General features: G+C 45.9%; 1 protein-coding gene across 1 annotated transcript; it reads right to left on the bottom strand.

Annotated features, from left to right (window-relative positions):
- Positions 1–15075: 15075 nt before the first annotated feature.
- Positions 15076–71177, bottom strand: IL13RA1 (interleukin 13 receptor subunit alpha 1). Its single transcript, XM_080795247.1, has 11 exons — positions 71011–71177; positions 64780–64919; positions 57289–57427; positions 54991–55111; positions 44777–44964; positions 43061–43212; positions 36261–36308; positions 35844–35976; positions 32784–32880; positions 30939–31023; positions 15076–17510 (listed from the first exon to the last, which is right to left on the bottom strand). The coding sequence occupies exons 1-11, from the start codon at positions 71090–71092 to the stop codon at positions 17418–17420; spliced, it is 1278 nt and encodes a 425-aa protein (XP_080651373.1). The 5' UTR covers positions 71093–71177; the 3' UTR covers positions 15076–17417.
- Between the last annotated feature and the right edge of the window lie 912 nt (positions 71178–72089).

The following is a 72089-nucleotide window of genomic DNA, read 5'->3' as shown; positions in this document are numbered from 1 at the left end:
TCCAATCTATCCCCATGTGTAATGACTGTTTCTCTTGGGGAAAAAAATACATGTTAATGGCTCTAAAGCTTGAGTTTTCTCATCGAAACTGGAAGGCAAATCCTACTACGGAAACTGGCTTGGTTCCGGTCAGAATCTCTGTTCTCAGGACTCTTCTAGGCACAACACTACCCCAAGCTCCATCGTGTGTGGCAAGGGGCCCAGCTGCCGTAGCTGTGCCATCAGGCCTGGCTGTGATCGATGGGGGCAAGAACAGGGGCAGGGGGCAAGCTGCTTGGGCTCTGCTACCTGAGGTGGTCCCTAGTGTCATGACAAGCCAGCGAAAGACCCCTCCCGTTGATGGGTTCCAACCCACACCAAGGTGCCGAAGCTATTCAATTCCTTTCATAGCTACATTGCTGGGATACAGCAGCTGTCATTCAAATCCAGGTAATCTCTTTTCAACACTCTGTGACATTTAAGAGAGCAGATAGAACAACTTGTCAAATGCTTGTCCGAAGCTGCTCACCTGGGCCCACAAATCCTTCCCCTGCACCAACAGATTTTTCATTAAGGAGCACTAATCTCTCTGGCTTAGTGCCCTTTGCATCCCTACAACCTTAGATGCTGGGGCCATTGGCTAGGTTCAGAATCTTCTGGTAGGCTCTCCCATTCTACCACCTCCATTCCTCCTTCATAATTCTATCACAGGTAGAAAAAATAGAACTAGTGTTGATTACCTTGGGTCTTCACCTAAGTGTCCCCAAGTTCCATCACAATAGATGGAATTGATTACCTTCTCTGCTGGACCCACAGTGCCCAGCCTCGGGCCCAGTCCAAATCAGATGCTTAATCCATATTTGTCAATGAATGAATGAATGAATAATTGAATGAACAAGTGAATGAGAGAGAAAAGCAGAATCAAGTAAATGTGGTAATTGTTCTTAAACCTTTGGCTCAGCTCCCGATGTCACGGTCATGGGATTAAGCCCCACATGGGGCTCTGTGCTCGGCACGGAGTCTGCTGGAGATTCTCTATCTCTCCCTCTGTCCCTCCCTCTGTTGACGCTCTAAATCAATCAATCAATCAATCAATCAATCCTTAAAAACGAGAGAATACTACAAAGAGTCCTCCTGGACTACCTATCCAGACTCCATCAACCGTGAATATTTTGGGACTCTCTCCCTACGTATGTATTAAGGTTCTTTTTCTGAACCATTTGCAGAACTATTGTATATGTCATTCCACTTTTCTTCATATTTCAGCGGGCAATTTCCAGGGACAAGGACATGCTCAGAGATAACCACAGCACAGTTATCAAATTCAGGATCTAGAATCTACAGTCCTTGCTCCAAGTTTGCCAGTTATAAGGGGAAACTCTTTTGTTCTCTTTGGTTCCCCAGAGCAGAAGGACTCACAGGTAGATGGATATATGAGGGAGATGATTTTTGACCATAGAATATGAAGACCGATCTAAAAAATATTAGAATGGACTATCAGAGAATGAAACAGCCTCTCTCCAATAACAGAACTCCCTGTCGCTGGATGTATTTAGGTGGGGACCAGATTACCTGTCAGGAACGAGGGAAGGGGAGATCCCTAATGCACCTGAGCTACAGAATAAGCTTGTCTCTGTGTGCAGCTCTGCAAAGGAGCTGACTTCCATGCAACAATCTTGGTTTCTTTTTTTTCTCCACTTAGCATTTCTAGTGTCAGTGTTGGCCCTTTGTGTGTGTCCTGGAGTAGCTAGTCTTTTCCATGGCACAATGTCAAAGTAACCTTGTTCCATCAGCCCTGACATGTTCTATGAACAGGTCAGCACCGAGATAATACTACTGACATGATTATACACTTATGACAGGCCAGGCACTGCTGGAAAATGCTTCACAAATGTTAACTCATTATGTCTCCAAAAAGCCCCAGGATGTAGGAACTATTATCATCCCTATTTTACTGATGAGTAATCTGAAGTTCAAGCCGATGTTTGATATCTTGCATTGGTTCACATCCAACGTGTTAGACTACTTAAGACATTATGTTCCAGTTTAAATGAGCGTATGTGGAGATTTTAAAAATTGGCTCAATTCTCAGAAAGAGAGAAAAAAAAGTGAAAGAAACGGAAACATGGCATTTCAAGACTTCAAGAATATTAGTATTTCTTTATCTTCTTATGTGTATTCTTTTCCAAAAAGGGCAGGCTCATTCAGAGTTTGGGGGCTTATTTTTGTTGTTGTTGTTGTTGTTCTATATTTCTTTTTTTTTTTAAAGATTTTATTTATTTATTTGAGAGAGAGAGAGTGTGTGCCCAGAGAGGAGGAGCAAATGGCAAGGGAGAAAAAGTCTTCAGCAGATCCTGCCCTGAGCACGGTGCCTGATGAGGGGCTGGATCACATGACTCTGCAATTACCACCTGAGCCAAAATTAAGGGTCGGACACTTAACCTACTGTGCCACCCAGGAGCCCCTGGTTCTACATTTCTAACCTTCTTGATTTTCTCATTGTTGTTGTTGTAATTACTATTTTTTTTCTGAATGCCTACTTTTCACTTTAATTGATGTGCCAATTTCAGACTCAAAACTCACTGATGAATCTCCCTATTGCACTATCACCCCCGAGGACAGAGGAACCAGGATAAAAGCTCCTTATTTCCCAAGCCTTGGGGATTGCATATTTTTCAGAGTAATTATCTCCTGTCCAATTCCTACTAATCATTCAAATTTCAGCTTAAATGTCCCATCCTCAGAAGAGTTTTTGCTGCCCTTCGAGATGTGGTCAGATTCCCCTGTTTCCTGCTCCCACTGTGTCATCCATCTTTCCCTCAGAGCCACGATCACATGTCATATGATTGTCTTCTGTCTTCACGGTGAGACTGTCATACAACTTCTTGAGGGGCCGCAGCCGCTTTTCTCCCCAGCATAGCTTCAGAGCTTAGCATGCTGTAGCCACTCAATAAACGTCTGTTGAATGAATGAATGAAAAGATAAAGACCCAGTTCCACTCCAGAAAAGGAGGATGGTAAGGGAAAACCTCGGGGAGGAAGGGGTGCCCCTGGAGGCAAAATAGAGAATGTTTGAGTATTAAAAGTCAAAGCCCACCAGTGACTCGCTCAAAACGAGGGATTTGGTGGGTCAAGCAGAGAGCTGTGGTGGTCCCAGCCAGAACTTTGGTCAGTAGCTACGCGACAGCAGGGGCGGCAGGAGAGATCTCAATTCGGCGCTAGCATACCATAGCTGGCCAGAAGTAGTCTGCTGTCAAGGGTTTAACCCTTCTGGAAAGAAAGGCTACTACAGAACACGTGCCCCCATAGTTTTCTTTGTTGGGGAAGGTGGAATTGAGCTAGCCTAAAAAGACGTCAAGGAAGAACTATAAAGGGCTTTTGAGAGGAGGGGTCTTGGTGGCCCCCAAATCATGGCCCCTCTCACTAAGTGGCAATCACAGAGCTGCCCTTACCAATTCTCCACGCAGCCCCCAGATGGCAGCAGTGTGTTACTCTTTAGCTGCGAGTTGCTGGTAAGGGCTCTGCCTTCCGTCTCGCTGGCCATCACACGACTGCCTTGTAGCAAACTCAGAACTCTACTTCCCCCGGGGTCAAAAGACTTGCGATGTGTCTTCTGGGAGTGAGCCCACTGGTCTTTCCCTGGGGGCTGGCTCCCGCCGCCCTGACTCCTGAAGTTGCTTTCCTCTCATTGCCACCCAAGTGCCCTCCAACCCTGTTGGAAATTATACCCAACGGTTCCCGCCAACAATCCGCAGTCCACATGTCCAAAACAGACTTGGTATTCCTCATCCACCTCACTCCCACTCCAGCCATCACTTCTCTATAGCGTCTTGAACATGTCCCATCTGTGTGTCAAGTCCTGGTGAGTCCACCTCTAAAATATTTCAGATCTGGGCTCTGTTCTCTAATTTTCCTGGCACAGGAGAGCCTCACCACCTCTCAACTAAGCTCCTATAGGCTTATCTCCATCTTCTTCCTCCCACAGCCTACCCTGCCACCACCATCTGGGACTTTGCCCAAACTCCTCCCAGGACAACAATGCCCCCTTTTGTCAATCTCTTCAGATTCTACTCACACTTCAAGGTTCAGATCAGTCTTTCCACTGCCTGTCTACAGAGCTTCCTTTGGACCTCCTTTTCTACTCTAATTTTTCACACTCCGCCTTGAAGATTATTCATTATTTATATATATGGATATCTCCCTCCATCCCTTAGCCCAGGATGGCAACTACATGGCCCAAATTCTTCTAGTCATCCTCCCACCGGTACCCAATGAGGCACCACTAATGGATCTTAGCTGTGTTTCTACTGAACCCACACTCAAACTCAAAATCCTTCTCAAAACATATCTCCAGGCAGAACAGGTTCACCGGATGGAACAGACGTCCCATCCCTACCTTGGACTCTGAGAAACAATGACACAGATAGCAAGTCCTGTTCTCCTCTGAGCCCACCACAGTATCTTGTACAGGATCTACACTCATGTAAAGGCTTCTGAGTGAAGGAATAAGGCAGTGGGCTAGAGCAGACTAGGCAGCAGGAATGGCACTCCCAGACTCCACAGTTCAATTCAGTCAGCTTTTTTTTCACTCCAGTGGATCTACCCCATTCTGCTGGTAGTAGTCACAGGGTGTATATAAATATTTCCCAATGCTGCCCAAGCCAGCGACTTACCAAAAGCTGCATGACTAAGTGTTCACTCAGCAGGGGGAAAGAGCACGTACTTAACCACATGCAATTTTCCTCAACCTACCATGCAGACTCCTAAGCCTGTTTTTCCAGCCTGCTTTCCAGTCTGCAGTACATTTAAACATATCCTCAAGGGGTGGCGCCATTTTGGTCCTAATGAATCCACGCTCAAATGTTCTCTCAATATCACATTCTCAGCGTGCTTGGATCGGTCCTTATTCCCACCGGGGGAAAATGATACAACACAGATATGCTTTGGATTGCCACGTGCACAAACATTCCCTACACGTATTAAAATTTGGCATTGGTTGTGTGGGGGGTGGGGTAGGGTGTGTGTGTGTGTGTGTGTGTGTGTGTGTGTGTGGTTGTTTTTTTTTTTTTTTCCCAAGGAAAACTGGGTGTTGGTTGTGTAAGAACTTCTGAATTTCAAGGCCAGTCTTGGGTTTTCATTTCTTTCATGTGTGGCTTACTGTCCTTATCAAGAATTTCCAGAGCCCAGTGGAATACAGAGTGACACAGATGTGCAGTCACAGCAATCTGGAAGGTGGCGGGCGTGGGGGAGCTACTTTGTGGTGAGGGGGTCATATTCATTACTAGATGCCAATGCAGTAAGGTTTTGAGGGTCAAACGATTGTTTCTAAATCCTTGCCCCTATATATAACAAGGCACTGGTATTCAAAAATCCACCATGAGCCTTGCTGGATCCTGATCAAAGCAAACTCTAAGAAAAAAAAAAGTGAGACAGTTGGGAAAGTGTAAACAGTGATTGGATACTTGATAATATTAAGCAATTTTTGTTAAAATTTTTTAAGTATGATAATGGTATTCCAGTTAATTTCTTGATTGAGTTTCCATACTTCCTGTTTTCTTATCTTACCTTTTTGGAAGTGATCTAGATAACCCATGGTGGTCACTTTACTCATCACTTAACTTAGCAAAACTTTTGTGACTGGTTACATTTCAGAAGCTATTTAAAAGTTTGCCTATAAACCTTGTAATCTTATTTACATCTATTTGATTTACTCGTTCTTAACAATCATGTTTGGACTACCCCCAGCACTTTGGGAGACACTGGACAAAGTCAATCATTATTTTTTTTGAAGATTTTATTTATTTATTTGACAGAGATCACAAGTAGGCAGAGAGGCAGGCAGAGAGAGAGGAGGAAGCGGGCTCCCCGTGGAGCAGAGATCCGGATTCGAGGCTCGATCCCAGGACCCCGGGATCATGACCTGAGCCGAAGGCAGAGGCTTTAACCCACTGAGCCACCCAGGCGCCCCAGTCAATCATTATTTTAATTTTTTTTTCTGACAAATTTGCAACAGAGATAGCATGAACTTACGTGATTTTCAGTAAACACAGGAAGAATAGAAGTTGTATATTTAATCCTGATAACTCTAAAGACATGTCTATTTTCATTAAATCCATAATCTTAAATTAGCTTTAATAATGAATATTTTCCTTATTGTAGTTGTTTTTTCATCAATTAATTTTTAAAAAATATTTTATTTATTTATAGCTGAAGGCAGAGGCTTAACTGAGCCACCCAGGCATCCCTGAAGTTTGTTTGTTTGTTTGTTTGTTTTCATAAATAAAAAGGGTCTTGGGGCACCTGGGTGGCTTAGTGGGTTAAGCCTCTGCCTTTGGCTTGGGTCCTGGGATCGAGCCCCGCATCGGGCTCTCTGCTCGGCGGGGAGCCTGCTTCCCCCCACCCCCTCTCTCTGCCTCTCTGTCTACTTGTGATCTCTGTCTGTCAAATAAATAAATAAAATCTTTTTTTTTAAAAGGGTCTTTAGTTTTTAGAGATGTGTACTGAAATATTTACAGATGAAATGATACGATGTCTGGGATTCACTCCAAAATAACTGGTTGCGTGCCGGGCGGAGAACGGGTGGAGGTATAGACGAAGCGAGAACCACCGTGTTGATCACTGTTGAAGCTGGAACACAGTCATTCAGTGTTAACAGTCTCTCTGCTTTTGTTTATGTTTGAACTTTTCCATAATAACAGATATTTTTTAAATCCACAAAAGTGGTAGCACGATTTGGGGGAGGCTTCTCGACGATGAGTCTCACCCAGGAGGAGGAGCCCACAAACACGCTGTCCTTCCTTGACCACGTTAGAAAGGATGAGCAGCAGGTCAAACATCTGTAGCAGGGGGCAGAGGCCCAAAGGGAGGAGAAATGAGGTGGGGTGAGTCTGAAAAGGGAGGAAGGTAGGAAAGGCCTAGAACACGGCCCCGTGCCAGACTGGACAAGCCACTGCCAGCCACCAAAAGACAGCACGGGGGCTGGCAACAACTGGAGAGAGAAAGCTGAAAGGAGCGGGACTTGGAAGGGGGAAGGTATCTTGTCTACACGTGTTGGCGGGGGCTTGGGGGGACGCAGCTTGAACGTCCGAGCTATAAAGCAGGCTCACGTCTTGGGGAGAGCTGCCCTTGTCTCCACTCCAGCGCTTCTGGGGACAGCATGGAGATGAGACATGTGGAATTTACTCTTAGTCCAACTCTCAAGTCAAACCATAAGTCATCGAATCATCTTCTGGTTTTGTCTGCACTTTCCAATCTACAAGTCTTAGGTCAGCTGCTCTTTTTCTCTGTCTGCTCCCGTTACTTTTTGGAAGACGACCCCCAACTGCCATTTTCTTAACTGCGAATATTAGACCTGGAAGGCCCCCTGCAGATCGCTTACTGCTTTTTTCCCCAGTGAGAAAACACAAACTAAGAAAGGAAGTGACTCGAGCAGCAGGCACGTGATAGGTGCTCAACACGTTATCGGTGGAGTCCGGGAGGGATGCATACTAACCCAACTACCAAGAAATTACAGCTGGCATCAGAGCTGAAGGGTGGGTGCCCACGCCATATAGTTTTCACATCACTCCTGGTCGAAAGGAAATGATCGCGTCGCTACAGAAGGCAAGCTTAGGCTCTTCCTGGCTTAGGTGCCTTCTTCCTCGGCGATTCTAGTTCTAGTCTCCGTGGGGCCCCTATCTGCAGGCAAGGCAGCTCCTGGGTGTGAGGCTCGCAGCTAACCCATGCCTCCTCTTCGGGCTGAGGCTTGTCCACTGCCTCATGGCCTCCTCAGTGGCCCCAGGGACTGGCCAGCCCTATTCTGGGCTGCATGGCAGGGCGTGCATTAATCCTCGCACAGCAGATGTCTACATGGCACTCCCATCCTGAGAAAATGGTTAGCTTGGGTTCCAAACAGCCTATTGTACTGCTAAGGAGCAGCTGTCTAACATTATTTCTCTAGCTTTTTTTTTTTTTAAGATTTCTTATTTTAATTTATTTATTTGACAGACAGAGATCACAAGTAGGCAGAGAGGCAGGCAGAGAGAGAGAGAGGGAGAAGCAGGTTTCCCGCTGAGCAGAGAGCCTGTTGTGGGGCTCGATCCCAGGACCCTGGGATCATGACCTGAGCCGAAGGCAGAGGCTTTAACCTACTGAGCCACCGAGGTGCCCCTATTTCTCTAGTTTTCATCGACCCAGGGGAAGGAAGGAAAGGGAGGGAGGGCAGGAGGGATACAGAGAGAGAGAAAGAAAGAATGGAAGAGAGAAAGAAAAACTACTTTTGATTTGGGGCACCTGGGTGGCTCAGTCAGTGAACCGGCCAACTCTTGATTTTGGCTCAGGTCATGATCTCAGGGTTGTGAGATCGAGCCCCACAAGGGGCTCAGTGCTCAGCAGGGAGTCTCCTTGAGGCTCCTCTCCCTCTGCTTCTCTCCCCTCCTTCTTTCTGTCTGTCTCAAATAAATAAATCTTCAAAAAACTTTTGATTATAAGTGTTTTTAGAAGCATAAGAAGAGTTAAGATCCTAACTTCCTAAAATTTGAATATAGAAGTCTTTTTCTCAAAACAGTGTAATTGGAAAATGTCATGCCACTACCAGTTCAATAAAATGAAGGTAAATAGTGTAACATGATATCGTGAAAGCAAAGTACATTGCTGCCGCCACCATTTTCATTTTCACAGAACGGAAAAGGAGGGGCGCCTGGCTGGCTCAGTTGGTGGAGTACATGACTCTTGATCCCAAGGTTGTAAGTTTGAGCCCCACACTGGGTACAGAGATTACTTACAATCTTTTTTAAAAAATGCTATGCACAAGAAGACATCTCATTGTGAAATTTTAAAAGAAAACGTTGAAGCTTGCAGAGAGAGAAGAGTTACACCCAGAAAATTGGAAATCAATAAAGGAATCAGACTTTTCAAAAGCAACACTAGAAGCAATAACATAGTGGAGTATAGTTTTCAAAATTCTGAAGGGAAATTGTTTCGAACTGGGAATTCTTCACCTAGGGTTAATTTTAATCATATGTGAAGATATATTCAGATACAGAAGGGTTTTGTTAAAAAATTACCTCCTTCACGGGCACCTGGGCGATCCAATCAGTTAAGCATCTGCCTTCTGCTCATGTCATGATCCCATGTCCCACATCAGGCTCCCTGCTCTGCATGGAGTCTGCTTCTCTGCCCCTCCCCTAGCTTGTGTGCATTCTCTCTCTCTCAAATAAATAAATAAAATCTTTTAAAAAAAATTAACCTCCCTCGCAATCTTTCTAAGGAAGTTAGCACAGGATGTAGTCCGGCAAAACCAGGGCATAACACAAGAAAGAGGACCACCTGAAATGTGGAAAGCAGAGTTGAACCAAGAAGAGGAGCAAAGGGCGCTCCCCAGATGACAGTTGGGTGGCAGGCCCAGAGGGCAAACATTCCAGAATGGATCAGGAAGCCAGCCAAGTCCACAAGGGTTGTCTCCAAGAAAAAGAAATGGAACTCATTGATTACACATGATGGGTGACCATGCCAAATGGAGTTTTGTGGTTCTGTCAGCAAGTTTGGGGCTGAACTCATGACAGGTACATAGGAAGAACAAATCAAACCAGAAAAAAGAGACAATTTGGGGAAGATAAGATAAAGGAAATACAATTTAATGGTACCACACATGGATCAACTGAGCACAATGATTATACAAATATTACAAATATTGAATATTTTACCCCAAGTTTTTTGTATTTGTAGAAGTGTGAGTGGAAGTGTGTGTGTGTGTGTGTGTGTGTGTGTGTGTGTTGGGACATATAAGGAAGCTAGTTCCTCATCTTCCATTATAGAAATTCAGAAATAGGTCATTTCTTAACCTAAATAAAAATAAGAAACATTGGGTGTTAGAAGAGCTATATACAAAAAGAACTAGCTAAAAACGTTAAAAGCAGTTTGAAACAACACAAATTATTATCTCACACTTCTGTAAGTCAGAAGTCCAACAGAGTATGTTTACATTTCTGCTTGGGGTCTCTTATTAAAGCTGAAATCATGTAGGCGGGCCAGCCCGAGCTCCTATGTGGAGATGCTAGGGGGGGATCCAGCTGCCAGGCTCATTCACTATGTTGGCAGGATCCAGTTCCTTCCAGCACTTTCTAATGGCCTCTTCCACTCTCAAGCCTGCAATGACACTTTGAGGCCTTTCTGTGCTTTGACTCTGTCCTTCTCTTCCACTTCCAGCTAGAGAAATTTCTCTGCTTTTAAGGGCTCAAGTGATGAGATTAAGCCTACCCTGATAATTCAGGATAATTTCCCCATTTTAAGATCTATAATCTTGATCACATCTGCAAAGTCTCTTTTGCCATGTAACAACGTTTCATAAGGTTCCAGGCATAGCGTGAGGGCATCTTTTCTGGGAGCTGGAATCAGGGGGTCAGGAGTGGTGGGGCAGGGGACCACGGTTTTTTGTTTTTGTTTTTTTTTAAGATTTTATTTATTTGACAGAGAGATGGCAAGAGCAGGAACACAAGCAAGGGGAGCGGAAGAGCAGGATTTCCCTGAGCAGGGAGCCCGATGTGGGGCTCTACTCTAACCCAGGACCCTGGGATCATGATCTGAGCTGAAAGCAGATACTTAACGACTGAGCCAGCCAGGTGCTCGTTGTTTACTGAATTCAGAGGGACTCTATTTTAGGTAAGATATCAAATGTCATGATATATATTCAAAAATCCATTTTTGTGTTTCTAGGCAAAATGGCCTATGATCTGCAGAGCATGGTAAGAAATAGTTGTTAGGGGGGCGCCTGGGTGGCTCAGTGGTTTGGGGCCTCTGCCTTCAGCTCGGGTCATGATTCCAGGGTCGTGGGATCGAGCCCCGCGTCGGGCTCTCTGCTCGGTGAGGAGCATGCTTCCTCCTCTCTCTCTCTCTGCCTGCCTCTCTGCCTACTCGTGATCTCTGTCAAATAAATAGAATCTTAAAAAAAAAAAAAAAAGAATTGCTATGAATCCTGGTTAATTTGGGAAAAAAAAAAAAAAAAAGAAATAGTTGTTAGGCACAATCATGGCTGGGCCCTGGTGAAAATTCTGATTTGGATGGACCACAGGGCTCATCCAACGTATCAATTACTCTGTTCTTACTGTTGTATTAAAGGACCCACTCTGGTTATTTTTGGCAGTTACTGCTCATAGCTAGCTACTTCCTGTAGCAACAATAGGTGACTATAAATGCATTTTCTTTTTTTTTTTTTAAGATTTTATTTATTTGGGGCGCCTGGGTGGCTCAGTGGGTTAAGCCTCTGCCTTCCGCTCAGGTCATGGTCCCGGGGTCCTGGGATCGAGTCCCGCATGGGGCTCTCTGCTCAGCAGGGAGCCTGCTTCCCTCTCTCTCTCTGCCTGCCTCTCTGCCTACTTGTGATCTCTCTGTCAAATAAATAAAATAAAATCTTTTAAAAAAGGAATGATGTAAACTGTAAGTTTTTAAAAACATATTCTTTATCAAGAATATTTCTTGATATGCAAAACAAGTCATTATCTCAGTTTTTGTTGGATGACAGAATAGAGCTAATCTGGTCCAATCTCCTCATTTTGCAGATGAGAACACTAATGCTCAGAGAGAGGAAGGGATCTGCCCATGGCATTGCTCGTGTTTGAAGCAAGGATCCCCACTTCTGAATGAGTTCCACAACTTATGGCCACTGTTGTAAACTTTGGACGGGATGAAAAAATAGCGAAGTCTAACATCTTCATCTCACAGGTAGGGAAGCAGATGTAAACAGGAAGAAATCCGTGCTACAGGTCATCTGGAACTCCTACTCTAACTGAGGTCACTTTGCCCTGTGCAAAGCACATATATAATAGAATGCACAAATGAATCTGAAGATGCTGTAACAAGCTTACTTAAATGGCTTAAGTTCTCAAATAGCTTCCATTTAGTAAGCAATTTAGCAACAATTTGAAAGAAAATATTTCTTCTTTAGGCAGCTTTCTTCTTAGGACAAGTAAATATATTACTGACCTTCTAATAAAGGCTCTCATGTCAGGTTGACTTGGTTTCCAATTCTGTCTCAGTCATTTACTAGCTGGGTGCTCTTGCACACACAACTCAATCATTTTGTTTTTTTATAAAAAAGATTTTATTTGTTTGAGAGGGAGGGACAGTGCACAAGCAGGGGGAAGGGCAGAGGGAGAAGCAGACTCCCCGCTGAGTGCAGAGCCCTACGCAGGGCTCGTTCCCAGAACTCCGAGACCATGGCCCGAGTGGAAGTCAGACACTTAACTGACTCAGCCACCTGGGTGCCCCTAACTCAATCATTTCATGTCCGTTTCTTCATCTATAAAATGAAGGTAACAATGCCACCTAGCTCATGGGAGTCACGTGGGAATTTAGTGAAATGATACATTTAATTTGGCACCTGGTAGCCACTCAATAGCCCTTTCTCTTTTTATATAATGTTTATATCTAATAAATGTTGAGAACTAGCAGTGAAATATTTTCCTGTTGCTAATAGTAAACTAATAGTGTGACGATTAGGAAAGATGGTTAAAGGCCAAAGAACCTTCAGGAAGAAATCATCTTGTGAATCGATGAGAAAAATATCTAGCACATCTCAATGCCAATAAAACTCCTCCCTCACTTAAAGTAAAAGTGTGCCAAGATTCAGCTACAGTATTTACAAGAAAGTTATTGCTTGATCTAATCATCTGAGTTTAAAAGAAGAATCTCTGAAATAAATTTTCTTATTTCCTTGCTTTCTTCTGAAACTACTAATACTGTGAAGGCATAATATGTTTCTCATATGAGCTTGTAAATGAGCAGGACTTCATGGAAATGACAAAATGGTAAATTACTCTAGAAATCAAATGTACTTCAATCATTCCGGCTCCTCTCCCCCAGACAAGGTGAACATGTTTATGATTACAAAAATGTGTTTTCCACAGATCTCATATAGATATGCAACCTCAAGTGTCTGTCCTCAAATGTCTTCTGTCATAATACTCAGTATATTGATGTATTGAGCAGCAAAGCTTTCTTATTAAAAACACAACTATACTTACCTGGAGACAGAGTTCCAGAATCTTCTTGGATCATTCTAGATAGTTACAGAAATAAGCTTACCGAGATCAGAAGCCCCTACCCACCACCCTGTAGGGTTGGGATTAGGGTAATTAATAAATGTGGTCTGGTTAAAGACCCACTCCTAGAGCTTAACACTGTTAAATAACAAAAACTCAATCAAGTACATTTGAAAGATCTAATTGGCTTTATTATTTGACTCATGAATCCAGCAGCATCCCTATCTAGTAAGCAGAGAGGAGTTCAAAAGAAACACAGAAAAGAAAAGGCCTTTAAAGGTGAAGAGTGAGGGGCACCTGGGTGGCTCAGTTAAGTGTCTGACTCCTGATTTCTGCTCAGGTCATGATCTCAGGGTCCTGAGATCGAGCCCCGCATTGGGGTCCATGCTGGGTGTGGTGCCTGCTTAAGATTCTCTCTCTCTCCTTCCACCCCTCCCCCACCTTTCCTCTCAAAAAAAATTAGTAACAAAGATAGAGAGGGAATGGAAAAAAGGAAATTATTAGCAAGGAACCCATTGTTTTAAGCAAGGTCACCCTCCTAAGGGGAACGGAAAGGGTCTATCAGTAAAATTCCTGGTGCTGAGCAGGAAATTCCACATTGACTGATTAGAGGTTAAAGGCTGAAACTGCAGTTAAGTATTAAGTCTTGCCTTACTGACTCTGGTAAGTGACACCATGCTGGGCCCATGTTTTCTTTTTAACACGAATGATTAAAAAAAAAAACCCTCCATGACATTGAAACCATTTTGCTATAGTTGCAGAAAATAAGAGACCACATTACCATCCCTTAAGAGGACAGCTACTGAAAACTGATTATTAGGCTTAAACTAATTCTTTTTTTTTTTTAAGATTTTATTTATTTATTTGTCAGAGAGAGAGAGAGCGAGCGAGCACAGGCAGAGGAAGAAGCAGGCTCCCTACCGAGCAAGGAGCCTGATGTGGGACTCGATCCCAGGATGCTGGGATGATGACCTGAGCCGAAGGCAGCGGCTTAACCAACTGAGCCACCCAGGCGTCCCTAGGCTTAAACTAATTCTAACTGTTGGGGGTGGGTCCCCCATCATGTATACCAGGATGCTCTCCTTAAGAATGTCCCTGTGGGGGGGCACCTGGGTGGCTCAATTGGTTGGGCGTCTGCCTTCGGCTTGGGTCATGATTCTGGGGTCCTGGGATCGAGCCCTGCATTGGGCTCCCAGCTCAGCGGGGAGCCTGCTTCTCCCTCTCCTTCTGCCCCTCCCCCCCACTCATGTTCCCTCTTACTCGCTCTGCTCTCAATCTCAAATAAATAAATAAATAATCTTTTTTAAAAAAGGAATGTGCCTGTGTGTGTGTGTGTGTGTGTGTGCGCACACGTGTATATACTTGTATTTCTTTTTCCTTTCCCATAGGTTTCCTGCCACTGGTTGGGTGGGGGTGGAGGGTCACAATCACGTTGGTGACGACAGACATTCTCTCCCTGGGGTGGGAAGACATCATGGACAACAGACCAGCGCCGCTCTCTGAGCTCTAAGGTGGTGCTGATGAAGGTTACACCCGTGACTCTGGTGACACGCTGCTCTGCTGCTCTGCCGGGAGAGGGATGCTGGCTGGATAACCCTTCTTCACCAGGAACAGCCAAACCACCAGGTATGTCAGGATGGAGACCCGCAGCAGCTGGCCGAGCTGGCCCTCCACTTCTCCTCTTTGGCAATGACACACTTTGCCGTCCCGCAGGCGAACGCCGCCGGCTGGAGCCCCTCGAACCCACCTGCCCTGCGGAGTCGGCTCTCCCTCCCGGGCCCCTCAGCCCCGCCCCGCAGCAGCCCCACCGTGTATTGTCCTGAATGATCAGAAAGACAATTTATCAAGTACTTCGGGTATGGCCGGCACAGGCTGTGCTGATATTAAGCTTGGCGCATGTTCTTATCAAAAAACACTGGTGCACCGAGCACAGCAGAGGAGCTTATGAGAAACGACTAGAAGATAAAACAGCTGTCTTGGATTTTTTTTCCCACAACATTTATTCTTTTAACTCCAATTCTGCTGCCACCCACTCCTCACAACGCTTTGCCCTAAAATAAGACCAAAGGAAGACATGCGGGTAACATACAAAAAGACAGTATTTATTTCACTCAAGCTTTCATATAAGAAGTTAAACAAAACGATCCCTAGTTGAAGGCATTACCAAAAATATTCTTAACATTGTTTCATGTGTCCCTTCAGTGCCCAGAGAGAGGAAAAACTTATCTGAATGAAAGAGTAAGAATGACCATCCTTATGGTGGGTTTTCTTAGGAAGGCCGAGGGAAACACAATCCATATAGTTTAGGCGTAACATAGCAAAGGAACCTCCAAGTTTCCTACAGGTGATGGAAATCCCACTGACGTATTCAAGTTCCCTCTTCGGTGACTATTGAAGAGCTACAGGTATCCCCGTAATTCACCGCCTGCTTTTCCCTCGACTATCTGACAGCTCAAAGCAGGGAATGGAAACCACATGCAATGTCCCTGCTCTGGGGCTGTGATGGTCACCGTCCGCCGTCCCTTGGGGAATCATGATACCAAAGCACCCTCTCCCTCACTGCCATCTAAATAGGATACCAGGAAAAATGGCCCTGGGTGAGGCGTGTAGGTGTTTTGCTTTCCAGAATTATAAAAGACTTGACTGGGAGAGCATCTCAGACACAGGAAAACCCAATGTTCTTTCTAGAGAATCTTGTAACACGGTGGGACACCCAACTCCGCCTGTCTCCCACCTCAATCTGACCTAAAAAAAAAAAAAAAAGGCACAGGGAGGCAACACCCTGACGTCTACCTGTGCCACGAAATTTCCTCTGACAAGCCAGGGCAAGCTGGTGGCCACCTTGGCCCAAACCCACGGCGAGCAGGCACCTCTGACCTCCTCCCGCCATCCCCTAAGAGCAGGAGGGGCAAGCCGCCACATCGGAGCGCTGCCTGTGCGTGAGTGTCTGGAAACTTGTAGGTGTCAAGTTGTCAAGTTCCTACCAAGAATCGGGAGTCTGTGTGCATGAGAAGAGAGACTCTGGCGGGGGGGGGGGGGAGGGCGCGGAGGTGAGGAGGGCCTCTCACTTCCATGCTTTAAATCTGGAGGAAGGAGGAGCAGAGGGAACATCTCAGTGGGTCCAATGGAGGGCTGGGTGAGGAGGGAACCCTAACTCAGTATGCAAAAAAAAAATGAATATAAATGTGGGAGCCTCAGATGCTATCCATATACGAAGCAAAACCTACTCATAACCAGTTGGGGCCGGAAGGGAAAAGGGGAAGACCTGACTATTCTTTTCTGAAGCCAAGAGCGAAGTGCGGAGTGAAGACTGTACCTCCTTTCTGTTCAGAAAATGCAGAGAGAAAACAGTAATCCTTGAAAACCTTCCAAGAAATGCAGACTCACGCAGAAGTTACAAAACATGCAAGAATCAGTCACTGTTTCTTAGTCTCCTCACACTTTACCTGAGATGCAAATTACTCCCTGCCCCTCTAGGTGTTCTGTGCAGCTTTACATCCTGCTTTCTCATTTCTGACGGGACAGACGCACTGCCGGGAATGCGGGTGAACTCAGCAGGGGAGACTGGGCATGGGAACTGGGGAGCCGAAAGGTCTGGCAACTGACCAGTGGAGATAGAGCAGTAAAGAATAGGAGAGTCTCGGCTAGACTGTCACCCGCCTGAGCGGTGCCTCCGGGCTGGGGGCCGAGCGCAGGGACACGGGGTGAACATCTGATCCGGGCGGTGGAGGTGAAGAAGGCTCAGGCCGCACACAGCACACCGCACCCCCAGCAAGCCCCCCTCCCTCCGCCGGGTGGGGAGGGCCGGGGGAGGAGGGGGGAGCCTGCCACGGTGGCTTTGAAAGGTGTGGGGAAAGGAGCCGCCCCTGCCCCATGCCTGGGCCTCTCAAAGCAGGAGTACTGCTGCTCAGGGGGCTGATGATTCCAGACTGCTAAGAGATTTAAGAGCCACACACATTCCTCCATGAGATCCCAAACAGATAAGAGATTTTATCAATTTCGGCTGCAAGATGTTCTCCGTGACTCAGGGTTGGCATTAGCAACTGCACCCAAAATGCGTTTCATACAACAAATCAAATGTAGTTGGAACTGCTGGACACAGAGAATACAAAGCAGGCACAGATCCCTCAGAAATTGTCGCAACCCTCGGTAAGATGAACTCTACCGCTGCCATCATGGCCGTTGGCTTTGTCCCTGACTTTGAAGCCTTCTCAAGGGCTGTCTGCTTTTATAATTCAACAACAGGGAGCCCCTCAGGTTTTGTTTCTCAGTGCACGACTCAACAGAAAGGCAGGGGCTCTTCGGGAGCTGCCTGTTTGCAAATGGCCCAGTGGTTTCAGTTGCACGAGTTCCCAGATAACAAAATGCAGAACGGGATGAATCTTCACAAGGTCACGTTGAGGGTTAAAATAAATTATCCCCATCACTGAGAGGCTCTCTTCAGGTTTTCTATCAGCACCACAGAGTCGGTCTCTTCTTTGGTTTGCTTCTCGTAGATGTCGTACTTCTTCCAGTGCTGGAAGGAAGGAAAAAAACACACACACACAGGATGACTCTTGTAAACAATGTTCTCTCCCTGAGGACCCACAGCCAGGGATTATTCTTAGGTTTGCGTGCATGGAACCATGAGTGTTTGTTTTCCTGTCACGGTTTTGGTTTGGGGGGTTTTGTTTTGTGTTGTTTTGTTTTTGACTAAGAATCTTCATCTATTTGAACAATTCATGAAACGAAACAATCGGGAATTAACATTCAAAGAAGGGAGAGCAGGGGCTTGTTACATGATGCCTGATAGCTATCTCAAGAGAGGAATGCGGACATCTCCGAAACTGGAAACGAAGTCTTTTGAGGAGAATAAAAGGGCAGCGTGCTTTTCTTACATAACTGTTTCTACCTCTATTTTCTTGCCACTCCAATTTGCCCATCGCTCCAGAGAGATTAACAGGCTCAAAAAGTCAACCAGCATCGAGGTCAATGGCAATATATAAAATGTCCCGAAAAGTCTTAGTGCAATTAAAACTTTTGAAAGACCCTATACGGACAGTTTCATATGACATCATTTGCAAGAAGTGGGAATCATGCATTTAAAGGCAAGCTCATCCTGAACTCAACGTCTCTTAACGGTGAAAGCCAATATCCTGGCCTTTGCCTTCTTTCCATAGAAATCAAGGCAAAGGGCGGAAACTGAGCTCAGTCCCCTCATCTGTAAAACAGAGTTGCGGGACTAAACCAGAGGTCAGCAAACTGCGGTGGAAGGGCTGGACCCGGCAGGCCGCCTGTTTTTGTAAATAAAGTTTTCTTGGCACGCCTCTTTGTTTCTGTGTGGTCTGCGGCCGCGTTCGCGCTACAACGGCAGAGGTGAGTTGCCCTAAGAGCAAAGGGCTGGGTAAGTCAAGAATATTTACTCTCTGGTTCTTTCCAGGGAAAGTGTGCCACCCCTGCACTAGATTTTTCCCAAGCTCCTTCTCTGCTCGGATGTTTTCTGGTTCGAGAAGCCTAGGAAAGGAAAGGCAAAGCAGAAAAACAGAAACAAGAGCAACAGTGATTAGTCTGCTGCCTTGGGCTGTACAGTTAGAGATGGACTGAGCAGGTCAGGAGCATCCCAGTCTTGGAGAGCACAGGCAGGGATGGGCTGAGAAACACTGCTTCAAATATCCAAATTATTCTAAATAAATGAGTTAACCCTCATACTCCTAGCAGAATGGCTAAAATAAAAAAAAAAAATACTGACAATCCCAAGTGTCAACACAGCTGCAGAGTAACCGGAGCTCTCCTGCAGTGCTGGTGGAAATGCAAACTAGCATAGCCACCACGGGTCCTTACAAAATGAAGCGGACACCGACCCAGCAGGCCCACCCCCAAGTATCCACCCAAGAGAAATGGAAACCTATGTCTACACAAAGACCCCCACATGAAGGTTTATAAAAGCCCCAAACTGGAAACAAGCCCACTGTCCTTGAACAAGCAAATGGTTAAATAAACTGCGGCGCAGCCGTATCACAGCATGTTGCTTGGCAACGAAAAGGAATGAACCATGGATCACACATCAACACGGACGGCTCTTAAATGCACCGTTCTGGGTGAAATAAGCCAGACTCCAAAATCTATGTGTTTGGTGATTCCATTCATAAGACATTCTGGAAAAGGCAAAACTAGGGATAGGAACAGATGAGTGGTGGCAAGGGTATGGTGACGATGAAAATGTTCTCGATCGTGACTGGCGTGAGTAGCAGCGACAAAACTGCACACATGTGCTACAAGTGCAGCCGCACAGAATAACTGTGCACTTAAAAAAGAAGAAACTGTATTTTACATAAATCAAATCAACAAACCTGCCTTTTGAAAATGTGAAATGCACAGGATCTAATAAAAAGCAGTCTGAAAAAATTACATAACCTTGAAATAATGGCTTATTCAATAAATGGCACTAAGACAACTGGCTAAGCATTTGAAAAATAAAGTTAAATCCTACTTGATGGCCCACATGGATCAATTCCCTATGGATGAAAGACCTAAATGTAAAAAACAAAATCAAGTAAGGTCTAGAAAAATATACTGGGCAACAAGTACATCAATCTGAGACAGGAAAAGGCTTCCTACACACAAAAAATACAGAAGATCTGAATGCATAAAAAAGAAAAACAACATTAATCACCCTAAATACTACACAGAGGCAAACAGACAACAAGCCGAAGGATTAATAGCTGATAGATAAAAAGAGCTTGATGGGGGCATCTGGGTGGCTCAGTGGGTTAAGTGTCTGCCTTCGGCTCAGGTCATGATCCCGGGGTCCTGGGATTGAGAGCAGTGTCCTAACCCTAACCCTAAACCTAACCCTCCTCCCTCTGCCGCTCAGCACTCCCCGTGCATGGGCTCTTTCTCTCTCTCTGCTCTCTCTCTCCCAAATAAATAAATAAACAAATTTTTAAAAGAGCTTTAGGGGTGCCTGAGTGGCTCAGTCATTAAGCATCTGCCTTCAGCTCAGGTCATGATCCCAAGACCCTGGGATTAAGCCCTGCATCAGGCTCCCTGCTTGGCGGGAAGCCTGCGTCTCCCTCTCCCACTCCCCCTGCTTGTGTTCTCTCTCTCTCTCTCTCTCTCTCTCTCAATCTGTGTCAAATAAATAAATAAATAAAAATCTAAAAAAAAAAAGAGCTTTACAAACTACCAAATTTCCAAAACATGAATATGGCAGGGAAAAAGAAATGGACAATGAACAAGAACTTCACAAAAGAATTCAAGCCCATGAACATATAAACAATACAAAAGTTGATCCATAAAATGAAAACAAGATGCCCTTTTTTCGTCTGTGAATTGGAAAGAATTAAAAAAAAAAAGATACACTCAGGCTGGCAAAAGCATGACAGAAGCACCGTTCAGACATACAACCTACTTATAATCTATGCTTCTTGTGAAAAATTTAAAAGTATATATTTTAATGCCCCCCTTTCCTTAATATGAAGGAATCATACTCTGTCTGTAACCAGGGTGTTTAACAGCATGTATTATAGATTCTTACATACCAGTTAAATTGAGCTATCTCATTTTCTTTACCCTCTGCATAATACGTCATTGCATGAATGCACCATAATTTATTGAACCGGTATCCTTAATAGATATTTAGCCTCTATATCCTTTCTGGATAACAATTTGTCACTATTAACCAAAGAATTTAAAAAGTATTAATATCTTCTGACACAGCAATCTTACCTTGTAACAATATATCCCCCCAAAGAACAGAAAAAAAAATATATATATATATCTATGATATATATATAGATATATCTATATATATATATATCTACGACATAATGTCTATAATGATGACATTTAGAACTCATCTAAATGCCCCAACAATAGGGTCTTGGTTACGTATGTTATGATATAGTCACACAATGGCAAATACTATATAGCCACTAAAAAGCATATTATAGGACCAGGGCTGACAAACTTTTTCTGTCACCGGCCAGATAATATTTTCAGCTTTGAGTCTCTGTTCCAAAAACTCACTCTGCTGTCACAGCATGGAAAGAGCCACAGGTAACATGTACATGAACAGGTGTGGCTGTCTGCCAACAAAACTTTTACGGATGCTGACATTTGAATTTCAAATAATTTTCATGTGCTAAAACAAAATATTCTTCTTTAGATCTTTTCAACAATTTAAACATATAAAAACCATTCTTAGCTTGTAGGCTGTAGACAAGCAAGCAGGAGACAAGATCTGGCCCATGGTCTGCAGTTTACAGAGAAATGCTAGGGGCAAGGTAGTGGTTGGCAGCATAGTTTTGTTTTTGTTTTTAAAGATTTTATTTATTTGTTTGACAGAGTTAAAGAGAGAGAGCAAGCACAAGCAGGGCGAGCAGAAGGCAGAGGGAGAAGGAGAAGCAGACTCCTCGCTGAGCAGAGAGCCGGATGCAGGCCTCGATCCCAAGGCCCAGGGATCATGACCTGAGCCCAACACTTAACCAACTGAGCCACCCAGGCACCCCAGCAGCACAGTTTTTAAACGTCCCCAAATGCTACCATAGAAAACACAAATAGGAAAGGAAACCAGGGTAAGCAGGAAAGCAACTGCCCAATCCACAGACACAATCTATGACAGAACCAGATCAAAATGATTCCCCCGTGAGCCCTGAAATACGAATGGGTGGCCAAAGTAGAGACAGCCACAAGAGCACAATGGAATCAGTTATGGAGGAGGTACGGAGAAGGAACCGGCAGGACATCTGATAGATCTGAGAACTCTAAAATAACTCAAACCCCAGCAAGCTAACTTATGTACAACAACTAAGACCGGCAGGGGTTTGCCCTTTCAAACAGCGACAGTGCAAGGAGTCCGTGCTGGAGCCTGGGAGCGGCCTGGGCCCCATGAACTCGCAAAGCCATCCAAAGCTCTCTTCTAGGGCCAAGTTCCACTCTGAGGAGCAACTGACACACAATGACACCACGCTGACCCAGAGACCGGGTGGCTCAGTAGGTTAACTGCCCGACTCTTGACTTCGGCTCAGGTCACGATCTCAAGGTCCTGGGATCCAGCCCCGAGTTGGGCTCCGTGCTCAAAGCGGAACCTGCTTGAGATTCTCTCGCTCTCTCTCTCTCTGCCCTTCCCTCTGCTCACGTGCACACACATGTGCACACACACATTCTCTAAAATAAATATTTTAAAAATCTTAAAAAAATGAAGGTGGATAAAAATTATTCAAGAGAATGTGACAAATACAGAAGACAGGCAAAGAAAACAAGGGAACGGAATAACTGAAGTCCAGATATTTTTACTGAAATTAAAAAAAAAAATCTAAGACTACATACTGAAAGGGTACACCACCTACCTCAGAAATCAAGCCTAGAAGACCAACAACATCAAGACATATTCTGGTAAAATTATTGGACTTGAAAGAAAAAAAAGCTTTTGACAATCAGACAGAAAAGACCAAGTGTTTGTCTTTAAAGTATGCTCTATGCTCAACGTGGGCCCAAACTCTAGACCCTGAGATCAGGAGTCGCACATTCCACTGACCGAGCCAGCCAGGTGACCCAAGACCAAGTGTTTTAACACAGAAAATTATAGTCAGCAGACTTTGACAACATTTTATGCCAGAAGAAAATGGATGCCACATTTAAGATGCCCAAGGCAAGAACATGTGAGCCATGGATTTTATATCTAGCTAAAATGACTTTCAATTATTAATGCAGCAGACTCCATCAACGTGTAAATAATTCAGGAAATGTTGGTCCCATGAAGCCTCCCTGAGAAAACGTTTAGAGCTTCAAACAACCAAAGTGACTGGAGAGACATGAACATGAAGACAGGCAGTAAGCGTCAAATACATACACCCACCCAGAATTACGACCCCAGGAGGGCTCTGAGAGAGACACTATGGTACGCAATAGTTACCTGCACTGACGGTGCAGACACTGGACAGCTTCAAAAATGGAGAGGGAACAGGGAGAACATACGGGAAAATGGCCTTTTCCAATAATCATCAAAACTAATTTTATAATTTGTCAGAAGTTCAGAAATTCCTTCAGTTCCTCCTGTTTCTTTCTCATCCGTCACATTCAAATAAAATTAAATGTGAGCATTTTATTAAAACATATCCTATGACTGGCTCAGAGTCCAGACAGGAGGATCAGGACGCCTGGGTTCAGGTGCCACGTCTGACTCTCGCCCGGTCAGTGTGGATCCTAGGTCTGGTGTCGTGAGCACGCTACACCTACTCCCTCGTGGGACCTCGCCTTCTTCATCTGTGTGCTGGAGGTAAGACCGACTGCGAGGTGGGGACAAATTAAGGAAGGAAGTGCTTAGAAGACTGTCTGATATACAGCAAAAATCCCCTAAGTACAAACTATGATTACTGTTGTCATTGTAACTCCATTTGTCATTAAAAGTCCCATTTCTCTATGCTGCTCACATAACCTTAGAGATGGTTATGTCCGGGTGACAGGACGAAGAGCGGCTTTATTTTTCTCTTTTGGTGATCTGTATTTCTCATTTCTCTATAATAAATCCACGTTGCTTTAAAAGAAAAAGATTAAAAAAAAAGATTTTAATTTTTAAAAAAGCATGCGGAACATTACACCTTCATTGGTTTCTAGTCGTTAGACCCAATGATTAGCTGGGTTGGACAGGAAAAAAAAATCCATTTTAATGAGGTGAGCCCTGCAGCAGAAATGGCTTCCAAGAGATATTAATTTTTTTCAATTGTCTTTTTTCATTTCTAAAACTTGGATTACTCTCATTTTCACTCATCATCAGCATTGTGGCCTTTTCCTGAGGACTGCCTCTATGAATATGTCTGTGTAAGAAAAGGGAACAAATGCTCTGACCTATTATTCAATTTCGTGAATTCTATGCCAGTATATTTTTCAAATTACTTGCAGAAAGAAAAATAAATCCACAAAATTCCGCAGGTTCAGACATTTGGTGTATGTGCTTGGCTGAGGAGCCAATGGGGTGAAGCTACCATCTGTGGGATTATGACTGAACGCCTCTAAGTCAGAATCCCGCCCAGGCGGAACGATACGGCAGCGCCGCGGCGCCTCGGTTGGCCTCGGATAGCCGGTCCCCCGCCGTCCCCGCCGGCGGGCCGCTGCGCGCGCCCCGCGTAGCGTGGCGTGCCCCGCCGCGCGTCGGGACCGGGGTCCGGTGCGGAGAGCCCCTCGTCCCGGGAAACGGGGCGCGGCCGGAAAGGGGGCCGCCCCCTCGCCCGTCACGCAACGCACGTTCGTGGGGAACCTGGTGCTAAACCATTCGTAGACGACCTGCTTCTGGGTCGGGGTTTCGTACGTAGCAGAGCAGCTCCCTCGCTGCGATCTATTGAAAGTCAGCCCTCGACACAAGGGTTTGTGAAAAACAAAATGAAGAAAAAAAAAATAAAAAAAAATAAAATAAATCCACAAAATTACCCATCTGTAATTCAATTCTCACACTGCCAATTTTTAAAAACAAGGTACTCAACAACAAAATAATGGCCAAAGATGAAAAACATCATAGGTAGAAAAGAAGAAAAAAACAGCATTTGGGAGGCTAACATGACTGGCTTTTAGTTGTTGGTCACCTAATCCTAGAAGAGCAGCAGGCAATACAGGTTCTTCTAATTTAAAGAAATAAACAAATTTCGTGGTGTCACGGAACACTAAATGTTCATTTAAGAATACTTTCAAGGTCTGGTTAGTTCCCATGGTGAATTTTCCATAGAAGTGAAGTGGGTTTCGTGCCCCAAACACTGGGTGAAACAGCGGCCTTGTAGGAATATAAATCAACAGATTACGTGCCCCGGTTTTCTTCAGATCAATATCCCCAATAGAAAGATGAATGACATGAATTGGAGATCGTCATGCCTTAAATATCATTGCAGCTAGGGCGCTTGGGTGGCTCAGTGGGTTAAGCTTCTGCCTTTGGCTCAGGTCATGATCTCAGGGTCCTGGGATCGAGCCCTGCATGAGGCTTTCTGCTCAGCAGGGAGCCTGCTTCCCCTCTTTCTCTGCCTGCCTCTCTGCGTACTTGTGATCTCTCTCTCTCTCTCTGTCAAATAAATAAATAAAATCGTTAAAAAAAAAAAATCAATCCAGGGTGCCTGGGTGGCTCAGCGGGTTAAAGCCTCTGCCTTCAGCTTAGGTCATGATCTCAGGGTCCTGGGATCGAGTTCCGCATCAGGCTCTCTGCTCAGCAGGGAGCCTGCTTCCTCCTCTCTCTCTCTGCCTGCCTCTCTGCCTACTTGTGATCTCTCTCTGTCAAATAAATAAATAAATAAATCTTTAAAAAAAATCAATGCAGCAAAAAAAAGAACCATTTGAGGGGCACCTGACTGGCTCAGTCGGTAGCACGTGTGACTCTTGGGGGTCGTGAGTTCGAGCCCCACGTTGGGGGTAGAGTTTACTCAATTAAAAAAAAAAAGAACCAGCTGAATGTGGTATGAAGGGGACGAAGGTGGTACCATTTAACGTGGCTATGGCTCCAACCCGTCCCTTTAAAAATTGAGAAGTAAAGGCAAAGAACTAAACAGGTTACCTGCTTTCCTAGCAGAGAGAGAATTTCAGAATAACCGAAGAGCCAAGTTACTGACTCAAAGCCCTGCTTTGGAGAAAAGGGGCAGCTTACAAATGTAGATTAGGTGACAGAGGAGAAAAATCATCACTTCAGAAAGCCTGCTGAAACTACTGATTCACTCCAGGAGACCAACAGGCACAGAGAGCATGAGCTACAGAGCTGAGTTAAGGTGCCGACAGGGCGCTAACCCAGCGCCGTGCGGACTGTCTTTAGGTGGTGAGGGGGGACTAAAGTGTCAAGGGGCAGGAGGGGACACCCTGTTACCACCCTACACTCAGCGCTCCATCTTCGCGTCACTAATGGTGCCACGACTGGATCCGACCCATCTCCCCGCAGTTGGGGGACGGCTGGAAAAATTGCAATAGGGGTGAGTGTTAGACGATATTAAGGGATATGAATCACTTTTAAAAGGAAGGCCACACTATTTTCCTCATGCAGGAAAGCGGTCCTCATTTTTCTTTTCTTTTTCTCACGTTCCTAGTTTTTTAAGATACGTAGTGAAGTGAGGGGAAAAAAAAAAAGAAGAAACAATTCAGCAGTATCTAGAAGCTGACTCCCAGCTAACAAGCTGCTTCCCAATCAGGAATGCGAAACTGGCACAGTGCGGAAAACAGAACTCGTTTCCAAGAAGCGGGGGAAGAACAGATAATGTTTTATGGATGAAACAGAAATGCAGATGTGGAGAAGCAAACGCCCCCCCCCACAGCCCCCTGCCCCCCAGAGGTGGCCCACAGCCCAATTAGTCACGAAGGGAAGGCAAGCAGCAAAGCCACAGGAAGAAATGCTGTTGGCCATGGGGTTACTATAGCGATGAGCAAAACACTGTCAAAACACTAGGAACCTTAAGGAAAACTATACAGAGGATTTCATTTCTTCGTGGCCACACCTAAATGAGGTTTTTGGGGTTTTTTGTTTTGTTTTGTTTTGGTTTTTTTTATTCCCGAAGAACCACTATGGATGGTGTAGTGGGAAGGAGTATTAGGAAAGGGCAGGGATTATTCCTCGGGATTAGGAGCCGGTAACTCTGGGCTACTATGGCCTCTGGTTCAGGTTCTGCCATGACCTCTCTCGGTGACAGTCCCTGAGAAATGTCTCTAGGGCCCCCACCGTCCCCATCTCTAGAAATGAGGGGTTAGGACTAGCATCTTAGCGTCTTAACAGTTCACGGTTAAAGATAGATAACTCAGTGCATGAAACGTCCACCTCACTGGAGGACCCCCAGGGCCATGTTCATTCTATAATTCGATAATTCTAGAAGTAAAAGGCTCGTCTTTCTGCCGCATATGCAGCTCCACTGGGGAGGATTGCTGTCGTGTAGAGAAAAGAAGATTACTCATTTGCTTAAAGAGAAAACATGAAAATTTGTTCTATTACCCTCCCCCCTGTCTGGCATTTTCATTATACTTTTGGTTTTAAAGCCTGATTTTATTTAATGGTCTGCAACCACCACAAACAAAAACATCTTATGCTTTTAGCAGTCCATCTTGTCAGCGTATCTGCCTCGCTAAATTATAGAATTCTCTGACTCATCGGGACAACATATTATCCCCTAGACAGCAAATTGAAAAAAAGCAATTTTCCCATCTCTGAGAAAGATAATTGATCTGATTTTGCTGTCAATGTTACCATCATTCACTCTATCACTCAGGCTCGAAACCTTGAGATTATTTTTACTCTCTCTACCTTTCCTTGCCCACAGAGTCCCCAGGCTGTAATGAGTTGCCTTTAATAATGTCTCTTGCGTCGATCCCCTCTGCTGCCACCTAAGTTCAAGTCCCTACTACCTCTCAAACCCAGATGACCGAAATAGTCTCTTTCCCCTTAATGACTTGGTGTAGGGTTCCTTTTCATTATGAAAGTAATACATGCTCATTATAGGCAATTTGGAAATTTCAGAAAGGTAGAAAATAACCCAATTATCCGTGTGGCCCTTCTGCCCAGAGATGATCATTTTGATCCCTCTCCTTCCACTCGTGATTCTGAATGTATATTCATGCGTTTTTATCCAAATCAGGATCCAGTATAGTCTGCGGGATGATGTTTCTTACTCTTCTATCGTGATTATTTTGCTGTGACATTAAATGCTTTGAAAACCTAACTTGGTTGTTTGTTTTTTTTTTTTTAACTAATTCTATATTGTGGATGATTCACTGGCTTCTAAGTTTTCCATGTTAGAGACAAATGCTGCATTGCCCGTCCCTGTGCCATTGTTGGGTTACTTCCTCAAAACGGACTCTTAAAAGTGTAACAACCAGATCAAAGATTCTTGTGACATTTTTTCCAAGCTGCCCTCCAGAAGGAAGAAACACCGCTCTGTAGGAAGAGGCGCCTGCTCCCTCCGCACTTGCTAACATTGGCCATGATCACTTTTCAGACTTACTAGGCTGGACATTTCTATCTCCTCCATGCTCTGGCTGCATGTCCTGTATATACTAGTGAGTCCAGACGTGTTTTCATGGGCGTTGGGCATTTGCGTCACGGCACTTTAACTCGTCTTCGTTCTGCTGAGAGGGGCAGTGAGTGCAAAAGCCTGAGGTGTCTGGCAGGTCAGCTCAACTCTGAAACCAGTGGGAACTGGGAACGGTAGGGCCTTGGAAAAAGTGGAGGAGTGTATGGCCAGCTGAAGCTTCCAGACTGAAACCCTTGAAACACACCACGCCGGCCAAACAAAAGCCTGGATGTGGCAAGTTCGGGACTAGCTTCCCAGTTTGCTACCGTGCCTCCGCTTCTAATCCGCTCCCTTCACACTGCTGTCGGGCTGCTATTCCTTATGCTTTCCCACAGAAGGCCGGCCGGAATGTGACTCCAGACCTTTTCCTTGGAAGGCCCCGGCCCCACCCTCTCCCCTTCTGTCAAGAACAACTCTCTGAAGGTAGTGAGCTCTTGAGGACACTCTCTCGTACAAAAGGCGATGCAGCAGAGTGGAAAGAGAGAGAGAAGTCTAGAATCAGACCATGCCGGGTCAAATCCCCCCTTACTACCTACTAGCTGTGTGACCGCAGGAAAGTTAGCTAACCTCGCTGAGGCTTCATTTCCTCATCTGCAAAAAAAAAAAAAAAAAAAAAAAAAATGGTACTAACAGCACCTTTGCCGAAGGGCGGTTATGAGGACGCAACAAGGAACAGAGGCCAAGCTCCTGATACACTGTGTCCATAGAGCGGACTTTCAGGGACCTGTTAGAGGTGTCCGAGGACCTGCACGGCTCCCGCCCCCGGCAGCTCGCGCACTGGCTGGGGAGATGGAGAGAGCGACGGGGTCATCCTAAGGAAAGTAGTCACCCCAGTGTTTTTCAAAGTGGACTCTGCAAATGATCTTGCCAGAATAGGAATCCTCTGTGGGCTCCTGTCAAATAGGCAGACTTAAGGAGCGGAGCCCACCCCAGACCTGTGCAGTCAGACTTTCTGGAGATGGGGCCCAGGAGGCTCTGTTCTTGCAAATGCTCCAGTTGGTCATGACTCCACTGAAGGCGAAGAGCCACCGGCTGCCATACTGCCCCTTGGTGACAGCGTACCATCTCCTCATCAGGCACATGACTTTGGGACCCACCTGCCTGGTGGGGCCCCATCCCCCGGGGTCTGGCAGTGTGACCATGACTCGGTGAAAATGTGATTCAGACGAAACCTCCCCGGAAAGCACATGGGCCTCCCTGCGCCACCCCCCCACACCCGGTTGTATGTCATCGCGCTACTGTGAATCACTTGTGATGATAAGAAGTGTTTGGGGAGGGGCACCTGGCTGGTTCAGTCGGCACAGCATGGGACTCTCCATCTCGGGGTCATGAGTTCAAGCCCCATGTTGGGCGTAGAGCTTACTTTTTAAAAAGAAGAAGAAAAAAGAACTGTTTGTGGATTAACAATAAATGGAAAGTGTCGATGCTCATGGTAATCACCGAGGCTGGCCAGGTGCTCACAAGTGCCTACACGCCAAGCAGACTTTATGCATTCAAGTAACCGGACCCACACACCACCTCGAGGCAGGAGCTATCGTTACCTCCACTTTACAGCTAAGAATAGCAAGGCCCAGAGAGGTTGAGGAAGTTACCTCAGGTCAGACAGATGGTAAATGAGATTTGAATCCAGACAATCGGACTCCAGAGCCCAGACCACTATGTGCTAGTGGCTGCGCTACTTCACTCAATTAATTGCCCCGTGCCTCATATTATTCATTTAAAATCTATGTAAGAATAGTGATATTTATCCTATTTAGTATCTTCGTTATTTTATTTGGGTGAATGTGCTTCTCAGAGAAACCTGACACTCTTGGGTTCCCCTGGGGTCTTGGGTTTTCCAGCCACAAATTCCAGCATGAGTCTGCAGCTAACTAACCATAACAGTTCGGGTGGGTTTGCCTTGTCTTCGGAGGCCAGCTTTCCAGGCAACAGCATGAACAAGATCGGTTTCCGCGCTTCACCCCATCTTTCTATTTCCCCAAGGATCCAAGAGGCAAAAGCCCTGCCTACTAGACTGCTTTCATCAGGGAGGCTCCACTCCTTGAATGTTTGGATTAAACAGATTCCCTGCTCCGGGGACAGAATGAAGCCCAGTGACAGGAGATGGGCAAAGTGTTCTGAGGACTTCTCAAATGGTATGTTTAGTCTGAGATACCACATTTTTTAATTAATTATTTTTTATTCTAAGTAGGATCCACACCAAACGTGGGGCTCAAACTCACAACCCTGAGATCAAGAGTCACATGCTCTACTGACTGGGCCAGCCAGGCACCCCTGGGGTACAACATGATAAATTGCCTCTTCCTTGATCTTTTAGATAAAATGGAGATTAAAACAACCAATTTTAGGGGTGCCTGGGTGTCTCAGTCAAGTAAGCGTCTGCCTTTGGCTCAGGTCAGGATCCCAGGGTCCTGGGATCGAGCCCCATGTCGGGCTCCCTGCTCAGCGGAAGCCTACTTCTCCCTCTCCTTCTGCCACTCCCTCTGCTTGTGCTTTCTCTCTGAATAAATAAAATCTTTGAAAAAAATAACCAGTTTTGAAACAAGTTCTGACATATGCTACAACATGGATGAACCTTGAAAATATTATGCTAAGTGAAAGAAGCCAGACACAAAAAGGACAAATGTTGTGGGACTTCACTTACACAAGGTACCCAGAATAGGCAGATTCATAGAGACAGAAAGTAGAAAAGAGGTTACCAGGGGCTGGGGAGAATGGGGACTTACTATTTAATAGGCACAGTTTCTATCTGGGATGATGAAAAAGTTCTGGAAATCGTAATGATGGTTGCTTGACACTATGAGTGTACCTAATGCTATTGAGCTGTACATTTAAAAATGGTCAAAATGGAAAATTTTATGTTTTGTACATTTTACCAAACTCTTTACAAATCCCATAGCCTCCCAACAAAAACCAATTTCGAACTTCATGGAATCAGGGCTTACCAGGGTATCATCGTTCTGGTCTCCAAACATTTCTTTAAAAATCTTGCCAGGATCGGGAATTGGAGGGAATATAATGATCTTGAGCCTTTAAGAAAACAGAAGACTTTTTTGGTCAAATCTTCCAACCCCACTTAAAAAAGGCCACATGAAAAGAAGACTTGGACTAAAACATGGGACAGAAGTCATTTATAATGATGATGCAGCTGTGAAGAAATTTCCACAAGAAGCTGAGAAACCGATATCCTGAGATCACCCAGGATGGGTAGACCAAAGGGGCCATGAGGGTAAGCAGACTACTCATACCCTATCATCGTTAAACCTTTTTTTCCAACTTTATAGAGATATATACTCAACAAATAAAAATTATATTTGAGATGAACGACATGATGCTTTGATACATGTATACATTATGAAATGATGACTGCAATCAAGCGAAGTAACACGTGTCCATCACCTCACACAGTTATGACTGTGCGTGTGTGCATACGTGTATGCACGCAGGTATGTGCGCTCTCCCCCATTATTTAAATAATGGTGCTTTACTCATCATCAACCTGATTGGGGCTTACTGCTTATAATATTCTGAGAACAGGGTACATTCTTCTTTAATTTTTCTTCCTTCTTCTCCCCCGTCCATCTTTGCACCTCATAGTACTCGTTGGTGGGCCTACCTCACCTCCTGGGCCTGAAACACTGGTGTAGTCCAGGGCTCCGTTCTTGGCCCTCTATCCCAGCCGCTGTGCGAGTGCTCTCCTCCAGTCTTAGGGCTTCGGGTCTGTTTACATGTCGAGGGCTCCCAAAACTCTATCTCCGGCCCAGACCTCTCCCTTGTACTCCAGGTTCATCACACCACTACCCATTCAACATCTCTACCTGGGTATCTACTCGGCATCTCTAACTTCCATTCAGACCTGAAGTCCTCACCCTCACCCTAGAGCCAGCGCTCCTCACAGTCTTCTCTGTCTCAGCAAATGGCTCTGGCGTTCACTCAAGTTGCTGAAGCCCAGAAGCCTGAGTGTTCCTCGAACCCTCAGTCCCCCCTATACCTCCACGGATGGATGAGCAGCTGTCAGCAAGCGCCCTCAGTTCGACCTTCCAAACACAGCCCGCCTCTGACCACAGCTTAGTACCTCCGCTGCTCACGTCCTAGGTTAGGCCGCCTGCCCCTTGCCCACCGCACACCGCAACGTTGCCTCACTGGCCTAGCCGCCGCCATCCGTGGCCAAGCCAATTCTTTGTTCAGCAACTGCGCTGACCTTTTATGACAGTAAAATCAGGTCGTGACCCTTCCCTGCTCAAAACTCTCCAATGTGTCCCAGTCACGCTTAGGAAAAGAAAAATGTCAACCCCCTGCCACGGCCTGTGGGAGCTGGCTGGGCCCACCTCTCCGGCCTCTCTCGAGTCACTCTCTGCCGGCAGGCGCAGAGAACCTTCCCTCAGACACGACCTGCTGATGCTCTCTTTCCCACAGCTTTAAGCAGCAACCTGTTCTGCATTAATACTAGTCAAGTCGCTTAATTAGTAACGTTCTCCATTTCTAAAACTTTGTTCCAAGGGCTACCAACTATCTGTGGCCACATGAGGCATTTGAAAGAGGAGAAAGAACATGGGGCCTACCAATCATTCTAGACGCACACAAAGGGAGCAGCTCCTGAGCAGGGCTGGGGGAAACGAACCCAATTTTCCCCACCAGAAAATGGGCACGATAAGCCTTCTTTGCCATGCCATACTATGAAAAGCCATTTATACCCAAAGTGCTCCTGATAGCTGAGGCAACCACCCAATACCCTCCTAGAGAGTGGTAACTGGAGCCCCAGGCCAGGCCGACCACGGCAGCTGCCTCACCTTTTGAGATAAAGCAGAAGGACTATGATGGCGCCCGCAACGATGACCGGAGTGGCGAGCAACATGCTTATGTAGAACGTGGGGTCGGTATTCTCACCTGGCAAATGGAAAGCAAACACGAAACGTGAGAGATCAACCCCTTTTAGAAAAAAACACCAAGCAAAAGTTGGATCAAAATAGTGAGATCACAGCTCTTTCTGTACTCCACCCAACCTATTTTCCCCAAATCTTCAATCATCTTGTCTTCTGTTCCCTTCATTGTAAACAACACAGTCCTGCTCTAGTGCCTAAAATGCCAAGGATGAATAAACACCTTGAGAGTTATCCAAAACCAGGGTATCTTAACTAGTTTCAGACACTACGCACAATGTTACACTGGTTAAAAAGGTCATCTCATGGGGTGCCTGGGTGGCTCAGTGTATTAAAGCCTCTGCCTTCGGCTCAGGTCACGATCCCAGGGTCCTGGGATCAAGCCCCGCATCGGGCTCTCTGCTCTGCGGGGAGCCTGCTTCCTCCTCTCTCTCTGCCTGCCTCTCTGCCTAGTTGTGATTTCTGTCTGTCAAATAAATAAAATATATATTAAAAAAAAGGTCATCTCATTAACAGTGCCCACCTTTTCTTATTGGTTCCTTAACCACTATTAGAACATGTAAATCAATCCTAACCTCCACTCCTTCTTAACTGAGCATCTACTACATATGTGATACCACCCCAAGGGCTTGTACATGTTTGTATCTATGCCATACAGATACGTAATAGTATCTCCCATTTCTACAGATGAGAAGGACAAGGCTCAGCAAGGTTCAGTGGCTCGTCCAGAAGGGTTTTGGAAGCGATGCCGTCAAGCCTCAAATCCAACACTGTCTGAAAAGTTCCAGAGCTTTTCATGAACAGTCTTGCTATACCTCACTCACAGAATGCCATGTCTACTTATATGCTCGTCTTTCCCACTAGGGCATGACCATCTAGAAAGCAACATCAGAGCCTAAAGTCATTGTGTTAGTCTCTAAGGTGACCCCAAATGATCACGGCCTCCTGATACTTATAGCCTTATGTAATCTCCTCCCCTTGAGGGTGGGCTGGACTGACTGACTCGACTGTAAAGAACTGAAGAGCAGTGCTGATGTCATTTCCAAGATTAGGTTACAAAAGACTGTGATTTCCACATGGGTGTTCCCTCATGCACTCTTGCTTGGATCACTTACTTGAGCAAGCTAGCTGCCATTTCATGTGGCAGCCCTGTGGGGAGGCCCCAGGGGCAAGAAACAGAAGGAGGCCTCTGCATTAGCTCCCTAGGGCTGCTGGAGCAAATCACCACACGCCAGCTGGCCTAAAACGGATGTGCCTTGTCTGACGGTGCTGGAGGCTAGAAGTCCAAAATCAAGGCATCGGCAGGGACATGCTGCCTCTGGAGGCTCTAGAGAAGAACCCCTCCTTGCTTCTTCTTAGCTTCTGCTGGCTCCCTGGAATTGCTGGTGTTCCTTGGCCGCAGCTGCATCACCCCACGCTCTGCCTCCCTCCTCACGGGGCCTTTTTCCCCCGTCGTTGTTTCTGGGTATCCTGCCTTCTTACGAGGATACCAGTCATCGGATTTAGGGCCTACTTGGAGACAGTGGGGCCTCATCTTAACTTGCTTACATCTGCAAAAACTCTACTTCCCAATGAAGTCACGTTCACAGATGCAGGAGCTGGGACCCGAATGTACCTTTTCGAGGGATACGATTCATCCTGCCACAGCCTCCATCCAACAGCCAGCAAGGAATGGAGGCTTTCCAACGACCACATAAGTGAGCCTGGAAGTGGGTTCTCCAGTCAAACCTTCAGATGAGGCTGTAGGCCCAGCCAACAGCTTGACTGTACCCCATGAGAGAACTTGGGCCAGAGGTACGAGGCTAAGCTGGGCCCGATTCCTGACCTACAGAAACTGTGAGATGGCAAATATGTGTCTTTTAAGCCACCAATGTTGATGTGCTTTGTTATGCAACAAGACCTAACTCATACAACCATGCCTGGCCCATAGCTTATTTAGTTGCTCAATTAATAGGGAACTGCCTACCTCAATAATCTGTTTCTCTGACCATTACAGAGCTATTAGAAAGTTCTTCGGTTGGTCCTATTTTGCCCCATGGAGCCACAAAAAAAATAAATAATAACCTATTCCCTCTTCTGCCTAACGACCAATATTAGCCCAAATATTAGAATATTAGAATTCAGTGATCAGGACTCCTTGCCCCTAAGCTTGCTTCAGCAACCAGTCCTCCCGAAGTTTTGAGATTCTCTCACATCCTGATAACCCTTTGGGGAATAGAGTCCAGTCTGCCACTGAACCTCCTGCAGTGTGGTGCCCAGAATGGAATACGGCACCCTAGCGACGAGGCTGGGACACCGCGTCCCCACCCTGTAGCGCTCCCCTGTCTGGGTGCTGCAATGGCACCACCGCCTATGGCTGCATATGCCTTAGAGGGATATTTAAGCCAATGCTGAGTCACTCTGAGCTTCCGGTTCAATAAAACCCTATGCCCCCACCCCACAACACACACACACACACACACACACACACACACACACACACACACACATCCATAAAGCACAGGTCTTTCCAATCCTGTACTTGGGCCTGACACAGTTTGCTCAGCCACTCCGTTCATACACGAAACTGTTGTTTTCAAACCTAGATGCAGTTTGATCTTTATTAAATGACATCAAGGTCACTGTTCTACTCTCGATTCTGTCACCAACAGGCTAGCCCTCTAGCACTGCATAATCTGCAGCCTTAATCGCGCCTGCCTTCTGATATTTTTGTTCAGGTTGTTAAGAAGATGGAGACAGGACAGAAGAGAGAATAACACCTTTTGGATTATGGATTTCCAAAGAGCTGCACATTGTGAATTAAACCTGGGTGATTTGACAGTAATTAAAAGAGAAAACACAGTTCAATTGCAGATATTCTCTGGATGACATTAAGAATGCAGAACAATCCTTTACCCCAATCTATTTTCTGCTTCAGCTTAGTTTCCATGCATCAGTGGTTTAAATTTTAATGAAATCCTGTTCTCTTACCTATACTCATCGCTTGACTCCAATTACTCCAGAGTTTGTCATCCTCATAGCATAACTTGTTTGTTCTGACTCTTATTCTGACTGTGTTCAAAGTATCAGGAAGAACACTGGGGACCATGAAACAAATTGTACCCTTAGACATAAAATAAAAACACACAAAGAATGTTACCAGCTTATTCTCCTTCTCTGCTTCTGAATCCTAAATATAATTATCTGCCAAATTCTGTATCTGATTAAGACTTGGACTACAGTCCAAATTATCTGACTTTAACTCCTCAAATAAAAACAGGCAATAATCCACAGAACAAAGGAGTCTGTTTTTCTCAAAGTAGTTCAAATTTAGGCTATGGTTGCCCTGCCCCACTCCCAATTATTCTATGACTTTAAGCCCAAAGAGTTAAAGTTGAATTTACTGACCTCCAGGTTTCCCTCAAATTCTGAATTCTGACATTTGGCCTCTTCAACCTTGAAGATATAAAAAAACAAATAAGTTCAAAAAATTCAAGAGACTAATTTATATCATTTAACCATTTCTAACAAGGTCCCCTTTTATCCCATCAAAAGACAACCAGGTACAGTGAAAGAAGGTTGTTTTTTGTTTTTTGTTTTTTAAATAAGTGGTGCTGGGTCAATTACATATCCATACAGGGGAAAAAAGAATCCTGAACCCTACCTCACACTATTTACGAAGTCCATTCCAGATGGACTGGAGATCTAAATGTGAAAGTTAAAATAAACTGAACAAATAAATACATAAGTACAGCCAGATTTTAGAAGAAAATGTAGAACATCTTCATGACCTTAAAGCATATTTCTTAAATAAAACCAAAAAATATTAACCCTAAAGGAAAAACTGTTATAAAGTCATCGATATTAAAATTGCAAACCTCTTCTGTTCATCAAAGATACCCTATTAACGAAATTTTTTTTTTATTAACGAAATTTTAAAAAGTCATGTATGGAGTGACAGAAATTATTTGCAATTCCTGACAAAGGACTTGCATGTATACATATCATATAATATATACTTGTATTTACATATAATACGTACACACATATATACATAGATCCCACCAACTAATAAGGAAAAGACAGACAACCCAGCAGAAAAACTGGCAAAGGATTTGAACAGGCATTTCTCAAGAGGGTATTCAAATCCCTAAAGAACAGGGGCAAAAGTGCTCAACTTCATTAGTCATCAGGGAAATGCAAATTAAATCCACAAGATAACAATACACACACCTACCAGACAATATCAAGTGTTGCTGAGAATGTGAAGCATCTAGCACTCTCAATGTCGGCTCTTAGTAGTGTAAATTGGCACAGCCATTTGGGAAAAGTCTTATTATCTATTAGAGACGATCCTACATAAGCCGCTGAGCCACACACGCCCACCAAAAATGTATGCACGCGCACACCAAGAGACAAGCAGGCAACGTTCATAAAGGCTCTATTCGTAAAGCCCCAAGCTGGAAACTGTGCTCATGTCCACCAGAGGGAGAACGGAGAAATCAAATGTGATATGTACCGACATGACGGAATGAATGCAATGAGAACAAAACACTGACAGGTACAGGCAATAAAATCTCTGTGACTCTTGTAAACATAACATTGAGTGAAAGAAGACAGACACACACGAAAAGTAAATTCTGGGGGCACCTGGGTGGCTCAGTCGGTTAAGCGGCTGCCTTCAGCTCAGGTCGTGATCTCAGGGTCCTGGGATCGTGGGATCAAGGCCCCAGATCGGGCTCCCTGCTCAGCAGGAAGTCTGCTTCTCCCTCTGCCCCTCCCCTGCACTTGTGTGCTCGTGCTCTCTCTAAAGTAAATACAATCTATTAAAAAAGTAAATTCTGTACAATTCATTTATATAGTTTACAAAGAGGCAACAAAACTAATCTATGGGATTAGAAATCCAGGTAATAATTGTCCTTTGGGAGGGTAGTGACCAAAATGGGTCACAATGGGGCTTCTGAGGTGCTGGTTACATAAGAGAAAAGTCATTTGCAAAAATCACTTATGAAAAATCATTGAGCTCTACATAACAACTCATGTGATTTTTCTATTGGACACTATACATCAATTAAAAGTTTAAAAAAAAAAAATAACAGTGGCGCCTGAGTGGCTCAGGTCATGATCCCAAAGTCCTGGGATCCGGCCTAGCGTAAGGCTCCCTGCTCAGTGGGGAGCCTGCTTCTCCCTCTCCCTCTGCCCCTGCTCCTGTCACTCTCCCACGCATGCTCTCTAACAAATAAATAAAATCTTAAAAAAAAAAGTAAAAAAAACCAGTCTCCCTTGTTGAGAGTATAATATATCAAACACAATTGGGTTAGAGAAAAGACAATATAAAGCAAAATTCTCCTTCACACAATTTAAGTCATTTGCTGTCTGATGGAAAGAGAAAGATCCGTTCCTAAAATGCAATTATTTCAAAAATGGAGCAAAAAAAATCAACACATGAAAATCTGTTGCTTAGTATAAATAGTCTACTTCTGGCCAACAGATTATACGAAAAGATGTTCAACATCACTAATCATCAGAGAAATGCAAATCAAAACCACAATGAGGTATCACCTCATACCTATTAGAACGGCCATCACCACTGAAAAGGTAAGAGATAACGAATGCTGGCAAAGGTGTGGAGAGAAGGAAACCGTCATATGCCTGTTGGTGGGAATGTGAACAGGTGCAGCCACTATGGAAAATAGTATGGAACTTCCTCAAAAGGTTAAAAATAGAAATACCAGCATAGGGAATAGAGTCAGTAATACTGTGATAACATTGTATGGTGACAGATGGTGGCACCTACGGTGAGCACTGAGAAATGTACAGAATTGTTGAAAAAATATGTTGTATACCATATCTCAATTATACTTCAATTAAAAAAATACCATATGACTCAGTAATTCTACTACTGGATCTCTATCTGAAGAAAATGGGGGCACCTGGGCGGCTCAGTCAGTGAGGCCTCTGACTCTTGGTTTCAGCTTCAAGGTCATGATCTCAACGGTCGTGGGATAGAGCCCCGCATCAGTGGGGAGTCTGCTTGAGATTCTCTCCCTCTAACTCTCCCCTCATACACATGCTTTCTCTCTAAAATAAATAAACAAATTGGGGGGTGGGGGGGTAGAAAATGAAAACACTAATTTGAAAAAATACATGCATCCCTGGGGCTCTTGAGTGGCTCAGTTGGTTAAGCGTCCAACCCTTGATTTCGGCTCAGGTCGTGATCTCAGGGTTGTGAGATCGAGCCCTGGGTCAGGCTCTGCACTGGGTGTAGAGGCTGCTTGGGATTCTCTCTCTCTGCCCCCTGCCCCAGCTCATGTGCTCCAACAACAACAAGAAACATAAAAGGAAGAAGAGGAAAAGATACAAGATACATACACACCTATGCTTGCTTCAGCATTTGTCAGTTATTTACAATAGCCAAGATATGGAAGTAACCCAAGTGTGCACCGAAAGATGAATAAAGAAAATGTGACATATATATATATGTATATTCCATTGTGTGTGTGTGTGTGTGTATATGTATATATATATACACACATATATACACACACATATATGTGTATATATATATATACACACACATACACACACACACACACACACACACAATGGAATACCATCCAGCTGTGGCAAAGGAGATCCTGCCATTTGTGACAACAGGGATGCAACTCAAGAGCACTGTAGTGTGAAGTAAGTCAGGGAAACACACTGTATAACCTCACTTAAATGTGGGATCTAAAACGAGCTCACAGAGGCAGAGAGAAGAATGGTGGTTGTCAGGGGCTGGGCGATTGGGGTAAATGGGGAGATGTTGGGCAAAGGGTACAAACTTCTACTTCTAAGTTCTGGGGATCGAATGTACAGCGTGGTGATTATAGTTAATAATACCGCATCGTATACTTGAAATCCGCTAAGAGAGTAGATCTTCAGTGTTCTCACCATTTAAAAAGGGGTAACTGTAACTTTGTGGCGTGCCGGGTGAGTTAGTTAACATGACTGTGGTCATCACCTCACAAGGGGAATGTACATTGAGTCATCACGTTGTACACCTAGAAAATAATCACACTGTACAACCCAAATATATATGCTTTTTACTTGTCAATCATACTTCAAAAAAGCTGGAACCAATGGTCAACTTCTGTCAAAGAGACGTTTAAAGATGGGACGAAGACCAGAGCACACGGCTATGACTTTTGACCTTGTATGTTACTAAGTGGTTCCTAGCAGCATCTGTGAAGAGCAGAAAGGCGAACTGAATGATGACGAGCATCCTATCGACACTTCGCATGGGGCATAGGAAAAGCCACTTGGGAATCAGAGACCTGCTGGGGAATCCCAAGGACCAGCCACCACTTGAGGGACCTGGTTGCAGGTTCATGTCCCCTCCCCTGGGCCATCTCCCAGATGCATGTACGTTCCAAAATTGGCAAATCACTGTGTAAAATGGAAGGTCTGAGCTCTTCTTCAAACGTAAGTTCCCTCGCATAGTTTAGCGGCTGCTCAGATAACTCTGTGAGAAAAGGAAAACAAGAGCACGGAGGACCAAGCGGATAGTCTGGGCAGAAGGGGTGTGGTCAAAGACAGGTCGTTCCTTGCTTTGTGATTGTCACCAGCTACCTCTGACCCCAAACCCCATGAGATGGCACCACTTCCTGTCCCGGCCTACTTCCCCCTCTTAACTACAACATCAGGCAAAATAATTCCTCAAAAATCTTGCAAAAAGCAGGGGAAAAAGGTCTCAAAATCAGCGAGCACACAAAAAGCTGATGACATTTTAGGAGAGGAAGCAGCTGGTGAACATCTGCTAGGACAAAGAACATTCAATTCAAACGTGTCAACAGAGTTCACTCCAAACAGACCACGGTTCTGATTTAGGAGGATAAATGCCATAGTACGTACATTCTTTTTAGTGCATTAGTTTGTTTAAAAAAAAAAAAGGTAATTCAACAAGAATTTCTTTTTTCTTTTAAGATTTTATTTATTCGTTTATTGGAGAGAGAGAGAGGGAACATAAGCAGGGGGAGTGGGAGAGGAAGAAACGGGCTTCCCGCTGAGCAGAGAGACCCATGTGGGGCTCGATCTCAGGACCCCGGATCACGACCTGAGCTGAAGGCAGACGCTTAACGACTGAGCCACCCAGACGCCTCTTAACAAGAATTTCTTAAGTGAGGACTATGCACATGGTGTTCTCAAAGTTTAATACAAGACCAGTCTTTGAATACAGAAAGACCAACTTATCAGCTGTGTGGCCTGTAGCAAGTTACTTTATCTCTCTGAGCCTTAGTTTCTCAATAAAATACAGGTCAGAGGAGAACCATTTGATGGACTGTTACATGCTATTGTACAAGAAGTACCAAGCAGAGTATCTGTGTAGTCCATCAGGAACACTTCATAAGTGAGGTCACGTGACCCCCCCCTCCACGCCGGTGTCAGGGACACAAGCTTTGGAGTTAGACTTGCTGAAATCTTGACTCTACCACTTAACTTAGGAGTAAAACTCTGAGATTGCATACTTCTCACCTGTGAAACGGGGATAAAATCACAGGCCCTAGGTCCCCGGGGTTACAGTGAGCACTGCGGGAGGTGGCTGAGACAAGGTGCTTATGAAAATGCCCACCCAATAGTCCTCACTCCTGCACGTCAGCCACGATGAGCAGGAGCCGCACAAAGTTACCACCACCGAACTCCTCCCTCTAGGAGCTCTGTTTTTAGCCAGGAGACAAGGCCTCCCCATGTGATCCGGGGAACCAGTGGGACATAATTCAGTGCCAGATGAGTAATACAAGCAGCCTGCGACTGAGGATTTCAGACGGAAGAGAGCGGTAAAGGCCAGAGCAGTCACTCTGACAGCTGACTTCGCTGTAAACCTCAGCCTCACCTTCTCCCCACTTGGAAGCCCTCTGCTTTCTCCCTTCGCAGTACCATATGGGGACTCTGGCTTCTGGTATGGATAACGATTATTCTATTTCAGCAAACAGATTCATCTCCGAATGCCCAGAAAAGCTCTGGTCAGCTGTGGACCTGGGCACTCCCTCTGGGGTTACAGCCTGTCAACACTGGCTTATTTTAGTAAGTATTTTGAAACTCCCACGGTGAGCTGAAACAACTGGACCGAGGAATCTGTCCACATGCGAGATGCGGGGCTCTTTTAAAAGCCAATATAAAACCCTCGGTCTTGAACTTATACAACTCCAGTGCAGCCAAGGCCCAGGGCCACTGGCATGCCCGTGACCAGCACAGCCCCTGTGGTCTTGAGGCGCCACTTTATGGAAAATACACTCCTCGGGGACCACGGTATTAAAATCCGGGCAAACTTTTCGGGTTGAATCAACAAAACCCCACTTGGTCAGTCGTTCAGACAGAAGCGTTGTGGGCCCGAGGGTGTGATCACTACTGTAAAGTGGAACGATGAGACTGATGTCGTGAGGTCCCACCGTATCCTGTTACGTATCCTATCCCAGGTGCCCATGGGGACCTCTAATTAGTACATTTTGTACTCGATTCCCAACGGCGCCAATTTACAGAATCCAACAGTGGCGTACTACTCAAATTTGACGACTCTAGTTGCCACAAACTCCAAGACGAGGGAACAGCCACACTGGAGCCTTGAAGAATCTACCAGATTGGACCCCAGCCTCCTGCTTACACGTCTTTCCCTACTCGATTTTGGCCACGCCAGTCTTTCTGTTTCTCACACATGCCAAGCTCATTCGTGCGCATGGCTAGCCCCTGCTTGTCACTCTTGGTCTTATCTCAAACGTCATCACTTCGGATGATCATGTCCCCTCAGGCCCTCCCATCATGCTACTACATGACCCATCTGACTTTCTTCATAGCATTCATACCTTGAAATTAGCCTGCTCATTTATACACTTATTTCCTAGTAGGTAGGCTTCACGGGAAAAACAGAGCTTTTTGTCAGGGTCACGTGCACACAAAATAGTGCCTGGCATCTAGCAGATATGTAATGAAAATCTGTTCAACAAATGAACTGATGAACGGCTTGAATCTTACAGCCAATGCTCTTACCATAGACCCTCAAACCTTCCACTGTGCCCTAGTCCAGACGAGAAATTTCATCATCACCATTGTCATCATTGGGTGACATATCTAAGAGCTACATTTCACGATGTCTCCATTTACTACCCTGGAAGAAATTCAAGTGAAAGAAAAATACCCCCAATAAAATCAACTAGCTAGGAAAAACTTACGTAGAAAATATCATTCGTCTCAGTTTGGCTGTTATTGACTTCTACTTGATAAGATAAGCATCTGCTGTAAAAATTCTGTGGATTCTTCCACTGCACATACAAGTTACCATTTTGGAAGAATAGACGTTTAATATGTGGGGGATCAGGTTTCACTGAAAGACAGAAATGGAAGAACACAAATTAGCGCCCAGAGTATTTTTGATGAGGTTCATGTATGTGTAGAGATAATGAAGGTCACCATAAATAAGCTTATTTTAAATTGTCTCATAAAGTGGATCCAAAGAACATCTTTGGGGTGTCTGGCAGATGACGTGAACTCTGACCTGCAACCATCCGGTTAGAACACGGCTGGGGTATAATCAGGACATCCAGCTGTGACACAGAGAATAAAGAAAAGAAGCACTTGGGGCTAGATGTGCATCTACCTAATGGATCATGAGGGGCCCCAGGGGTTTCCCCAGCTGCCACTCACTTGCGTCAATCCAAGACCATAATTAAAACATTAGTCTAGTCTCTGTCACATACTGCAACATGGACAAACCTTGAGGACATTATACTACGTGAAACAAGCCTATCACAAAAGGGAAAACACTGCAGGATTCCACCCATATGAGGTATCTAAAGTGGTCCGAATCATAGAAGCAGAAGAGAAAGCTGCTTACCAAGGGCTGGGGGAGGGGAAATTAGTGTTTAGGGGGCACTGAGTTTCAGTTTTAAAAGATGAGAATGTTCTAGAGATCTGCCGCACAACAATGTGAATAGACCTCACATTACTGAACTGTACACTTAGAAATAGTTACAAGGGGAATTAGCACAACCTCACTCCCCTGGCCTTCGGTCCATACTTAGAAGTCACCTGAGTGACTGTCTGAAGGCGTGGTGAAGAGCGCTCTGCTCCCAGACTTGGGAACCTTGGTCAATTCATGGTTATGTGCCCATGAATTTTCCGTATACTTAACCAGAATCTGCGCTCCCTGGTGGGATCTTACAACAAATAAATAAACACGATGCTTACAGTAGTAGTCTGCTTAGGGATTTACAAAATACTTACATATCTCACATCATTTGGGACTTTGGACAGTCCTTTGAAGTCAGGAGGGACTATGGACCCTGTTTTACAGATGAGGAAACACTTAAAGAAAGTTTATATGCTTTGTCCAAAACGTAGTCCTAGGAGCTCAAGCAGATACTGTGTTTTCAAGTCGAGGCCTCTAGTTCTAAAAGGCCAACACTCGGCTGTGTTGGCCGTTCTGAGCAGTCAGGGCCTACGCCACCCCGCACATTAGCTAGTTTGAATATCACTTCTGATCGCTCCTTCTCCAGTCAAAGCCCTTTTTCAACTAAGAGAAAGATTACTCAAGAATCATATTTCATTTTATTCTGCAGCATCATCCTCTCGAGTATCATCAGTAAAAGAGAACAGAACTTAAGAGTCAAAGAGCCCAGCTCCAGTCTTGGTTCTACAACTGACTGTGCATTTGAAGTCTCAGCACACTCAGAAGCAAACAAGAGCAAAGCATGTGGCATATATACTTAATAATATTAGAATTTCCAAGGCTGCCACTTAAAAAAATCAAATAAAGATATACATAAATACAGTCCTTTTTTCTGGGAAAATCTTAAAACCAAAATCATTCCTTTTTTATTCTCTATACTAACTGTTCGAAAGATATAACACTTTTACCCATACTGTTGTACAGGGCTTCTAAAACTTACCATGAGAAGTTAAAGGCACTATATTGAAGGATGGTCTAATTTTTCCTGCATTATCCTTGACCACTATTTGGACACTGTGTTGCTCAAAACTGGAATCCTTCAAATTAGTCAGAGCAAAGGAACAACCAATGTGTTGACCTTCCCTATAGATGTCTTCACACTGAAGAATTTTTCCCAGGCTGCTGTGCCTGCAAGATATAATGAGACAACCTTCTGGATTATTTTTAACAAGGTGTTCAGGAAACAAAGGCAGACATTTGTTTTCTTTTAAACAGCTGAAGAGGACCGTGAAAGGCAACATTTGCAATACAGAAAGATAGCTCTTCTTAAAACCCTCTTTTATAACGTGGCTCCATTTCATACTCTAGCAAGAAACAAATGCTCCTTTATGATGAACACTGGTACTTTCTTCTTCTTCTTTCTTTTTTTTTTTTTTAAGTAATCTCTACACCCAATGTGGGACTTGAACTCAAGACCCTGAGATCAAGAGTTACCCAAGCCACACGCCCAAACACTTGTTCATTTGTTCGTTCTTTTTTTCCTTTTCTTTTTTTTCAAGATTTTGTTCATTTGAAGAGGTGCTTTGTCAGAGGAAGAGACAGAGAGAGCACAAGTAGGGGGAGCAGCAGGCAGACGGTGAAGCAGGCTCCCTGCTCTAATGTGGGATTCGATCCCAGGACCTAGAGATCATGACCTGAGCCAAAGGCAGACGCTTAACCAACTGAGCCACCCAGGTACCCCAACACTGGTACTTAATTTAAAAAATATATATATTTTATTTATTTATTTATTTGAGAGAGAGAGAGAGAGCATGATCGAGGAGAAGGTCAGGGGGAGAAGCAGACTCCCCGTGGAGCTGGGAGCCCGATGTGAGAGTCGATCCCGGGACTCCAGGATCATGACCTGAGCTGAAGGCAGTCACTTAACCAACTAAGCCACCCAGGCGCCACAACACTGGTACTTTCAATAGCTATGAAAATTCCAGGAGCCCTGACTCCTTTTCGTCTTCTGTACAAGAGATCTTAAGAGGCCAGCATGAGAAGTTTTAGGCTTCTTGAAAAGGCCTCATCTGCTGAATTCCACGGTTCTCCTCTGGCCCTTCTACCTGCCTGCCTTGCTTTCGTGGCTTCTCTTCCTTCTCCCTTTTCAAGGGTTCACATTCGGTCCTCTGCCCTCTGCAGATTCCTCGCTGCTGCTTACTCCCTCATCCATTCTCCCCCAGTTTATCATGTCTGTCCCTCGACTAGAATTTCTACACTGGGGATTCCTTGGTGCCAGTCCCAGATTTCTAATGGCTTCATTTGAGTGTTCCACTCTGGCCTCAAAGTCAATGTCCTTATGCCCTCTCTTCCTAGCCAAACTGCCTATCTTCTGACCTTCCCCATTCCCATCAATCAGAGCGCATTTTCTCTGGACTCCTTGATTACGGCCTTTGAAATTACCCTTTCCCCCTTCCTCTCCCTATATTCTCTCACCTCATTCTGTTACTTCCTTCCTTCACAAAGCTTCTTGGATTCTCTCCCGAGACATTCCTGGAACCCTTACCGTGTTGTGTGCCCTCACCACTTCAGCCTTCACATCCTCTCTGGAAGGACCTCGCTGACCTTCATTATCAAGCTATCTATCCTCTAACCCCTGCCAGATCAATGTTCCAGAACACAGTGGTTTTCTACGTGTCTTACTCCACCGCGTGGCTTTAACTGCTTTCCATCCGCAGCACTGCTGGGATCTGCTTTCCATTCCCAAACCTCTACGCACCCCTCTCCCCAAGGAGCATCAGCACCCAGTGCAGGGCAGGCCAACAGAAGGGACTCATGACACTTTTCTGGCTAGGGTCTCAACGGCTTCTGTCTCATAGTAGCTGGCAGAAGCCAGAGTCAAGCCCTACCTCAGCCGTAATGGGAGGTATGCCAAGGTTCTACAGAAAGGGAAGGCAACTTTAAACTTTAAATGAACTAACAGGATGAGTCCCAAACCCTTGACTTGTTACCTCCAGTCATCTGTCACTGTATAGAATGCAGATTCCTCAAGCCCTCTCCTGAGAACCCTATTCAGCGGGTACTGCCAGGGCCTAGGTGCCCACATTTTGACAGCGAATCTCTTCTGCACAGCGGGTACGCACACAAACAGAGTCAGCTGATCTCTGCCCAGGGGGCAAGGACGGTCTCTTCAACAAATGGCACCGGAACAACTAGACAGGCGTCTAGATGCAAAACGATGAATCTAGACACAGTCCTGACTCCATTCACGAAGCCAAACTCACAAACTCACAAACTCACAAACCTGAATGGCAAGTGTAAAACTATAAAACTCTTAGGATGTGACTTAGGGAAAAACCTAGATGAGCTGCAGCGTGGCGACAAGCTTTTTAGATACACGGAAGACCTGATCTAGAAAAGAAATAATCAGCTGGACTTTGTTCAAATTAAAAACTTCGGCGCCTCCAAAAATCAGTAGTAAGAGAATAAGAAAGCAAGCCACAGACTCAGAGGAAATATTTGCGAAAGACATGTCTGATAAAGAATTGCTACACAAAATACACAAAGAATCCTTAAAGCAATAAGAAAACAGGCACCTCACCAAAGAAGATAGACAGATGGCAAAGAAGTATCTGAAAAGATGTTCCAAATATGTCATCAGGGAAATGCAAATTAAAAACAACAAGATGCCACTACACACCTGATAGAATGGCAAAAGTCCAGAGCAGCGCCACCACCAAACCCAGGGAGGACAGGGAGCAAGCGACGGGAGTGCTCCTTTGCTGCTCGTGGGAATGCAAAATGCTGCAGCCCCTTTGGGGCAGAGTCTGGTAGTTTCTCACAAAACTACACATGCTCTTATCATACGACTGGCGATCCTGCTCCCTGGTATTTACCTAAAGGAGTTGAAAACTCCTGTCCACGTGAAACATGGCGCACAATTGTTCACAGCGGCTTTATTCATAATTGCCAAGACTCGGAAGCAACGAAGATGTCCTCCAGTAGGCGGACGCACGAACTGTGGTGCCCCCAGACACAGGGATATTATTCAGCTTAAAAAAAAAGAGGTCCCAAGCCAGGAAGAGACATGGAGGAAACGTAAACACGTATTACTAAGTGAAAGAAGCCAATCCGCAAAGGCTGCATGCGGAGGGCCCGACCACAGCGCCCTCTGGGAGAGGCAGCACCCTGGGGACATCAGGAAGCATCAGCGGTGGCAGGGCTTGTGGAGGGAAAGGTGACCAGGCAGAGGACAGAGGAGCTTTAGGGCAATGAAAATACTCTGTACAAGTATAAGGACAGGCACGTGTCATTATACGTTTGTCCAAACCCACAGGATAGACGACACCAAGACGGAGCCCAAAGGTAAAGTAAGGACTGCGAGTGGCTAGGACGTATCAAGGCAGGCCCATTAGTTGTGACAAACAGACCACCCTGGGGAGGGGGCTGCAGATAATGGGGGAGGCCATGAACTGCAGGGGTAGAGGGTATATGCGAAATCTCTGCACCTTCCCCTCTGTTTTGTTGTAAACCTAAAAACTTCTCTACAAAAATAAAGTCTTCAAAAACAAACCCCCAAACTCAGATCTAATATACTTACTCCTTCAAAGGCTATGAAAAGAAATATTTAAATACAGAAAATACAGGGTGCCTGGGTGGCTCAGCTGGTGAAGTGTTGGCCTTCGGCTCAGGTCATGACCCCAGGGTCCTGGGATTGAGTCCCACATTAGAGCAGGGAGCCTGCTTGTTCCTCTGCCTGCCGCTCCCCCTGCTTGTGCTCTCTCAAATAAAATAAAATCTTTTTAAAAATACAGAAAATGCTCTTGTCCCTTAAGAGATGGTACATCGAGTTTTTCTCCTAGTTGTAGGCCCCTGTGGTTCATGAATGAATACAGTCTCAGAAACTAAGTTAGTGCCATGGCTAGTTTTTAGATCAGACAGGCCTGGAATGTTCTCCACCCACACCCAGAAACAGAAACTGAAAAAATTTATGACACTTTTGTTACATAACTTAAAAAAAATAACTAGGCAGAACGTTAATTTTTTTCAACCAGTGAAAGGGACTTCTCTAATGGTCGATCTTTAAGATTCCTTTTTCACTTCGGTACCTTGGGTGTTTCACATACTTTCATGGACCCCAGATAAGAAATTTTAAAAAAAATTTTTTTGTTGTAATATGGACAAAATAACAAAAGAGGAAATATTGGGTTTTGAAAAAACAACTTTTGGGGACTTCTTGCAAAATATGAGATAACAAACCTGAGCCAGAAGGCATTCAGGTGCTTCCTGTGAAGATTCAGACACTGAAATCCTCCACAGAATCACACTATAGACATAAGGAGGAAATGGCCAGATTTAAAGACAATTTCCCCATCTCTGAAGATGATTAATGTGGTAAGAAATTCCCTAAAATTCATTGGCAGAGCTAGCCTGTAGCTCTGTTTTTTTAAAAGATTTTATTTATTTATTTGAGAGAGAGAATGAGAAAGGGAGGGAGAGAGAGAGAGAGAAAGAGAGAGAGAGCATGAGAAGAGGGAGGGTCAGAGGGAGAAGCAGACTGCCTACCAAGCAGGGAGCCCAATGCAGGACTCATCCCAGGACTCCAGGATCATGACCTGAGCTGAAGGCAGTCGCTTAATCAACTGAGCCACCCAGGCGCCCCGTAGCTACTTTTTTTTTTTTTTTAAGATTTTATTTATGTGAGAGAGATCACAAAGCTGGGGAGAGAGGCAAAGGGAGAGAGAGAAGCAGACTCCCAGGTAAGCAGAGAGCTAGCTGCGGGGCTCCATCCCAGGATCCTGGGATTGTGACCCGGCCTGAAGGCAGAGGCTTAACGACTGAGCTACCCAGGTGCCCCTAGTCTGGAGCTATTAAGGTCAGCCTCCTTTCAACGTCATACTAGCCCTGTAGAACCACAAGTCATTGCCTTGGGGCTTCAAAGTGACTCCAGTTTCTAACTGGGACACAGTCTCTGGCAGTTCGTTTGACATGATTTAAACTGGTACCTAAACCTAAACCAGTTCCCAGTGCTTGATAATGAATGAGCCAAGCACCTGCCTTTCTTTTGTGGTTTTGATTGGAAAGGATCTCTCTAGGGGAGGCAGGGGTAGAGGAGGTAAGAACAAGCTGCTAATTCTTCCAAGTGGGGGAAGAAGCCACCAATGTGTACCGGCTACATCTACAAGGCAGTGGGGATGAATTAAAAAAAAAAAACAAAACATAGCTCTCATGCACTGATTGCTTACTCTGTATGTGTTAGCAGCTGGCATAGCTCCAACCACCGTTCACCCAGTAACAGCCCTTACAACAACCTTAAGAGACAGCACTAACATCACTATGTCCATTTAACGAATAATCTGTTAAAAGAAAAAGCTGCAGGGTGCTGAGGGCAGAAGACTATAGAATCTGTAACTAGCACCATCCAAGGAGATTTTCTGGGATTACAGACCGTTTGCTATCTGTGCTGTCCAAGGCAGGAGCCACTAGCCGTGCGTGAAGGGGACTAGTAAGACGGAGCAATCGAAGTCTGCGTTTGACTTAAGTTTAATTAATTTGAATTCATATGTGAGTCGTCACAGGGGAGTCGTGGCTTCCATATTGGACAGCACAGGTCGTATATGCTACAGAAAGAGTCCACGCTGATAACTGATGCCGGGAACACGCATGACAAGCAGTGGTGTCCCTGACGCCCACCCCCTGGGGCACCAGTGAGCCATCACTCTCTTGTGACGGCTTCGTGAGCCACCTCCCACGGCTGCCAGTCATACCGGCACAGAGGCATCATCTGAGGGCTGACAGCCAGCCCGAGCCCATCTGCTCTCAGCTTTGGCAAGAGGCTGCATCTGCCCAGAGGAAGAGGGCTATTTCAACCCAGAGGAAAAAGAATTCTTGTTCCAATTGGTGGGTCCAATTTTTTAATAATTTACTCACCCAGAGGAGGCAGGTTTCGCAATTGGCACGAAGACTTGTTTTGTGCTAGTGCGCGCCTCAAGGCACCTCCCTGTCTTTGGCACAGACGAACTCCTAGGACAGGGCCACTGCTCACCTCCAGCACCACCCCGACTCCTGCTCGGGCGGCCATGGACTGAGGGACAGCTTTCCTCCTTTTCCTTCCTTCCCCTGCTCCTTGTGCAGACACAGACTCTAAAGGTTTTTCCCTGTGATTTTACCAATGACAATCCAGGGAAAGCAAGAGGAGCTGAGAGCATAATAAACACAGGGATGCTCCCAACTTCTAAGACATCGTAAGAGCCTGTACTGACAGCTCTCCCCGACCTCATCAGAGCCAGGCTACTCCTTTTAAGGCTTAGTTCTCTGGCCCCTTCACTAGCAATTCTTCGGGGGAGTCCAACTGACTCGGTCCTTCTCTCTTTCTACTCCTGGACCATAATGCTCCTTAGTTGCTAACCCCTCCTAAGTCCTCACGCTAATCCCGAATGTTCTCTAAGCTCTGGATCCTACAGCGCATTTCAAACTTACTTCTGGAGCCCCTGCCATGTGTCAGGCGCCAAGGGTAACAAGACACAGCCTCTGCTCTCAAGGGAGATGGCAGCCCGGGGAGGGCCACCACTGAGGAAACAGGAAGTGACGACACAGTGTGCTGTGTACTATGACACAGGAACGCGCAAAGTACGCGGGACACGATGGTCCAGCATGCATCAAGATTTGAGAGATAAAGGGAGGCATTCTGGAAGGGAAGTGATGTCTGGGCCGAGACGAGGACAAAGCAGAGGCGTGCAGGTGAAAGGACGAGGTCTGCGCTGCGAGGGGACGGAGGGGACGTGGCATGCTGCCACCGTTCCACTGAAGCATCTGTAGGGCCTGTTTGAGGAACTGAAAGGCGCTGGGTGCGGGCTGGACGGTAGGATGCCGGAGGGTGGAGGAGCCCAGCAGGAGGAGGGGGAGGCTGGGGCCAGACCGGGGACCGGGCGGAAGGAGCCAGGTCAGAAAGGGCTTTTGTCCGTAGTGCTGAGGACTTTGGACCTTATCCCAAAGCCACTGGGGAGCCACTGCGGGACTTTAATGAAAGGAGAAACAATTACCACAAGTGGACAAGTGAAACTACAAAACCTCAAATGAGAATTGTTTATCTCGGGGGGAAAAAACAGCCCTGGAGACGGAACCACACACAGTCTCCGTGCCGGTGGGCCTCCCAGGCGGACTTGGTGGGGAGCGCCCCGCGCAGCAGGGGAGGAGAGTAGGTGTGAAGCCTGCAGGGCCCTGGCCGGCCGGTCCTGCGACTCTGGGATCTGCAGAGTGCTTTGAGACACCCAAAATATGTCTCATCACGTCATCGGGCAAAACGGACATTCCGGGAGCCGAGGCCACGTTTATCCTCTAGTTTCGGAAGTCCTGCACATGGCCCTCCACACCCCATTCTCTCAGAGGCAGTCTGAAGGAAGGACAGAAGGAGGGACAAGGCCACGTGGAGAGCGCACTGCCCACGCAAGCTCTCCCGCTTCCCCAGCCTGGTATCACATGCCCCTTCCTCAGCGCTCTTCCCCAGCGCCCGCGCTCGGGGAACCCGTGTGTGCAGTCCACCCCCTTCATCCGAGCTCCCTAGCTGTGCCCTGCCACCACCACCACACCCCCAAGCTCCACCTAGCTTCTAAAGAGAGTTTGTGCCTCTGCCAGCCATCATACACTGTTATTTTTATACAGATAACTGTTGGGTGTGGTCTCTCCCCCCTACGTTTGAAACTTTAAGAGCAAAGAGCCATGTCTCTTAGTTCTGCTGCCTGTTCAGCGCTTTATCCGCAATGTGTGCCAAATAAAATCTTACTGAATTGAACTGATTAACCTCGTCCTTCCTTCCTTGCTCTGTGGCTAATAACTCCAGGCCTGAAACGAAAGGAAATGCTTAAAGATTAATTTAGAAATTTAACAAAATTTGTGGATGTGCACACTGATCTCAGATATGTTATTTTGTGGGGAGCTAACCTACTTTTTTTTCAATAGTTGTTTTCTCGTCAGTTCCTTAAATTTTTTTTATTAATGTAGAGTTGACATACAATGTTATATTAGTTTCAGGTGGGATGATATCATTTTCCTTTTTTAAAGGTAGATACCAATCACTCATACATTGCTGGTGGGAATATAGAATGGCACAGCCACTCTAGAAAATCGTTTGGCAGTTTTCTATAACACAAAATAGGCAACTACCATGTGACCCAGCAATTGCACTCTTGGGCATTTCTTCCAGAGATATGAAAAGTTATGCTCACATAAAAACCTACACATGAGGGGCGCCTGGGTGGCTCAGTGGGTTAAAGCCTCTGCCTTCGGCTCAGGTCGTGGTCCCAGGGTCCTGGGATCGAGCCCCGCATCAGGCTCTCTGCTCGGCAGGGAGCCTGCTTCCCCCTCTCTGTCTGCCTGCCTGTGATCTCCGTCTGTCAAATAAATAAATGGAATCTTTAAAAAAAAAAAACAAAAACCTGCACATGAGTATTTATAGCAGCTTTATTCATAGCTGCAAACAATTAGAAACAACCAGGATATCCCTCAGTGAATAAATGTTTAAACAAACTGGCACATCCATACCATGGAATAAAAAAAAAAAGGAAGAGATGAACTACTGATTCAACAACTTGGAGGGACCTGAAGGGTATTACACAGAGTTTTAAAAAAAAGTCTCAAACAGTTATATGCTATGTCTACTCTAGTAACATTCTTGAAATGACAAAAATATAGAGATGGAGAACAGATTAGTAATTGCCAGAGGTTAGAGACTTGGGGGAGCGGAAGGTGGAGGGGGGTGCAGAAGGGAGGAGGGTATGGGCATAAAATAGCAATTCAAGGGATCCTTGTGGTAAGGGAACTATCCTATATTTACACGTGATACAATTACGCAGAACTACACACACACATACATATTATCACACACACACACACACACACACACACACACACACGAGTGCATGTGACACTGGTGAAACCTGAGTAAGGTGGGTGGACTGGAACCACAGCAACTTTCTGGTTTTGATATCATCTTCTAGTTATAGGCCATGCTACCTCTGGGAGAACCTGCATGAAGGGTACTCTGGGATCTCCTGGTACATTTTTTGCAACATCCTGTGGATCTACACTTACACTTTTTTAAAAAGATATTTTTAGAAAATAGACACCAAAAGCAGATGCACGTTTCACTGAAGCAAACTGCCCATCTTCTTGGGTTTGTAAAAAGAAGATGTGGGGGCACCTGGGTGGCTCAGTGGGTTAAGCCTCTGCCTTCGGCTCAGGTCATGATCTCGGGGTCCTGGGATCGAGCCCCGCATCGGGCTCTCTGTTCAGCGGGGAGCCTGCCTCCCCCCCTCTCTCTGCCTGCCTCTCTGTCTACTTGTGATCTCTCTCTCCTTGTCAAATAAATAAATAAAATCTTTAAAAAAAATTAAAATTAAAAAAATAAAAAATAAAAAGATGTGGTATATATACACAATGGAATACCACTCGGCCATAAAAAAATGAGCTCTTGCCATTTGCAAACAACATGGATGGACCTAGAGGGTATTGTGCTAAGTGAAACAAGGCAGAGAAAGACAAATACCATAGGATTTCACTTCTATGTGGAATCTAAAAAACAAACACATTCTTAAATACAGAGAACAAACTGGTGGTTGCCAGAGGGGAGGTGGGTGGAGGGCGGGTGAAACAGACGAAGGGAATTAAAAGGCACAAACTTCCAGGTATAAAATAAATAAGTCAGGGAGATGAAAAGCACAGCATAGGCAATATAGTCAGTAATATTGTAATAACGTGGTATGGTGACAGGTGACAACTGTACTGAGACCTAATGGAAAGAATTGTTGAATCACTATGTCGTATACCTGAAACTAATAAAACATTGTATGTCAATTTATACCTCAACTAAAAATAATGATAAATAGGGGCGTCTGGGTGGCTCAGTTTGGTTAAGCATCTGACTCTTGGTTTTGGCTGAGGTCATGATCTCGGGGTGGTAAGATCGAGCCCCGAGTCGGGCTCCATGCTCAGCGGGGAGTCTGCTGGAGATTGTCTCTCTCCCACTACCGCCCCTCCCTGCCCCCACCCCCATGTGTTTGTGCTCTCAATCTCAAAATGAGTAAAGAAAATCTTAAAAACAAAACAAACAAAAAACAATAAAGCCCCCAAAACCAGGCTGTTCTTTTCTCGGTTTCGATTTTCAAGTAGGTTGGATTGCAGCGTGCCCCAAACCATCATGACCCGTCCTTCCCCCGCACATCTCCCGTACACACTCACCAGTAGTAGAGGGTATAGTTGGTGTCGGGACTTGCATTCCTCCCAGGGAGCCAAGTACACTTCATGTAGCTCAGGTTGTGCCAGACGCATTGTAGCTCAGTCACGGCGGACTCGGGATCACCTAGAAGACCCAGCCAAGGATTTAAGATGCTTCTTGCCCTGTCAGACCAACCCGCCAAACCCTCTGGGGCACGAGGGATGGTGAGAGTGCTTTTCTAGAAAGCCAAAGCCTGATCTCTCACCCCCATTTTACCCAGAAGGCACCCAGGATGGGGCGCCTGGGTGGCTCAGTGAGTTAAGCCTCTGCCTTCAGCTCTGGTCATGATCTCAGGGTCCTGGAATCGAGCTCTGCATCGGGCTCTCTGCTCAGCGGGGAGCCTGCTTCCCCCTCTCTCTACCTGCCTCTCTGCCTACTTGTGATCTCTCTCTCTATCAGATAAATAAATAAAGGGGCGCCTGGGTGGCTCAGTGGGTTAAGCCGCTGCCTTCGGCTCAGGTCATGATCCCAGTGTCTGGAGATCAAGCCCCACATCTGGCTCTCTGCTCAGCAGGGAGCCTGCTTCCCGCCCCCACCCCACCCCCTCTGCCTGCCTCTCTGCCTAACTGTGATCTCTGTCTGTCAAATAAATAAATAAATAAATAAAAATCTTTTAAAAAAATAAATAAATAAAATCTTAAAAAAAAAAAAAAGGTACCCAGGATGGAGGAAACCCAAACCTAACTTGTTATAATTTTCTTTCTCACCTCCAGATCCCAAGAAAATATCTTTTCTATCACTGAGGGACTCTAACTTTGTATTCCTAACTGGAAAGAGCGTTTCAAGGTCAAATAATATTTCCATGGCAGGAAACGAGTACGGCATTCCTAAATGAATGTGGAAACAGAAGCAACCCATATCTCTGTCTTTAAAGAAAACAAGTACTGAGTTAGAATTTACCTTCTTGTCTTTTGACCAACACTAACACAGCTTGTTTTAAAGACAAAACATTCCTCCTGAAGCAATCTGGGGGGAAGTGAGCATTAATATAACTCCCGGTAGCTGTTGACTGTTTGGTAGGACTTTGGGAGCTGTATAATCGTTATCATCTGAAGTCTCTACTGTTATAAAGCCTTCTGAGTTAAGGCATCATGTTGGGATTCAGGAAGGGGTATTGTCCAGAGACATCCCAACCATTTTACTGTCGTACTACAATTAGGCTTTTCAGATTATTTATTAAACTTCTAAAGAAATGAGAGTAGGGGAGGTAAGTTGTTTTAAACCAGGCTCCCAGCCTCGTGGCAACACTGAATTCTATAATTTTACAAACAAGACTTCATATACATTTGATCTGTGCAACGCAGGTAGAGGGAAGGGCCTGGAGAACAGGCCACATAGTGCTGAGGTTTGGAATTGGGAGAGATGGGACCCCTCCAAACACGGGGTGAACTGGGATCCATAGATGAGATGTACCCAGCATTTACTCTTTGCCGGGTACTTTTCTAAGCACCTCACACATACTGACTTCCCTAATCCTTTCAACAGTCCTGGGAGGCAGAACTATCATCAACCCCATTTTACAGATGAGGAAAGTGAAGTGGGTAGGGGCTAAGTCATCTGCTAAAGGTCACGCAGCTCTTCACTGGCAGAGCTGAGACTCTCGGACATCTGGGCTCCAGGAGCCCTGCCCTTCACCAGGATAAGCTCCTCCCTACAAGCAGCCCAAGCGCCAGAAGGAACTAGGTGACGGGCGGGAGGAGGCGGGGGGCAATGAAATGACTAACCTGACCATGTGAAAGCTTTCCCCAGGGCTTGTCCTGAACTGGAGCTAGGCCAGCTGGCCCATTTTCCTTTTATAACATCTTTCCCCAACTATATCTTGCATATCAAGCTAATCTTTCTATCAAATGAGGAAGATAGTACTTTGGGTTTCTTTAAGGCACTAGACCTGTAATCTGAAAGCCTAGAGCAACCCACTTGGTTCCCTTCTTCCTCATGAAATGGATCCGGGTGATAATCCATGCCTTGCTCGCTTCACAAGATAAGCTTCTGAGGCTCAACTTAGGGGAGGGTGTATATGTGTGTATATTACATGCCAAATTATCACATGCTATAGAACTCTGAGGCACAGTTATTCAAGTCCTGAGCACCTTGAAGGCAGGGACGTCCTCATATTTATCACCTAATATACACGTGCCTAGAACTAATCAGACTCAGCAAATATTTGAAAACTGAATGAATTAATGAACACTTAACATAAACACATGGATAATTTGCCTTTATTCCCCAAAGTACCAACAAACAGTGCTTTCGGTTGTTACCTTCCGGGGGCGGGGTGCACTTCTCCACCAAAATGCTAGGATTGTCACTTTCACTGGTGCTGCACTGGGACCCCACTTGCAGACAAATCCTCTCGTTCAGGGGTACTTCTTTTGAACGATGGGTTTCAGGAGCAATTTTCTAAGGTTAGGAAATTGTAAAAAGGCATTGCTCTAGCAAACATACAGCAATACACTTAGGTAATAAAACATCAGCATGTTCAAATGTGTTTTAAAAAAGAAAAAAAGGAAGGTTATCAGATGGCATAGGTCAGTGACTATAAACCCGCAGTGATTTTGCTCTCCCTGCTCCCCCCATCCTGGGGAACATGCTGGGCTGTCACAACTTAGGAGGGCACTGCCATTGGCCTGTAGTACGTAGAGGCAAGGATGCTGCTGAACATGGCTCGGTGCCCAGGACAGCTTTTCCTCCCCCCCACAGCAAAGAATCATCTCGCGCCAAATGTCAGTGGTATCACCACTGAGAAACCCCAGGAGACAGAAAAGACAAATTCCCACATTTTAAATGTATAAACATCATGACATTTGTCTCTAAACCTACCATGCTCACACATCAACTATCTAAAATTTTAAAGGTAACATAGTAAGATTATCAAAACTCAATTCCTAGGGGCGCCTGGGTAGCGCAGTCAGTTAAGCGTCCAGCTCTTGGTTTCCGCTCAGGTTGTGATCTTAGGGTCATGAGATTGAGCCTGGAATTGGGCTCTGCGCTCAGCACAGAGCCTGCTTGGGTTTCTCTCTCCCTCTCCCTTTGCCCATCCTCCCTACGCTCCCTCTCTCTCTCTAAAAATGAATAAATAAATCTTTTTTTAAAAATTCACTTCCTAACTAGATGCAGTATATTATCAAGATCAAGGTACAAACTGCTTTAAGAATCCAGTAATCCTGGTCACCTGTGAGGACAGAAAGGAAAGGAGGGCCTGAGGGACCAGAGAGAGAGTTTTCATTAAACATCTTTCTGTACCGTTTGACCCTTCTGACTCCCTCGCACAAGCATAGAGATTTCAAGGGATGCTACATGCACTGAGTACACCACACCCTTATTCTGTAAAGTAGATGGGCTTGTGGAGCTACAGAAAGCGGACTTCTAGAGAGCATACAGATGTAAGTTACAAATCTGGGCATTACGATTCAGAATAATGAGATTAGAGGGCTGTTAAGGAAATTAACATCTCCCAAACTGAAAAGAGTTGGAATAATTAAGAATTAAGCTGCTTTTAATCAGAGCTCCAAGGAGCTTCCTGTTTTGCAATGGTTTCTGACTCAAGTTGGAGACAGCATTTCCTTTTAGATACGTGCTGATGGCCTTGAAGTGGAAAATTTGTCAAATTTACCTCTATCTGCCCCCCTAAGGAGCTACTTGGCCATTTCCCATGCCTGCGGCCAGCTGAGCAAGAGGGCAGCTGTGACATACCCCCAAAACCAAGAAGTAAGGGTGCCCTCAGACAGATAGCTAGCAGACCAACAACTAATGAATCATAACAAAGACACACAAAAAAATCAAGTTAGAGGGACGCCTGGGTGGCTCAGTTGGTTAAGCGGCTGCCTTCGGCTCAGGTCATGATCCCAGCGTCCTTGCTCAGCAGGGAGCTGAGCTCCTTGCTCAGCAGGCTCCTTGCTCAGCAGGGAGCCTGCTTCTCCCTCTGCCTCTGCCTGCCACTCTGTCTGCCTGTGCTCGCTTGCTCTCTCTCCCTCTCTCTCTGACAAATAAATAAAATATTAAAAAAAAAATCAAGTTAGAGAAACTGAATAGCTCTTAGGCCCAAGCAAGACAGCACTCTGAAAAGGAAGCTAGCTGGTCAGCCCTGAAGAAAAGACAAAAGAAAGGTATGTATGTGAGAAAACTTCTGGCAGGGAGAAAAGAGGAGGATTTGGCCCCATGGACACTATGTACTTCTGTCCCGGCAAAGCTATGCCTACCTCAGTGAGACCTCTAGCTACTCTTAGCCAAGTACATTTTCACAACTAATTTCTGATTCCTTCACAGGAAACCTACTTATCGTTTGGCTTTCTACATAGTTGCTGCCTACAGGGAAGGAACACACCAGTTACGCCAACAGAAAGCTTTCTAGAATGTTTTTTCACCGTGATCGTTCTCATGGCAAAGTAAGGAATTGGCCCTTGAGAGATGAATGTGTGCTGGGGAAATGAGGGTTCTCAGCCTATGAAAGCGAAGACCAGCCCCAGGATCACAGTAACGGTGGCACGAAAGTTCCAAGTGCAAATTTCACCAAGATCACAATTTTACCAAGCCCGAGTCCTATATACCTCGAAAGGAGCCACCCTGACTCAAGGATCCTCGATAATTCCTGTTTAGAAGATAATTCCTGTCTGTCCTTTGAATAAACCAGGCGGAACATGTATGGTTAAATGCCATAAATCAGAATCATCATGGGAAAAACCCCAGTTCTCTTAGTATATTAGATATTGTTCCAGTGAGAGGGCTGAGGAATTTTATTAAGCGAAGATTTTTATTGTAATCGAATTTTTTAAGTTAAAAAAATACTTAAGTACTTAATCTGAACCTTGTCCTTGAGGGCATATAAATAACAACTCAGGAAAGAGACCATAGGGAGAAAAACAAAGTAATTTTTAAAAATCTCTTTCAGGGGCACCTGGGTGGCTGAGTTGGTTAAGCCTCTGCCTTCGGCTCAGGTCATGATCTCAGAGTCCTGGGATGGAGCCCCGCATTGGGCTCCCTGCTCAGCGGGGAGCCTGCTTCTCCCTCTCCCTTTGCCGCTCCCCCTGCTTGTGCTCTCTTTCTCTCTCTCAAACAAATAAAAATCTTTAAAAAAAACTCTTTCAAAGTTTAAGGTAAACAATATTAAGTTGGCATGAAAAAAGTAGAAACCCCAGTTGTCAATGATCACCAAGGGTAGCACATCTCTATCAGACAAGAAACTAAATCCCTCCCCTCGGATCCCAAGGAGGTTATGTGTGGACGGCTCCCACGTGACTTTCGGAGGCGGTGACTCACTCCCCTGGTAGCTGCTGTAGGACGACATTCCACTCCACCCCTTGGGGAATCTGGGCTTATTTGAAAATTTATCAAAAACCAAGGCCAGCGTCCTGAACTGGACCCTCCCCTCAGGACCAATGTGCATTTGGCTGGATCACACCTTTCCCAATTCCAGATTCCTTTCTCAGTAGAAAAAGAGCGTGGGCCTCAGCTTCTGCCCCTCTGGATGCCTGGATGGAACAACAGCTTTGTAATTTATTCACCTAGTGAGACTTGCTATCTCTGGGTGATGAAAGAGATCTAATCTGACGCCAAAGCACATAAATCAACATTCTTTTAACACCACCAAGCCGAGAAAACAAAAACAAAAACAAAACTTGATGCCAGATCGTCTTTCTACTTGCCAGACTGGGAAACTAGCAGGTACTGCTAAAACAATGGTGGAGGGCAGCCACTTAAAACTGAGCTTGTATTCTTAGAAAAATCATCTGTGAATCCCCAGCTCCTGTGTTAATGATCCTCCAATCTGAAGACTGAAAATAACCTCAAGGGTTTATCTCACTTAGCAACTTAGAATCTTTAGACAGTCACCTAAGCCCCCTAACATGTACAAACTATGCCAAAGCCGCTCCTTCAATATGCTTCAAAGGGCATATGCGCCCCAGTTTTGTCTGACGATGCTAATGCTTTGTCTGACGATGCTAATGCTTTGTCTGAAGGATGGAGAGGGAAATCACTCCTGCCGTTCACTGCCAGCCTCAGGGTTACAAACTTCGAAAGGCTGGCCAGGAAATCTCCCATCGCTGCTTACAAGGGATAATCCATGTTCACCAGGAGGGCAGCAGCGATGGCCATCACCACGGCCATCACCACCGTCACATGGCTGGAATATAAAGGAGCAGGCCTTAGGCAGAGGTCACCCTTTGTGGTCTCCATCTGGTCTCTTCAGCGGCAAAATGGAGGATAATATTAGGTTGAACCATATAACTCAAAGAAGCAACAATTTCATGTGATTCAACCTAACAGTAATAATAATAGTAAAAGCTGACAGTTATTGAATGTTGACGTGGTGCCAGATGTATTACGAATACCATCTCCTTGAACACATGTACCACTCACACGATGTAGGTCCTACCCCAGCATTTCACAAACAAGGAAACGAAGGCTCAGAGAGGTTAAGTGACTTGCTCAGGGTCACACACCTCCGAAAGGGGAAGAGGCAAATGTTCAAACCCAATGCTGTCTAATCCCATTGCCTCCTAAAGTCACTTTCAACTCTAAATGTCTGTGTCTACACTGCGGAATGAGCCCCGTTTCTAGGCTAGACCACCACCATGTCTCCCCGATCGATCCGCGGGTGTGCACGGCTGGCTAGTGAATATGGACCTGTTAGGAAACAAAGGTGACCTCTCCTCAGTTTCAACGAGATACTTAGGCGAAGCACTTAAAGGTCTTTCCTGGAATTTCTTAAGGCTGAACTAGGAAAGTTGCCACCAAGAATCCAAATGCCTACAGCCCCTCTTTAGGAATAAGAGGAAGCCAACAGTTTAAAAAGGGGAACTCGGGGTGCCTGGGTGGCTCAGTGGGTTAAAGCCGCTGCCTTCAGCTCAGGTCATGATCCCATCGTCCTGGGATCGAGCCCGCATCAGGCTCTCTGCTCAGCAGGGAGCCTGCTTCCTCCCTTCTCTCTCTGCCTGCCTCTATGCCTACTTGTGATCTGTCTGTCAAATAAATAAATAAAATCTTTAAAAAAATAAAAATAAAAATAAAAAGGGGAACTCAACTCCTGAAAGTATTACAGTCTTCTGCACTGAGAGCATCTCTTTTTGTTTGTTTGTTTGCTTTTTTTTTTTTTGAAAGATCTTATTTATTTCTTTGACAGAGAGAGGGAGAGAGATCACAAGTAGGCAGAGAAGCAGGCACAGAGAGGGGGGAAGCAGGCTCCCTGCTGAGCAGAGAGCCTGACTCGGGACTCGATCCCAGGACCCTGAGATCATGACCTGGGCCGAAGGCAGCGGCTTTAAACCCGCTGAGCCACCAAGGCGCCCCTGTTTGCTTTTTTTTTAATTAAAGTATAGTTGACCAATAACGTGATAGTCAATTCCAGTGTACAACATAGTGATTCCACATTTACATACCTTACTCAGTGATCCCCACAGTAAGTCGAGTTACCATCTGTCACCGCACAGTTATTACGAAATTATTGGCTATATTCCCTATGCTGTACTTTTCATCTCCATGACTTAAAATTTATTTTAAAACTGAAAATCTGTATGACTTAATTCCCTTCATGTATTTCATCCATTCCCCCCGATCCCCGGCAACCATCAGTTTGTTCTCCGTATCTATGAATCTGTTTCTGTTTGATTTTGTTTGTTTCTTTTATTTTTTTGACTCCACAAAAGTGCAATCATATGGTATTTGTCTCTGGTTCCATCGATGGTGTCACAAGTGGCCACATTTCGTTCTTTTTTATGGCTGAGTAATATTATATATATATATATATATATATATATATCTCCCACATCTTCTTCATCCATTCATCTATCAATGTACACTGAGATTGTTGCTTCTATCCCTTAGCTATTAGAAATCGGCCATTGTAAATGATGCTGCAATAAACATAGGGCTTCGTGTATCTTTTTGAATGAGTGTTTTCATTTTCTTCAGGTATATGCCCAGAAGTGGAATTGCTAGATCATAAGGCAGTTCTATTTTTAATTTTTTGAGGAACCTCCATTATTGTTTTCCATAGTGGCTATACCAATTTACATTCCCAACAACAGTGCAAGAGGGTTCCCTTGTCTCCACATCCTTGCCAACACTTAAGATTTCTTGTCCTTTTTTTTTTAAAGATTTTGTTATTAAATAATCTCTACAGCCAATGTGGGGCTCAAACTTACAACCCCGAGATCAAGAGTTGCATGCTCCACTGACTGAGCCAGCCACATGCCCTGACATTTCTCGTCTTTTTGATACTAGCCGTCCTGACCTAGTAGATACTGCTAGGTGATTTGTCTAATTGTGGTTTTGATTTGTATTTCCCCAACGGTGAGTGATATTAAGCATCTTTTCACATGTCTGTTGGCCATCTGTACACCGTCTCTGGAAAAAAGTCTATTTGGGTTTAGAGAACCTCCTTTAAAATGCAAATACTTCTGGGGCGCCTGGGTGGCTCGGTTGGTTAAACGGCTGACTCTTGAGTTTGGCTCAGGTCATGATCTTAGGGTCCTGGGATTGAGGCCCCTGTTTGTCCATGCTCACTAGGGAGTCTGCTTGAGGATTCTCTCTCCCTCTCCCTGTGCCCATCCCCACTGCACTCTTTCTCTAAAATAAATAAATAAATCTTTACAAAAATTAAAAATAAATAAAATGCAAATACTTCTGAGTAGCCTCAATTCTTCGTCAGTGAACACCTGAGCTATAATGAGCACTTCAGCAGGAAAGGGGCACGAATGGCAGATTAGCAAGTTTCCCTCCAAAGGAAGAACTTTTTCCATCCTCAATTTATTAAGCTTTCACATATGTTATTTGTCATGTCCCAGGAAGCCAGGGAAGTGAGCAGAGCCACACTTTACACAGCAGGAAACTAAGGCTCAGAGAGGTTAGGTAACTTGCCCAGGCCACACAGACAGCTGAGTGGTCCACCAACTAGAACCCAGTTCTGACTCTCCATGCCACCGAGCTGCATGAACCTGATTCACTGAGCCGAAGCCCTGTCACTAATATCAACTTCTCATTCAGCCTCCTCATGATTCTGGACGAATTCAACCCCAAATGTCCCTGACCTCCCCCCTCACTGAAAGAAGGCATAAAGATATAAAACAGTTTTGGACAGATGATCTGATGCTTTGAAGAAGCTGTTGAAGAGAAGGGGCTGCGAGCTGATCAGGCCTGAGCGAAAATTCCGTTGAATAAGACTATCATAAAGAATCTACAAAAAAAAAAAAGAATCTGAAATGATCCAATCCTGTTAACAAAAATTCACTTGCGCCAGCTATCCACATCCGACTGGGAAGGCTGAACGTTCCTCTCATTTTTCGTCGGGCATCGGGAAACTTAGTCAACCCTATCTGCCCCGGACATCTTACTTTCTCACTTGCCATGTGGCCATTCACTCTGGCGTTTGCATGGTTCTTACATATCTGTGTGCATGTCGTTAGCAAGACAGTGAACGTGTGGTCTGCATACAAGGCAACGGGCAGGAACACGGGAACACATTTTCACATAATTATTTGTTGAGTGCCTAGTGGCTAAAAGATATCTGGCATTTCCTAACAGAGTAATCTCATTGCATTTGATTATCAGATAATGAGCAAATATTTTCAAATGTTCAAATGCTCAGCTTTTTTTTTTTCCAACAGTCTTTTCATAGTCATTTTCCCAGGTAAAATTGGGACACGACCCAAAACAAAATTCCCACTTTGAAGTAAGATTAGAATTCCGTTTATTCTTGGCTCCAGTTCATAGTGTTCACTTTACCTCATCAGTGCAATACGTTCTAGAACACTCACCTTATCCTGCTTGTTGTCAAAGTGACTAAAATACCGTAAGGTGCAATTTGGGCTGGCTCCTTCAGGAGGATCCCATGTCCATATGACCGTGCAGAGGTTTTCAACAGAAACACTCAAATTCGTCACAGGTGGCTGGGTTTCTGCTCAAATCAAGCACAAGAAATAAATTTATCAACATCAGTCAGTGTTTTCAGTAGGCCATGAAAGTCATTCCTCCCAGTCCTGGACGCCAAGAAGAATAAAACTAACAACAGCTAGAATTTATTGAGCCAGGCACTGTTCTAAGCACTCTCCCCACTAATCCACTGGCTCGTCGCAACCGTCTTGCAAGATAGGAACTACCAGCTCATCTTAAAGATGACGTGACCGAGGACAAGAACACTGAGTCACTTGCCCCATGTCCCATAGCTCATAAAAGGCAGAGCCAGGATACATACCCAGAAAGTGTGCCTCCAAGGCCACATTCTTTTTTTTTTTAAGATTTTTTTTTATTTGACAGGGAGACACAGCCAGAGAGGGAACACAAGCAGGGGGAGTGGGAGAAGAAGAAGCAGGCTTCCCGCTGAGCAGGGAGCCTGCTGCGGGGTTTGATCCCAGGACCCTAGGATTATGACCCGAGCTGAAGGCAGATGTGCAACGACTAAGCCACCCAGGCACCCCCCAAGGCCACATTCTTAACTACCTGCTAGAGTGTGGACAAAGGGAAGAGTATGGTCTTAAATTTCCCTTTCCCTCCTGCAGGAGTTTGGGGTTCCCTATGCCTGGGATCGACACCTCACTTGACACAGCCACTTCAATCTCAGCATCTCCGCGGGCGAGTTCAAGCAGCACATCTTTCATCGTGCTTGCTAACATGACCTGGTTAACTGTTGTTATAACTTTTCCAAAGAAGTACTGAGGAAGATTTAATAGTTCTTGTTGCTCCCCTGAGGTCTGACACTACACAGCTGGGACTGTAGCTTTGACTAATCTGAAGAGGGAAGAGAGGAGGAGAAACTGAACCAGTGTCTTAAAAATGTGTTTCATTTGGAGAAAACCCACCACTGCCTCTACCAAATATTTAGTGACCCTCTTATTTTGGACCAGCTCTATCATCAGTGAAAGGAGTTTTAATGCTTCTGCCAAAAACAGGGAAAGGCACAGAGCAGGGGTTGGGGGAATGAAACATCATTTCAAACTTTGCCGACAGCCCCGGTGACCAGGACTACCAGCATCATCCCCCAGAAACTGGATGAGGACCATACAGGGGCTCTCTGTCCTATCTTGGCAAATTCTCTGTAAATTGAAAATTATTCCAAAATGAAGTTTATTAAACTAGTTAAAAAAGAAAAACCAATCCCTCCAAATAGTCCAACGTTGCAAATGTAATCATTAGGAATTACTTACGGGCCATAGTTGTCTTAATTTGTCAACCCGCAGAGTTGTATCTGATACTCTGTACCACCACTCTGGAGGGCACTGGGCCTCTCACATAGTCTGTAACTACTTATACCATTACCTTCCTCTTTAACGGAACAAAAAATGCTTTTTGTCCCCAAACAGGAGCCCCACAGGCATTACGTAGTTGGCATTTCCCCAAAGGTCAGTTGTATTCATCGTATCCTGCAAAGGCCCTGGACTCTCCATATTCATTCCCTCCTTCCCGACTCTCCCCCATTAGTTTTTCCACAAGGCTGACCAAAGGCCCAGCTGTGGGGAGAAGCAGAAAATTCCTACTGCACTGCATCAGAACCCAGCTCTTGTCTGGAAGCCCCCACGGCTCGGGCAACAGGGCTAACGCGAGGATTTGAAGCGATGACCGGTGAGTACAGCTACTCCATTTTGGTCTTTCTAACATCACATGGATGAAACTTTTGAAGACAAATCGTTCGTCAACTACAGAGCCCTTAAGAAAACCTTTGTGCCGGGGTAGCTGGGTGGCTCAGTCGGTTGAGAGCCAGACTCTTGGTTTCAGCTCAGGTGGTGATTTCAGGGTCGTGAGATCGAGCCCCGTCTTGGGCTCCCCGCTCAGCATGGAGTCTGCTGGAGATTCTCTCTCCCTCTCTCTCTGCCCTTCCCTTCGACCCTCTCCCTTTCTCTGTCTCTCTCAAATAAATCTTAAAATAAGCAAATAAATACATAAACAATAAAAAAATTAAAACTTTGCTCCTCCCAAAGACTATAATCTACTTTAGTCTTATCTGCCTTATTCTGCACTTTCCAGAAACAGAGTGCAGCAAACTTGCTGACGCTCCACCTTCCCATTCCCGCACAAAAATTAAAACCCTGATTAAAAAAAAAAAACTACCTATTTATGGTTCACATAAATCGCACTTCAATTTTCAAGGCAACTTATAAAATCTATTTTTAACTTCAGTATTTTTCTAGAAAAATGGCCTCCATGATTCCTAATCTCTCCAGTGGGTTTATTTTTCTCCATCTGTTCTGAAGTGTCTTTTAGTTAAATCTTCTAATTGGTTTGCATTTTTAGGCTACTTGTGGCTAACTGCCGTCGTTTTTTTCCGCCTAATGATTCCTTCCATTTCCCTTGAGATTTTTCTACTTCTTATACTTTAAAATACACTCACACACGAGCGCGCGCACAGACACACACATCCGGAAACTTAAAATATAGTCTCCAAAGTTTAGATATATGAATACGTGTGTATATATGTATGACACACTGAGATATGTACATACATAAGTGGTGACTGTACTTCTAAAGATCTCTGACAGTTCCTCATGTGTAAGACATAATATAATCTTAGTATAGTGCAGGACTAAGAGCATGGACTCTGGAGCCCGACAGCCTGAGCTCCTGTCCCAGCTCTGCTACATAGTAGGTGGTAAGTTACTTAACCTCCTCTCTCTGCTCTAGTTTCCTTAGGTATAACACAAGCATGAAAATAATAACCCATCAGAAAAGGGTCACTGTGAGGATGAAATGAGTCAATACAGATAAAATGCTCAGAACAGTGCCTGGGCCAGAGCGAGTGCTATGTCAATGTTAGCTATCTACTTTCTTTTTGAAGAAATAAAACAGCTCTCAACAGTTGCTTTGTGAACAGTGAACAGTGAAATGGACCCGTCTGTGAGATAGAACAAGTCAGACATCGAATTTCAACTACTTCTTAAAGGTTGATCATTGCCTTCAGAAAGGGGAATGGGCAGGCGGGAGGGACTCAAGTGGGTGACCCCCCCCACCCCCCGACTCAACTTCAGACCTCGAGTGAGTCTGTATGGTTACCTAGCACAGCGTCCCATTCTACTTAGGACACAGACCGTGCTCTTTCTAATAAGGCGTGTTGCTTAGCGATTCTTTTGCTCTCTCCTATTCCATCCCAGGAGCTGGCAGAGGCATGCCTATTCCCGGAAAAGTTAAGGAAATCACAACAGTCATAAATGAGTCACCGCCTCCTTCCCTTACATCTAGTCAGTCATCAATGTCTATCCCTTTCTTCTTGTAACGACTCTCTTAATCATCCCAATCACACCAGCTGTGCTCTGCTGGGCCCCGTGAGGCAGGCTGACACCAGTTAAATCACAGCCCCGGACAGGAGGCATTCACAACACATCCGTCTAGGGGACATCTGTAACCCCAGAGCCCCGTGTAGCTTTACACTCCAGCGATTCCTGTCACCCGGGCAAGTCTCCCCGCTTGCTTCTCCTCCGCTGTCATTTCCCCCACGCTGTGCCCCGCTCAGGGCCTTCATGGGCAAATGAAACTCTTCTGTCTGGACTGACTTTGCCAACGCACCCTCCTGCCCAGCTGGGCTGCTCGTTCCCCACAGAGGGAGCAAGACCCTCTTCCCTGCACTCCTGCGTCTAGGCTCCTGCTGGTCTCCCCCACCTAGGAAGAACTTCTCCACCCACTCAGATTCCCCCCATCCTGAAGGTCTAGCTCAAGTTTTTACCACTTCCACGCAACTGCCAGCCCTCACAGCTCTCCCTCTTCCGGATGCCTAGAGTGCTTAGGGTTTGGACCACGTGCCGTGGCAATTATAAAGCGAGTCTCCAATACACAATCAATCACTTCATAACGGATGACCTTATACAACCGTTCAGGGGTCCCAACCCGTCCTGCCCTGCAGCTCTGGGAGGTGCTCAGCTCCTCTCCCAGACAAGGACCCCTTCCCTTCGACAGAGGGAGGCACTGAATACCATGGTCAAGAGCGTGACCTCTGGAGTCAGACCACGTACCCCACGAGACCTAGAGCAAGGCTCTGAACCTCACCATGCCTCAGCTACCTCATGTACAAAGTGGGGACTCACAGCAGTGCCTACAGCATAGGTTTTGTGTAAAGATGAAATGAAACAACGTAAGTGTAAGCGGAAAAACTCAGAACACTGCCCTGCACAGAGTATCTTAAACAGTATATAAATGCTAGTTGTGGTTATTAACGCATGGCACCACATGGACCAGCAGCCTAAACAGACTAAACAAAGCCAGGAACCGAATCATATTTGTGAACACCGAGAAGCTTAGAGCTAGGAAGGGCCCTCAGAATTTACGGATCAGAAAACTGCCACGTGAGCACGGGAAATGATCAGCCCAGAGCCCCACAGCTGGGAAATGTCAGCGCATGAAAACTTAAGTCCCGTTCTGTTTTGTTTTTCCTTTACCATATCTCCTTGTGAGTCTCTCAGTATTTCTAATGGGAAAAAAGCTTCTGTATTCTAAGTAACCAAGTTCTCAATGAACCGCTGAGACAAAATGTGATTAAGTGGGGGTGGCAGGGGATGATCTAGAAGGCCAGCTGTTGTTTCAGGTGTGTGTGTGGGGGGGTCTGCAGGAGGGAAGGTGTTGCTGCAGGACGGTGAAAATTAGGACCCTAATGAGTGGGGTGACCCTCAACCAGTCCCTTCCTTTCTCTGGACCGAGCTTCCACATATGGTTTTAAGACTCCGATCCCCACCCCCACCTGAACTGGAGGCAGGTGGAGGGGGGGGCGGCAAGGGTTAGGCTGTACCCTCTAAGGCTCTCCACAAAACCCCAGAGCCTGGCTCAGGGCTAAACAACGCAGACGCTTGAATAATTATTAACTGGCAACCTCAAACCTGCCTGCGGCCTCCACTCTAAATGCCACCTTTCAGTAAAGGCTTCCCGCTTCACCCTATTTATAATGGCAAACCCCTTCTCCGCTTCGTTTTTCTTGATTGTACTTGGCGCCATCCGACATACCTGATATTTTACTTCCCGCCTCCCCCCGCCCCCGGAGGCCTTTGCCAATAGCACAGAAGCCGTGCAAGGCAGGGGCTTCGTCTGCGGCACTCACCCCCCCCAACCTCAGCCCCTAGAACACCACCTGGCACAGAGCAGACTGCATTCGTTTTGTTGACTGAATCAATACAAGGCATGAAGATTGCCCAATCAGCTTTTCAACTTGAGTTTCAAAGCACCACGCACTGGTGAAAAGGCAATGGGCAAACTGTGGGTGTTTGTGTCAATATGGTAATAAAAGCTCTCTAATTTGGAGCTGCTATTGTCACCCAACATGACCAGGCCACTGGAGCAGGGAGCTGTCCGGGAGGAAGTCCTTCTACTCTTCCCGGCAGAACTCTGCCCGGTTGATTAATGAAAAGTTGCCGCACAGGGTGAGGGGTACACACGAACCCGCGGGAGTACCCTGGCAACTTTCCTGTAAACCGACAATTATTTCCAAATATAAGGGTCATTAAAGAAAAAAGGCGTGCACCCGGATGCTGCTCCGGGTTTCCAAACGGATTTCTCAAACGCCAGAGGAAGCCGTAGCCCTCACGTCCTTTATTCTCCGAGGACCGGGGTCTTCTGGAGCTCCTCTCAACTCCACCCCCGCACTCGACCGGCGGGGTCCCGAGCAAGGAGCCCCGGGGCGATTCCCCGCTTGCCCGGACCTCGGTCGCCGACCCCGCCGGCTCCTGGCCCCCTCATCCCCACCCGGGTGACCGGCCGGGTCCCGGCCCGCCGCCCTCCGACACCGCGGGCAAGCTTCTCTCCCGCGCCTGGGCCCCAAGCTCCCCGGCTCTTCCCGACGACGCGAGGGAAGTGAGGCGGCGAGTCGTCGTCCCGCTCCGCCACCGCCGCCCGCGACCTGGGAATGCCCCGTCTCTCCCGCCCCACCCCCGCCCCTCGAACTGGGCACCGCAGGCTGCGGTCCCCGAGCGCCGAGCGTCGTGAGGTGATCGCCCCCTGCCCCCGTTCCCCAGCGCCCTCCTTCGCCGCAGCACCCCTGCCCCTCTCGGCCGCCGCCCAGGGCCCGCGGCCGCACTCACCGGTGGGCGCGGCGCCCCCGCCGCCGCCGCCGGCGCAGAGCAGCAGCGCCCACAGCCCGCAGAGCCGCGCCGGCCGCGCCATGCAGCCCCTCTCGTCGGAGCCCGGCCGGGCTGCGAGGCTCGGCAGTCTCCGCCTCCTTCGCTCCCTCTCCCACTTCCCGGCTCCACCGCCCGGGAGACTGGGGGCCGGCGCAGACCGGAAAGGCCGCCCCGCCCACCCGCCGCAGGTAACCCGAGACGCGAGCCGCGGGCGGAGGGGGCGGGGCGCCGGGGCCCCCGCACCTCCCGCGCCTCGCGCCGCGTCACACCTGGCTCCGCCGCCGCCGCCCCGCCGCCCCCCGCCGCCCCGCGTCGACCCCTCCGGAGCCCGGGCTCGGCTCCGGCCAGACTGAACTTCCTCGAGCACGTCGCGGCCCAGCCCAGGCGCCCGCCGGTCCCGCCCTCCGCGCGCCCGCGCCAGCCTCGGCCGGCGCCGCCCGGGCGTGCGGACCTGCGGGGCCCGGGTCGCGGGGGGCTGGGCTTCCCCGCCTCCAGCTGTCCCCCCCCCACACCAACGCGGGCACTGGGCCAGGGCCACCGACCGGAAGGAGCCTCGGCCTCGGAGTCCGGAGACGCGGTTCCCAGTGGTCGGTCTCTGAGCCGCTGTTTGCAAAACTCTGACTCCAGCCTTCCTAATCCCAACACCACCTCCCAGGGTGGGCCCGGGCCCAAGACCCAAGAGGGTACTTAGCGGGGCGTGCTGGGCGAAAAGGCCGGAAGGTGTGTTGGAAAAGTGGTAATACATAATATTGAGCCGGGGGTGGTGGTGGGGAGCAAAATGTTAAATGGGAACGACAGTGCCATACCATGTCCAGTACTTGCATTCTGAAAAGTACACAACCAACTTTCTAGGTATTTCTTTTTCATGGGTTTAGAGCCAGAAGGTGAGTCAGAAGGACGCACGTTGAACACAGAAAGTGGGTGACTACGAAGGTCAATGAGGCTGGGGATGGAGGAGAAAGGGAACCCCTATTACTTTCTTCTTGCTGCTGTAACCAATTACCGTAAGTGTGGTGACTTGAGAGGGGTTTTTTTTTGTT

This window comes from Martes martes (genome assembly GCF_963455335.1).
Source record: "Martes martes genome assembly, chromosome: X".
In the NCBI taxonomy this organism is placed as follows: Eukaryota; Metazoa; Chordata; class Mammalia; order Carnivora; family Mustelidae; genus Martes; species Martes martes.
This window is presented reverse-complemented; position numbering and strand designations above follow the sequence as displayed.

Excerpts from the sequence above, each read along its gene's own strand:
- IL13RA1 (XM_080795247.1), bottom strand. The coding sequence starts at position 71,092 with ATGGCGCGGCCGGCGCGGCTCTGCGGGCTGTGGGCGCTGCTGCTCTGC. Across the intron at positions 35,977-36,260 it reads AATTTGAGGGAAACCTGGAG|GGTACAATTTGTTTCATGGT; the intron begins GTCAGTAAATTC and ends TTTATGTCTAAG. Across the intron at positions 32,881-35,843 it reads GAGTCAAGCGATGAGTATAG|GTGAGAATACCGACCCCACG; the intron begins GTAAGAGAACAG and ends TCCATTTGCCAG.